This window comes from Oncorhynchus clarkii, chromosome 13, assembly GCF_045791955.1.
Source record: "Oncorhynchus clarkii lewisi isolate Uvic-CL-2024 chromosome 13, UVic_Ocla_1.0, whole genome shotgun sequence".
In the NCBI taxonomy this organism is placed as follows: domain Eukaryota; kingdom Metazoa; phylum Chordata; class Actinopteri; order Salmoniformes; family Salmonidae; genus Oncorhynchus; species Oncorhynchus clarkii.
In genome coordinates, this window is record NC_092159.1 from 5052553 (window position 1) to 5103117 (window position 50565).

Sequence of the window (50565 nt, forward strand, 5' to 3'; positions counted from 1 at the left end):
CCTACACTACTCCTGTTACAGTACCTTCACTAAACCCTACACTACTCCTGTTACAGTACCTTCACTACACCCTTCACTACACCCTATACTACTCCTGTCACAGTACCTTCACTACACTACTCCTGTTACAGTACCTTCACTACACCCTACACTACTCCTGTTACAGTACCTTTACTACACCCTACACTACTCCTGTTACAGTACCTTCACTACACCCTACACTACTCCTGTCACAGTACCTTCACTACACCCTACACTACTCCTGTTACAGTACCTTCACTCCACCCTACCCTACTCCTGTTACAGTACCTTCACTACACCCTACACTACTCCTGTTACAGTACTTTCACTACACCCTATACTACTTCTGTCACAGTACCTTCACTACACTACTCATGTTACAGTACCTTCACTACACCCTACACTACTCCTGTTACAGTACCTTCACTACACCCTACTCTACTCCTGTTACAGTACCTTCACTACACCCTACACTACTCCTGTTACAGTACCTTCACTACACCCTACACTACTCCTGTTACAGTATCTTCACTACACCCTACACTACTCCTGTTACAGTACCTTCACTACACCCTACACTACTCTTGTCACAGTACCTTCACTACTCCTTTCACAGTACCTTCAATACTCCTGTTACAGTACCTTCACTACACCCTACACTACTCCTTTCACAGTACCTTCACTACACCCTACATTACTCCTGTTACAGTACCTTCACTACACCCTACACTACTCCTGTCACAGTACCTTCACTACTCCTGTTACAGTACCTTCACTACACCATACACTACTCCTGTTACAGTACCTTCACTACACCCTATACTACTCCTGTCACAGTACCTTCACTACACTACTCCTGTTACAGTACCTTCACTACACCCTACACTACTCCTGTTACAGTACCTTCACTACACCCTATACTACTCCTGTTACAGTACCTTCACTACACCCTACACTACTCCTGTTACAGTACCTTCACTACACCCTACTCTACTCCTGTTACAGTACCTTCACTACACCCTACACTACTCCTCTTACAGTACCTTCACTACACCCTACACTACTCCTGTTACAGTATCTTCACTACACCCTACACTACTCCTGTTACAGTACCTTCTCTACACCCTACACTACTCCTGCCACAGTACCTTCACTACTCCTTTCACAGTACCTTCACTACACCATACACTACTCCTGTTACAGTACCTTCACTACACCCTACACTACTCCTGTTACAGTACCTTCACTACACCCTATACTACTCCTGTCACAGTACCTTCACTACACCCTACACTACTCCTGTTACAGTACCTTCACTACACCCTAACCTACTCCTGTTACAGTACCTTCTCTACACCCTACACTGCTCCTGTTACAGTACCTTCACTACACCCTACACTACTCCTGTCACAGTACCTTCACTACACCATACACTACTCCTGTTACAGTACCTTCACTACACCTTACACTGCTCCTGTTACAGTACCTTCACTACACCGTACAGTACTGCTGTCACACTACGAGTCTGCTCTCTCTGTGGTGTGTCAGTCTGGCGGTTCAAGTCTAGAAGACTCTTCCTCTTTCTTTACATGTGCACAAACACACTGACAAACACACACTACAAACACACACTACAAACACACTACAAACACACACCACAAACACACTACAAACACACACTACGAACACACACACACACATAAACACGCACTTTACTATTTTGATGAAATGCTTTAAAAGGCACAGTGTACAGTGATAAGGGATCATACAGTGCCTTGCGAAAGTATTCGGCCCCCTTGAACTTTGCGACCTCTTGCCACATTTCAGGCTTCAAACATAAAGATATAAAACTGTATTTTTTTGTGAAGAATCAAAAACAAGTGGGACACAATCATGAAGTGGAACGACATTTCTTGGATATTTCAAACTTTTTTAACAAATCAAAAACTGAAAAATTGGGCGTGCAAAATAATTCAGCCCCTTTACTTTCAGTGCAGCAAACTCTCTCCAGAAGTTCAGTGAGGATCTCTGAATGATCCAATGTTGACCTAAATGACTAATGATGATAAATACAATCCACCTGTGTGTAATCAAGTCTCCGTATAAATGCACCTGCACTGTGATAGTCTCAGAGGTCCGTTAAAAGCGCATCATGAAGAACAAGGAACACACCAGGCAGGTCCGAGATACTGTTGTGAAGAAGTTTAAAGCCGGATTTGGATACAAAAAGATTTCCCAAGCTTTAAACATCCCAAGGAGCACTGTGCAAGCGATAATATTGAAATGGATGGAGTATCAGACCACTGCAAATCTACCAAGACCTGGCTGTCCCTCTAAACTTTCAGCTCATACAAGGAGAAGACTGATCAGAGATGCAGCCAAGAGGTCCATGATCACTCTGGATGAACTGCAGAGATCTACAGCTGAGGTGGGAGACTCTGTCCATAGGACAACAATCAGTCGTATATTGCACAAATCTGGCCTTTATGGAAAAGTGGCAAGAAGAAAGCCATTTCTTAAAGATATCCATAAAAAGTGTCGTTTAAAGTTTGCCACAAGCCACCTGGGAGACACACCAAACATGTGGAAGAAGGTTCTCTGGTCAGATGAAACCAAAATTTAACTATTTGGCAACAATGCAAGACGTTATGTTTGGTGTAAAAGCAACACAGCTCATCACCCTGAACACACCATCCCCACTGTCAAACATGGTGGTGGCAGCATCATGGTTTGGGCCTGCTTTTCTTCAGCAGGGACAGGGAAGATGGTTCAAATTGATGGGAAGATGGATGGAGCCAAATACAGGACCATTCTGGAAGAACCTGATGGAGTCTGCAAAAGACCTGAGACTGGGACGGAGATTTGTCTTCCAACAAGACAATGATCCAAAACATAAAGCAAAATCTACAATGGAATGGTTCAAAAATAAACATATCCAGGTGTTAGAATGGCCAAGTCAAAGTCCAGACCTGAATCCAATCGAGAATCTGTGGAAAGAAATGAAAACTGCTGTTCACAAATGCTCTCCATCCAACCTCACTGAGCTCAAGCTGTTTTGCAAGGAGGAATGGGAAAAAATGTCAGTCTCTCGATGTGCAAAACTGATAGAGACATACCCCAAGCGACTTACAGCTGTAATCGCAGCAAAAGGTGGCGCTACAAAGTATTAACTTAAGGGGGCTGAATAATTTTGCACGCCCAATTTTTCAGTTTGTGATTTGTTAAAAAAGTTTGAAATATCCAATAAATGTCGTTCCACTTCATGATTGTGTCCCACTTGTTGTTGATTCTTCACAAAAAAATATAGTTTTATATCTTTATGTTTGAAGCCTGAAATGTGGCAAAAGGTCGCAAAGTTCAAGGGGGCCAAATACTTTCGCAAGGCACTGTATATACATACACAATAGATATGTAAATCTCAAAGGTAGAACTGACTATTATGGTATTACTGTCTTCATTATTATAACAGACTAAATGAAGACAAGATTTGACAAAACACATAGTTCATATTTACACAAATATTTACAATAATGTTGGTTGACTTTCACAAAATCATATTTTATATAGATTATATACAGTAAAACCACATGAGCTGTTTTAATACAATGTGTCAAGGAGGATTTGAAACAGGAAAGGGATTGTTTTTTTTATGTCGTTCCAAGATGGTGGCTCTGTGGTGACAACCCTTTATCTCTCTACAGGGAGCTTCCCTTCATCCCAGATGGCAACTTGTTCTCTATAGAGCACTGCCTTTGACCAGAGTCCATATGGGGGATAGATAATAGGGTGTCATTTGGGACACATCCCTTGTATATATTCTATAGTGCTACATTATTTTGGGTAGCTGAGCTGTAGAGTAGAGGGCATCTTCTGGAGTGTCTTTAGAGAGGTGTACAGCAGGGTATCTTGTAGATTCTACAGTATCTTTGGGTAGCTGGGCTGTAGAATAGATGGAATCATCCTGGGTTCCACTGGCTGTTGGAGGACTTGAAGAGACTCTAGAATCTGTAGGTAGATCCACATTGGAGTAGATGAGAGAAGCTGGGTGATCTGCAGTAGAATATGGATTTATATTATCTTTGGGAAGTCACAGTAGAATAACATGGCATGTTAGGATAATTAACGTGGGAGGTTAGTAGAAATAAAATAGCAGGTTAGGAAAATGTACATTGCCATTCAGGATAACTAACGTGGCAGGTTAGGAAAATCAGGTTACGGTTAGGAAAAGAGGGTTAGCTAAAATGCTACAAGGAAGCAGCAAGCAGCCACTCAAATAGACATTAAGTTGCCAACAAACTGCCCAATTAGCTGTTAGGTTTCCATAGACCCATTTATGTTGCTCCTCCCACTTATTTGTCAACGCCCACTTTCAAACACACTCCACCTATGCAGTTACAAATGAATCTGTGGAATACCTGTGGCAGAGCTAGCAGGGTAGGTTGTAGAGGCTTGGCCAGCAGGGTAGGTTGTAGAGTTGGTAGGTGATTTGACAGTAGAGTAGACTACAGAGATGACCACAGGAAGTGTGTCTGTCTGTCTGTCTGCCTCTCTGATCTCCTCGTACACACAGACAACCTGCATAAAGAACCAATGACAATTACTACATACATACATGGTCAATATGGAAAAGAGTGGAGGGCCCTCAGCCAATGTGAGTCAAGGTTCAAACCAAAACATGTCAATGAAGAACTACATTGTTAATATGGCTGCATTTACACAGGCAGCCCTTTAATTGGCTAAATATCTCATCTGATTGGTCAAAAGACCAATCATTAAGATCAGAATTGGGCTGCCTGTGTAAACGCAGCCTATGAGTCTGAGAATCCATCATGTGTTGAAACTGAGCTGTTTAATGAACAAGTGTTGTTTGTTGGAGGTTCTTCCTGTTGACAGATTGAAGAATGATAACAGACTACAGTAGAATCCCACTAGAGGCTGTAGACTCACACACTCAACCCTTAATGTTTAGTTTACCACCTCCCTGTCTATCACCTCTACACTACAAGTTATCATGGAGACACACACACACACACACACACACACACACACACACACACACACACACACACACACACACACACACACACACACACACACACACACACACAAAGACCTTTGTATCTCTCACCTCTCCAGTAGGGTCAGGTTGTGTGTTGGAGGAGACTGGTAGTGGTGGTGGTGTTCTCCTGGTTCCTCTCCTCTGTCTGTAGAACAGGAGCAGGACCAGTCCTAACACTGTCACCATGACTACCAGACCAGCACTGGCCCACACCATCATACCTGACCACAGACAGGAGGAGAGACTTTACAGAGTACTGTATATATCATAGGACCTGACCACAGACAGGAGGAGAGACTTTACAGAGTACTGTATACATCATAGATACCATCAGACCTGACCACAGACAGGAGGAGAGACTTTACAGAGTACTGTATATATCATAGATACCATCAGACCTGACCACAGACAGACAGACAGACAGACAGACAGACAGACAGACAGACAGACAGACAGACAGACAGACAGACAGACAGACAGACTGAGCAGTGAAAATAAAGGTGTGATAAAGGAAGAGACTTCACTATCTTGCTAATTATGGGATGATAAATATAAAGGAAGAGACGTCACTATCTTGCTAGTAATGGGATGACAAATATAAAGGAAGAGACTTCACTATCTTGTTAGTTATGGGATGAGAAATATAAAGGAAGAGACTTCACTATCTTGCTAGTTATGGGATGATAAATATAAAGGAAGAGACTTCACTATCTTGTTAGTTATGGGATGATAAATATAAAGGAAGAGACTTCACTCTCTTGCTAGTTATGGGATGATAAATATAAAGGAAGAGACTTCACTATCTTGTTAGTTATGGGATGATAAATATAAAGGAAGAGACTTCACTATCTTGCTAGTTATGGGATGATAAATATAAAGCAAGAGACTTAAAACCTCTACTGACTCCCCATCCCGCATGCGGGAGCGTAATCATCGCCTGACACTAATTATCCTAACGCAACAGACATAAATATCCCTAGAAAATATTCCTATTCATGAAAATCACAAATGAAATATATTGAGACACAGCTTAGCCTTTTGTTAATTATCCTGTCATCTCAGATTTTCTAAATATGCTTTACAGCCAAAGCTAGACAAGCATTTGTGTAAGTTTATCGATAGCCTAGCATAGCATTTTGTCCAGCTAGCAGCAGGTAACTTGGTCACGGAAATCAAATTAAATCGTTTACCTTTGAGCTTCGGATGTTTTCACTCACGAGACTCCCAGTTAGATAGCAAATGTTCCTTTTTTCCAAAAATATTATTTTTGTAGGCGAAATAGCTCCGTTTGTTCTTCACGTTTGGCTAAGAAATCGCCCGGAAATTGCAGTCACGAAATTAGCTCCATAATATCGACAGAAACATGGCAAACGTTATTTATTATCAATCCTCAAGGTGTTTTTCAAATATGTATTCGATAATATATCCATCGGGACAATTCGTTTCTCAGTAGGACCGATTGGAGTAATGGACGGCTATTCTTCAACATAAATGCGTAAAACTACGTCACAATGCTGTAGACACCTTGGGGAATACGTAGAAAGCGTAATCTGGTTCACAGCACATTCACAGCTCAATAGGGACTCATTGGAACGCAGCGCTTTCAAAATATGGGGCACTTCCGGATTGGATTTTTCTCAGGCTTTCGCCTGCAACATCAGTTCTGTTATACTCACAGACAATATCTTTACAGTTTTGGAAACGTTAGAGTGTTTTCTATCCTAAGCTCTCAATTATATGCATATTCTAGCATCTTGTCCTGACAAAATATCCCGTTTAAAACGGGAACGTTTTTTTTCCAAAAATGAAAATACTCCCCCTAGAGTCGCAACTACATTGCTTTGGGATGACAAATATAAAGGAAGAGACTGAGTAAGATAGTGATCAGAGTAACCATAGCAACAGAGGTCATGGTGTCAGCAGCTGCTTTCCACAAAACCTCAAGTGTTACATCACTTCCTGCATCCCCATGACAACATTAGTCCCTGCTACCACATAATAGAACACCATATATATATATATATATATTAGGCACCACTGAAATCAGTATACATGAAACTTAACAGCACTCTGTCCTGCAAGAGAGTATTCCTATTGAGGAGAATCTAGATGAGAGAGAGAGAGAGAGAGAGAGAGAGAGAGAAACAGACAGAGAGAGGTGGGGTGTCAGAGAGAGAGAGAGAGAGAGGTGGGGTGTCAGAGAGAGAGAGAGAGAGAGAGAGGTGGGTGTCAGAGAGAGAGAGAGAGGTGGGGTGTCAGTGAGAGAGAGACAGAGAGAGAGAAGTAGTGACATTTGTCCAATGCTTGAACAGGAACAACTGATTTTCATCCAGCATTACAGCATTTCATATCACAACTTATTAGTTAATATCGAAGATGAGAGATTCATCATACCATCTCTTGATAGACGATCACTGACGTGGTTTGGGAGGGTTGAGGAGGTGTTTGGGGATGTTGTAGAGAGGTTTGGGATGGTTGAGGAGGTGTTTGGGGATGTTGGAGAGAGGTCTGGGAGGGTTGTGGAGAGATTAGAGGATGTTGTAGAGAGGTTTGGGAGGATTGTAGAGAGGTTTGGGAGGGTTGTGGAGACATGGCGTCGGGAGATGACAGTTGAGGTTGTAGAAGTGGGAGGAGCTGTGAGTCAATAGAAAGTACAGATAAACACCAATACTGAAACAACTTCATGTCAGGAAATAAGTCAGGAAGTGAATTACTAGATAACAATTCATCTGGAGTGTTATCTTACCATCTGTAACTGTGAGATAGACCTTTTGGAATGTGTCCTTTATAGATCTCTCCACTCCACACCAGTAGGTCCCAGAGTCTGACTTCCTCAGGTTCTTGATGGTCACATAGAATACATCTCCCTTGTCTTCTATACTGTACCTATCTTGAGTTACAGTCTTGCTCCTCTTAGTTTCAACCAGAATGTCTCTACCAGAACATGTCCCCTTGCAGAAGTATTTGTTGTTGTTCCCTGCCAACGTGAACGAGCAGCCGAACATGACATGTCCTCCCACCACTTCCTTCACATTAATGACATCTGACTCCACAACACACAGAGCTGTCAAACAGAAACACACAGTACAATCACAACTGATGGCCTGTGAGATATACTTTAACCCTGCTCAAATCTAACTTTAACCCTGCTCAAATCTAACTTTAACCCTGCTCAAATCTAACTTTAACCCTGCTCAAATCTTACTTGAACCCTGCTCAAATCTAACGTTAACCCTGCTCAAATCTAACATTAACCCTAATCAAATCTAACTTAAAAAACACTCAAATCTTACTTTAACCCTGCTCTAATCATACTTGAACCCTGGATCAATCTTACTTTAACCCTGCTTAAATCCTACTTTAACCCTGCAGAAATCTAACTTTAACCGTGCAGAAATCTAACTTTAACCCTGGACAAATCTAACTTTAACCCTGGATAAATCCTACTTTAACCCTGCAGAAATCTTACTTTAACCATGCTTAAATCCTACTTTAACCTTGCAGAAATCTTACTTTAACCCTGCAGAAATCTTACTTTAACCCTGCTTAAATCCTACTTTAACCCTGCAGAAATCTTACTTTAACCCATACAGTAGGGAGGCTACATACAGTAGAGAATACATACAGTAGGGAGGCTATATACAGTAGGGAGGCTAAATACAGTAGGGAGGCTACATACAGTAGGGAGGCTACATACAGTAGGGAGGCTACATACAGTAGGGAGGCTATATACAGTAGAGAGGCTACATACAGTAGAGCGGCTATATACAGTAGAGCGGCTATATACAGTAGAGAGGCTATATACGGTAGAGAGGCTATATACAGTAGGGAGGCTATATACAGTAGAGAGGCTATATACAGTAGAGGCTATATACAGTAGGGAGGCTATATACAGTAGAGGCTACATACAGTAGCGAGGCTACATACAGTAGGGAGGCTACATACAGTAGGGAGGCTACATACAGTAGGGAGGCTACATACAGTAGAGGCTACATACAGTAGAGGCTACATACAGTAGGGAGGCTACATACAGTAGGGAGGCTACATACAGTAGGGAGGCTATATACAGTAGGGAGGCTACATACAGTAGGGAGGCTATATACAGTAGGGAGGCTACATACAGTAGGGAGGCTACATACAGTAGGGAGGCTATATACAGTAGGGAGGCTACATACAGTAGGGAGGCTACATACAGTAGGAAGGCTATATACAGTAGGGAGGCTACATACAGTAGGGAGGCTACATACAGTAGGGAGGCTACATACAGTAGGGAGGCTATATACAGTAGGGAGGCTACATAAAGTAGGGAGGCTATATACAGTAGTGATGCTATATACAGTAGGGAGGCTACATACAGTAGGGAGGCTACATACAGTAGGGAGGCTACATACAGTAGGGAGGCTACATACAGTAGAGGCTACATACAGTAGGGTGGCTATATACAGTAGGGAGGCTATATACAGTAGGGAGGCTACATACAGTAGGGAGGCTACATACAGTAGGGAGGCTACATACAGTAGGGTGGCTATATACAGTAGGGAGGCTATATACAGTAAGGAGGCTACATACAGTAGGGAGGCTACATACAGTAGGGAGGCTACATACAGTAGGGAGGCTATATACAGTAGGGAGGCTATATACAGTAGTGAGGCTACATACAGTAGGGAGGCTACATAAAGTAGGGAGGCTACATAAAGTAGGGAGGCTATATACAGTAGGGAGGCTACATACAGTAGGGAGGCTACATACAGTAGGGAGGCTATATAAAGTAGGGAGGCTATATACAGTAGTGAGGCTACATACAGTAGGGAGGCTACATAAAGTAGGGAGGCTATATACAGTAGGGAGGCTACATACAGTAGGGAGGCTACATACAGTAGGGAGGCTACATAGAATAGGGAGGCTATATACAGTAGGGAGGCTATATACAGTAGGGAGGCTATATACAGTAGGGAGACTATATACAGTAGGGAGGCTATATACAGTAGGGAGGCTATATACAGTAGGGAGGCTATATACAGTAGGGAGGCTACATACAGTAGGGAGGCTATATACAGTAGGGAGGCTATATACAGTAGGGAGGCTATATACAGTAGGGAGGCTACATACAGTAGGGAGGCTATATACAGTAGGGAGGCTATATACAGTAGGGAGGCTATATACAGTAGGGAGGCTATATACAGTAGGGAGGCTATATACTTTAGGGAGGCTATATACAGTAGGGAGGCTACATACAGTAGGGAGGCTATATACAGTAGGGAGGCTACATACAGTAGGGAGACTATATACAGTAGGGAGGCTATATACAGTAGGGAGAATACATACAGTAGGAAGGCTATATACAGTAGGGATGCTATATACAGTAGGGAGGCTATATACAGTAGGGAGGCTATATACAGTAGGGACGCTATATACAGTAGGGAGGCTACATACAGTAGGGAGGCTATGTACAGTAGGGAGGCTACATACAGTAGGGAGGCTACATACAGTAGGGAGGCTATATACAGTAGGGAGGCTATGTACAGTAGGGAGGCTACATACAGTAGGGAGGCTACATACAGTAGGGAGGCTATATACAGTAGGGAGGCTACATACAGTAGGGAGGCTATGTACAGTAGTGAGGCTATATACAGTAGGGAGGCTATATACAGTAGGGAGGCTACATACAGTAGGGAGGCTACATACAGTAGGGAGGCTATATACAGTAGGGAGGCTACATACAGACACCGGTTAGTCGGGCTGATTGAGGTAGTATGTACATGTAGATATGGTTAAAGTGACTATACATATATGATGAACAGGAAGTAGCAGTAGTGTCAAACATTCTAAGTTCAGTTCATTATCATGAGGTACATGTGAAAAACCAACTATCTGGCTCCTTATAGACAAATACATATCTTATTCCTTCTGTACTATATCATACAGACAGACAGACAGACAGACAGACAGACAGACAGACAGAAATCACCTGAGAGGAGACAGCAGGAGACAACATGGAGTATCTTCATTCTGGACAGTTACTCCTCAGTTACTATACTGTTAAAGTTACTTTACTACCACAGTTACTATACTGTTAAAGTTACTTTACTACCACAGTTACTATACTGTTAAAGTTACTTTACTACCACAGTTACTATACTGTTAAAGTTACTATACTGTTAAAGTTACTTTACTACCACAGTTACTATACTGTTAAAGTTACTTTACCCACAGTTACTATACTTTTAAAGTTACTTTACTACCACAGTTACTATACTGTTAAAGTTACTTTACTACCACAGTTACTATACTGTTAAAGTTACTATACTGTTAAAGTTACTTTACTACCACAGTTACTATACTGTTAAAGTTACTATACTGTTAAAGTTACTTTACTACCACAGTTACTATACTGTTAAAGTTACTTTACCATCACAGTTACTATACTGTTAAAGTTACTTTACTACCACAGTTACTATACTGTTAAAGTTACTTTACTACCACAGTTACTATACTGTTACAGTTATTTTACTATACTACCTGCTAGTCCAGTTCCACAACAGAGTCTCTGTCAGCTACACACTTGACAGCAGGGTGTTTCTGAAACGCTCCTACTTCCTTAATTGAAAGCTCCTCCCTCATCTGACACCCCAACCCCCTCCTCTGTCTCTCTCTGTCTTTAAATCAAATTAAATTCAAAGGGCTTTTAAAGTTTTTATTGGCTTGGGAAACATGCTTACATTGCCAAAGCAGAGAGTCTGTCTGTCTGTCTGTCTGTCTGTCTGTCTGTCTCTCTCTCTCTCTCTCTCTCTCTCTCTAAGGGCTTTATTGGCATGGGAAACATATGTGGTGGGAATTAGCCTACACATCCTGATGATTTCTCTGTAGTGACAGGTCTATATTTGCTGCAGAATGAAACTGGTTCAAACCGGCCGGAGGTTAGACTTCTAAACCACCAGAGAACTCAGCTATCTGTGGTGACAAAGTGTTAAAAATGTCAACTTCTCTGTTCTAAAGTTGCCATGTTTGTTTCAGCAGAGGAGGAACACAATGTTGAGATGATGACAATATAGTTAAAGTATACATCAATATATTTTATAACTTTTTTCTGACATTTAATTGATCCAAATACAGTCTTTGTAAGTTATAAACTCAACAGATGAGTTTCTGAACAGAAGAAACATCCCTCCTCTACAACCCAACTCCCCCTTAATGAATGACGTCATCACATAACAGACAAGCTACTGAGATCTCAGTAAACCAACAGAACGACCTCCACATCGCCCCCTACAGAATGTTATCAGTACTGATGAATAAATCTACTATAATCTCCACCACCAGTCGTCTCTCTATTGATTCTGGGGGACGAGGTTACAGTCTAATAAACTACATGTTTCAACTCGGTCAATTCAGGAAGTGAAGTGACATTCCATTCATGGATTGAAAAGTCCACATGGAAAATGATGGTCATCGATGATAAATTGAATTGTGATTATTTTAATGAATTTAATTGAATTCTATTCAAGTGGACCCCAGCTCTGGTAATGATAACACTTCAGGTGACCTCTTCTCTTCAGAATGCAGACCATAGAATTACATAATAGAACTGAATTCCTTAATAGAACTTCATTACATAATAGAACTTCATTACATAATAGAACTTCATTACATAATATAACTGAATTCCTTAATAGAACTTCATTACATAATAGAACTTCATTACATAATAGAACTGAATTCCTTAATAGAACTTCATTACATAATAGAACTGAATTCCTTAATAGAACTTCATTACATAATAGAACTGAATTCCTTAATAGAACTTCATTACATAAAATAACTGAATTCCTTAATAGAACTTCATTACATAATAGAACTGAATTCCTTAATAGAACTTCATTACATAATAGAACTGAATTCCTTAATAGAACTTCATTACATATTCAAATGTAATTCCAACGTTAGTCAGATTTTAATAGGATCTCTGTGCTACAGAGTCTATCAGGAGTCAGTAGTTGTGATATTGTTGAGGTTCTGGTCCAATGCTATAGGGTCGAGTGCTTAAAAGGCTGATTGGTCGAGGGCGGGGTCATGAGCAATGCATTCTGGGTCAGCGGTAGACACGGGCTGAGGGGCCACTGCATTGTGGGTGGAAGTTATATTTTCTTCATCCTCACCATCTAAACTCCAAGTACACCAACTGTAAACTCTAAAGTACACCAACTGTAAACTCTAAAGTACACCAACTGTAAACTCTAGTACACATACTGTAAACTCTAGTACACATACTGTAAACTCTAAAGTACACCAACTGTAAACTCTAAAGTACACCTACTGTAAACTCTAAAGTACACCAACTGTAAACTCTAAAGTACACCTACTGTTACCACAATAGCAATCTCGTTTAACCCAGAAATAAAATGTTGTGTAATTTGTTGTGTAATTTCTCTCTCTCTTTCTCTCGTTATTTTCTGCCTCATCTGTTGTCACATACATATGCGCAGTAACAGACACACACACGCGCACACGCACACACACGCACACACACACACACACACACACACACACACAAGCTAATTTAGAAAGGAGGTATTTTTCAGGACACCAGTGTCTGTGTTGGTTGTTGGGTGATATTCGTGAGTTGTGGTACACAGTGTTTTTATCAGTTTGGTTGACATGACCCAGTCTGCTGATAGCATCACGGGTCTGACGGTCATTAACAGAGGCTTTGCCTTAAATGGTGCCTCTTCCTTACATACTGTATGGGCCCTGGTCTAAAGTAGTGCACTATATAGGGAATAGGGCCCTGGTCAAAAGTAGTGCACTATATAGGGAATAGGGCTCTGGTCAAAAGTAGTGCACTATATAGGGAATAGGGCTCTGGTCTAAAGTAGTGCACTATATAGGGAATAGGGCCCTGGTCAAAAGTAGTGCACTATATAGGGAATAGGGCCCTGGTCAAAAGTAGTGCACTATATTGGGAATAGGGCCCTGGTCTAAAGTAGTGCACTATATAGGGAATGGGGCTCTAGTCTAAAGTAGTGCACTATATAGGGAATAGGGCTCTGGTCTAAAGTAGTGCACTATATGGGAATAGGGTCCTGGTCTAAAGTAGTGCACTATATAGGGAATAGGGCCCTGGTCTAAAGTAGTGCACTATATGGGAATAGGGTCCTGGTCTAAAGTAGTGCACTATATAGGGAATAGGGCCCTGGTCTAAAGTAGTGCACTATATAGGGAATAGGGCCCTGGTCAAAAGTAGTGCACTATATTGGGAATAGGGCCCTGGTCTAAAGTAGTGCACTATATAGGGAATGGGGCTCTAGTCTAAAGTAGTGCACTATATAGGGAATAGGGCTCTGGTCTAAAGTAGTGCACTATATAGGGAATAGGGCTCTGGTCTAAAGTAGTGCACTATATAGGTAATAGGGCCCTGGTCAAAAGTAGTGCACTATATAGGGAATAGGGCTCTGGTATAAAGTAGTGCACTATATAGGGAATACGACTCTGGTCTAAGGTAGTGCACTATATAGGGAATACGACTCTGGTCTAAGGTAGTGCACTATATAGGGAATACGACTCTGGTCTAATGTAGTGCACTATGCAGGGAATAGGGCTCTGGTCTAATGTAGTGCACTATGTTGGGAATAAGGCTCTGGTCTAAAGTAGTGCACTATATAGGGAATAGGGCTCTGGTATAAAGTAGTGCACTATATAGGGAATACGACTCTGGTCTAAGGTAGTGCACTATATAGGGAATAGGGCTCTGGTATAAAGTAGTGCACTATATAGGGAATACGACTCTGGTCTAATGTAGTGCACTATGCAGGGAATAGGGCTCTGGTCTAATGTAGTGCACTATGTTGGGAATAAGGCTCTGGTCTAAAGTAGTGCACTATATATGGACTAGGATGCCATTTGGGATGAAGCCTGCCTTTTTGGGGGCGGCAAAGCTGTTTCTGTGCTGAATACTGCGTCCTAGTGGATTCATAGTCACAACTGATCTTTTGATTAGGCATTATAGCAAAGATCAGCTGTCACTTTTTTAGTTAAGTAGCCAGAATATCATAATCTGTATCACCATCATCATCATCATCATCATAGCCACCTTCCTCACCACTCTCACCTGTTGTAGGACAGCAAGTAAAAGGGAGACCTCTTCTCCATTTCCTCCTTCAGGGTTGCCACAGCAACCACCAGCACAGAGTTGAACAACATGTATTTGTATTAGTGTTTATTATGGATCCTCATTGGGTTCCTGCCAAGGCAGCAGCTACTCTCCCTGGGGTTTATTATGGATCCTCATTAGTTCCTGCCAAGGCAGCAGCTACTCTTCCTGGGGTTTATTATGGATCCTCATTGGGTTCCTGTCAAGGCAGCAGCTACTCTTCCTGGGGTTTATTATGGATCCTCATTGGGTTCCTGCCAAGGCAGCAGCTACTCTTCCTGGGGTTTATTATGGATCCTCATTAGTTCCTGCCAAGGCAGCAGCTACTCTTCCTGGGGTTTATTATGGATCCTCATTAGTTCCTGCCAAGGCAGCAGCTACTCTTCCTGGGGTTTATTATGGATCCTCATTAGTTCCTGCCAAGGCAGCAGCTACTCTTCCTGGGGTTTATTATGGATCCTCATTAGTTCCTGCCAAGGCAGCAGCTACTCTTCCTGGGGTTTATTATGGATCCTCATTAGTTCCTGCCAAGGCAGCAGCTACTCTTCCTGGGGTTTATTATGGATCCTCATTAGTTCCTGTCAAGGCAGCAGCTACTCTTCCTGGGGTTTATTATGGATCCTCATTGGGTTCCTGCCAAGGCAGCAGCTACTCTTCCTGGGGTTTATTATGGATCCTCATTAGTTCCTGCCAAGGCAGCAGCTACTCTTCCTGGGGTTTATTATGGATCCTCATTAGTTCCTGCCAAGGCAGCAGCTACTCGTCCTGGGGTTTATTATGGATCCTCATTAGTTCCTGCCAAGGCAGCAGCTACTCTTCCTGGGGTTTATTATGGATCCTCATTAGTTCCTGCCAAGGCAGCAGTTACTCTTCCTGGGGTTTATTATGGATCCTCATTAGTTCCTGCCAAGGCAGCAGCTACTCTTCCTGGGGTTTATTATGGATCCTCATTAGTTCCTGCCAAGGCAGCAGTTACTCTTCCTGGGGTTTATTATGGATCCTCATTACTTCCTGCCAAGGCAACAGATACTCTTCCTGGGGTTTATTATGGATCCTCATTAGTTCCTGCCAAGGCAGCAGCTACTCTTCCTGGGGTTTATTATGGATCCTCATTAGTTCCTGCCAAGGCAGTAGCTACTCTTTCTGGGTTCCAGCAACATTAAGGAAGTTATATAAAATTCTAAAAACATTACATTTCACAACACAGTGTGTTCCCTCAGGCCACTACTCTACTACCACATATCTACAGCACAATATCCATGTGTCCTGTACGTGTGTGTGGAGTGTGTATGTTATCATGTGTGTGTATGCATATGTGTGTCTCTTCACAGCCCCTGCTGTTCCATAAGGTGTAGTTTTGTCTAGGTTTTAAATCTGATTTTACTGCTTGCATCAGTTACTTAATGTGGAATAGAGTTCCATGTAGTCATGGCTCTATGTAGTACTGTGGAATAGAGTTCCATGTAGTCATGGCTCTATGTAGTACTGTGGAATAGAGTTCCATGTAGTCATGGCTCTATGTAGTACTGTGCTCCTCCCATAGTCTCTTCTGGACCTCTGGTGGCATGTCTTGTGGGGTATGTATGGGTGTCTGAGCTGTGTGCTAGTAGTTTAAACAGACAGCTTGCTGCATTCAACAATACTTTTCACAAATAAAAGTATTGATGAAGTCAATCCCTCCACTTTGAGCCGTGAGAGATTGACATGCATAGTATTAAGGTTGGCTCTCGGTGTACATTTAAGAGCCAGCCAGCTAGCCAGCTGTGCAACACATAGACACAGGCAGCGAAGAGGCCCCGGCGCGTCTCCAGCCAGGAGACGTCTTCATACCAGATTACACTGTCACAACACGTTCATTACATCTTTCTACAGAGACAAACAGGGATCCGTTTATCTAGAAGAAAACATACTTTATTTACCTAGGAAAGTTATTCACGTAGAAAATACATTCTGTGTATAGCAAACTGTTCAGAAATATAATACACACATGACAAATGTATAGCAAACTGTTCAGAAATATAATACACACATGACAAATGTGTAGCAAACTGTTCAGAAATATAACACACACACATGACAAATGTATAGCAAACTGTTCAGAAATATAATACACACATGACAAATGTGTAGCAAACTGTTCAGAAATATAACACACACATGACAAATGTATAGCAAACTGTTCAGAAATATAATACACACATGACAAATGTATAGCAAACTGTTCAGAAATATAATACACACATGACAAATGTGTAGCAAACTGTTCAGTAATATAACACACACATGACAAATGTATAGCAAACTGTTCAGAAATATAACACACACATGACAAATGTATAGCAAACTGTTCAGTAATATAATACACACATGACAAATGTATAGCAAACTAAGTCTGGTTGTAGTTTTAGAAGATTCTGTCCAGGGTTAACGTTTTTCTTAAAAGTATTCCTTGAATATAAAACGACATGATTTAAACATAAAACTAGTTCCTGTTGTGAAGGAGAAATAATGGTTCCTATATTGAGGTGAGTGATCTTCCATTTAAATGCATAAATAATTACAAAGCAAATGTTGATATTCTTTGCTCAATAAAACAGCTTTATATCAGTTTCTGGACAGTTTTCACTTACTGCATCAACAACAGGTAGCACCGATACATGTTGTGTGTAATATTGAGTAAAGAGGAGTACTATGGGTTTAACATGAAAGCCTATATCTCCCATGGTTACTGTGCTAACATCCTATCTCATGATAGGAGCCAATCCAACAGTTACACCATACATAGCCCAGATCCCACAGCAAGTCATACGTTCCAAACCATTTCTGTACAAACAGTTCACCTAGTTAGCTAACTCATACACACTAGCTGAAACACACACCTCTCACTCACACTTCCCTCCACCCTGTTATTGTAGGCATCCTGGAAAAGTAAAGACCATTCAAGCATAGAAATGGAATCAGCATTGACTTGAATGGGAAGGTCCGTTCTATAGATTATATTTCTATACATTCAAATAGCGTTGTTTCTCTTCTAAACCGATGACTACTGGTATTATCACACTATGGGCATTATCACACTGTGGGCATTATCACACTATGGGCATTATCACACTATGGGCATTATCACACTATGGGCATTATCACACTATGGGCATTATCACACTATGGGCATTATCACACTATGGGCATTGATCAGTGATCAGTGGCAATACTTTCTATTGATTTGATCAGAATCCAAAACCATGAAAACAACCCATGATACCTAAACCCCTAGAATAGATACATGAAAACAACCCATGATACCTAAACACTAGAATAGATACATGAAACCAACCCATGATACCTAAACACTAGAATAGATACATGAAACCAACCCATGATACCTAAACACTAGAATAGATACATGAAAACAACCCATGTTACCCAAACCCCTAGAATAGATACATGAAAACAACCTATGTTACCTAAACCCCTAGAATAGATACATTAAAACAACCCATGATCCCTAAACTCCTAGAATAGATACATGAAAACAACCCATGATCCATAAACCCCTAGAATAGATACATGAAAAGACGCCATCTGCAAAGACATGCCACCAAGAGATACAAATCTAATCCCCCAAAACAGGAGTTTTCAGACCTCTCCTGGGGGACCCGCAGACGAATGGATTTCATCTACTCAAGAGCTAGAACACCTGATTACATTAGTCAACCAATCGACAAGATGAATCATGATGAATCTCTTACTCCAACAGTCTCTCTGGCACTAAATGTCTTGGAGAGGGAGTCAAATAGAATCCATTCATTCTCACCCTAATCTCCCCTCTCTCATATCAACTAATCATCAAGCCCTTGTCTAGGTGAACCAGGTGAGCCAGTTCAAGCCCTTGACTAGGTGAACCAGGTGAGCCAGTTCAAGTCCTTGACTAGGTGAACCAGGTGAGCCAGTTCAAGCCCTTGACTAGGTGAACCAGGTGAGCCAGTTCAAGCCCTTGACTAGGTGAACCAGGTGAGCCAGTTCAAGCCCTTGACTAGGTGAACCAGGTGAGCCAGTTCAAGCCCTTGACTAGGTGAACCGGGTGAGCCAGTTCAAGCCCTTGACTAGGTGAACCGGGTGAGCCAGTTCAAGCCCTTGACTAGGTGAACCAGGTGAGCCAGTTCAAGCCCTTGACTAGGTGAACCAGGTGAGCCATTTCAAACCCTTGACTAGGTGAACCAGGTGAGCCAGTTCAAGCCCTTGACTAGGTGAACCAGGTGAGCCAGTTCAAGCCCTTGACTAGGTGAACCGGGTGAGCCAGTTCAAGCCCTTGACTAGGTGAACCAGGTGAGCCAGTTCAAGCCCTTGACTAGGTGAACCAGGTGAGCCAGTTCAAGCCCTTGACTAGGTGAACCAGGTGAGCCAGTTCATGGCTACAACAATGTTGTGTTAAATGTCTGAGGGTCCCAGAGGAGAGGTTTGGGAACCACTGCTAACAAGCCAATGGCTCTAGTCTGTACATGGCAACATTCCCTAGTGGGGAAGTACAGCTAAAAAGAGGCTCATACTAAAGGAAGCCAAACAACATTTATTTGATGGTCTCTGGTTCTACAGTGCAGTAGTGCTGATCTGGGATCAGGTGCCCCCCTGTCCATGTAGTCACATGTATTATTATCTAAAAGGCTACACTGATCCTAGATCAGCATAACTACTCTAAGATGCTTTTTGAATAATATGGGTTGCAAGTTTTCCTCAGTTCACTAGTGGTTCTGAAGTGGACTCACGAGATCCAGAGTGACAGTTTCCTCAGTTCACTAGTGGTTCTGAAGTGGACTCACGAGGTCCAGAGTGACAGTTTCCTCAGTTCACTAGTGGTTCTGAAGTGGACTCACGAGGTCCAGAGTGACAGTTTCCTCAGTTCACAAGTGGTTCTGAAGTGGACTCACGAGGTCCAGAGTGACAGTTTCCTCAGTTCACTAGTGGTTCTGAAGTGGACTCACGAGGTCCAAAGTGACAGTTTCCTCAGTTCACTAGTGGTTCTGAAGTGGACTCACGAGGTCCAGAGTGACAGTTTCCTCAGTTCACAAGTGGTTCTGAAGTGGACTCACGAGATCCAAAGTGACAGTTTCCTCAGTTCACTAGTGGTTCTGAAGTGGACTCACAAGGTCCAGAGTGACAGTTTCCTCAACTAAAGGACAAGAGACACCGTAACGAAAGTTGGCCGTGCGCAGTAGGTCACCTGATGGGTGTCGACGAACGATGGCGATTCAACACTCAGAATCGTCTGGAAAGGAACAGAAAATGGCGCCGATAAATGTTCTTTGGTCAGAGGCGATAGGGAGGAGAGCCACATGTTGCTTTTCACTGTTCGTCTGCTCCGTCCGTTTTGTCCTGAAGACGTTCATAGTTTATAGCTATCAGGACTAGGGTGGAAGCACCTGTGCGATGGTCTCCTTGGCACTCTGACTCAGTCTCTCCGGAAACGCAACCTCGTACTCCACCAGCAGGTCACCGCGGCGATCGGGCCGCTTGGGCAGAGGAAGCCCCTCCCCTGTGATGCGGCGTTTCATCCCCGGACGCACCACGTCCCCTGTCGTCACGGTTACTGTCCTGCCGTCCAACGTGGGGACGATGACCGTGCATCCGCACAGCGCCTGAAGAGGAAGGAGAGAGAGAGAGAGCGAGAGCGAGAGAGAGCGAGAGAGAGATTACACTTCATCACTCTAGTCTACATACAAACAGTTGTCTGTAGGTTCAAGAATGAGTCATTCTAAGTACTATCAATTTGTTTAGCGAGCACTTGGAGAGGATCGTGTAAAAACAAAATATATTTAGTTTAGTTAAAGTTCAGATCACTCTGCCTTACCTCTCTGAGGGAGACCTTGGCGGGGTAAACGATGTCAGAGCCGTCTCGCCGGAACACCGGGTGTGGCTTATCCTTGACCACGAACACCACGTCTGCCGGGATGTTAGTCGGCGTCTCGTCCCCCTCTTTAGGGAAGGTGACCTTCGTCCCCTCCTTCCATCCCCTCTTTATCTCCACCTCCAGGATCTTGTCCTCCATCCGGAGGGTCCGTCTGTCTGCGTTCAGCCGCTTGTGGGATATCTTCATTCTCTTAGTGCAGCCTGAGAGCACCTTTAAAAAAGACCACGATGGAAACGAGGCATCGACTTTATGGTGTTATCCTACACAACTTTTTAAAATTGTATGATGTGCTGTGTGTATATGGATACCTTGAATGGTCAAAGAAAATAAGTCAACCAACCAACCTCCTCTAAGGTCACCCTGAGGTCGTGGAGCACGGGTGGGTCCTGGTGCTTCTCAACCATCTGCCCTCCCATCCCTCCTCCCCCCATCCCTGTGCTGAAGGAACGGGGGAACCCCCCCATGCCACCGCCCCCCATCCCGAAACGAGCAAAGGGATCGTCAGTGTCCATGCTGTCCCCGTCTGGGCCCCCGCCGTTTCGGGGGAAGAACTGGTCGAAGGGGCTCCGGCCCCCGAAGAACTCGGCGAAGATGGCGTGGGGGTCGCCTTGGAAGGAGTAGCTGAAACTAGGGCCCCCGGGAACACCCCCTCCTCCTGGGGGGCCTCCTCCTTTCAACCCTGGAGAGGAGAGGGAGGAAGGAAGGGAGGGGGGGGGGGGGGACGGGAGGGGAGAGAGAGAGAGGGAGAGTTAAACATTTGTGGCTCTGGTCCAGACTTCTTTCAATATAAGTTGTGTAAACATTTCCTATGTGCAGTGGCACCCATGGTTGTGGAAACAATGAGTCTGTGTGGAGGGCTAGATGGGAGGAACGCTCTGTGTGGAGGGCTAGATGGGAGGAACGCTCTGTGTGTAGAGATAGAAGGGAGGAACGCTCTGTGTGTAGGGCTAGAAGGGAGGAACGCTCTGTGTGTAGGGCTAGAAGGGAGGAACGCTCTGTGTGTAGGGCTAGAAGGGAGGAACGCTCTGTGTGTAGGGCTAGAAGGGAGGAACGCTCTGTGTGTAGGGCTAGAAGGGAGGAACGCTCTGTGTGTAGGGCTAGAAGGGAGGAACGCTCTGTGTGTAGGGCTAGAAAGGAGGAACGCTCTGTGTGTAGGGCTAGAAGGGAGGAACGCTCTGTGTGTAGGGCTAGAAGGGAGGAACGCTCTGTGTGTAGGGCTAGAAGGGAGGAACGCTCTGTGTGTAGGGCTAGAAGGGAGGAACGCTCTGTGTGTAGGGCTAGAAGGGAGGAACGCTCTGTGTGTAGGGCTAGAAGGGAGGAACGCTCTGTGTGTAGAGATAGAAGGGAGGCTGACTCATAATAATGGCCAGAACAGAGCAAATGGAACACAGACACCTGGAAACAATGCGTCTGATGTATTTGATACCATTCCACCACTTCCGCTCCAGTCATAACCATGAGCCCATCCTCCCCAATTAAGGTGCCACCAACCTCCTGTGGTCTACAGTGTCTGTTGCTATACACGGAATAATGCAGCTTGGCCGTTGAGTTATCTAGACTAGTCTTTAAAGACAACTGATAAGAACACAGCAGCACCGTTGTAACCTAGTGTAACAGTATAATTTTAGTCCGTCCCCTCGCCCCTAACAGGCTCGAACCAGGGACCCTCTGCACACATCAACAGTCACCACAAAGCATCGTTACCCATCACTCCACAAAAGCCACAGCCCTTGCAGAGCAAGGAACCACTACTTCAAGGTCTCAAAGCGAGTGACGTCACCAATTGAAACGCAATTAGCGCGCACCACCGCTAACTAGCTAGCCATTTCACATACTAAGGAGTACACAGCCACACTATCTGTCGTTTGAGAAACTTGCTGACAGGTTAGCGCCAAACTGTCAAAGTCTCCGCCCCGCTGTGACGTCAGCGCCCGAACCTTCCAGTAGTGGGCGCGCACCTCTCCCTCGCCGCTCCGCTCTTGGCGTGCAGTGTTATTGTATCTATCAGTTTTTTTTCCCCTCCTCCATTCTTATGATTGTGCTGCAAGGGATTCTTGTTGGAACTCGCGAATCTCTTGCAGCACAATCATAAGAATGGACAACGGGGGAAAACTGATAGATGCTATAGGCCTGCTGTGTCTTGCCCTTTCTCGTTATAAAATATAGCTCACATAGGCTAAGAAATGTAGACTTATAAACTGTTGCTCACACAGTCCAAGAAGGGAAGGCTTATGAGCTATTGCTTGGTTTGTTATAAGCATATAGCGTTTGTTTTTGGAACTTCTGTGGCCCAAAGCGTTAGAACACTAGAAATACAACGATTTCAGCAACACTGAAGAATAGTAGATTATCAGAGGAAAAGAGGCAGGTTCTTGAGACAGATCTTGAAATGCCTTTTCGCCTTAATACGCATCCAAATATCCAATGACAATGATTCAGCTTTACATCCTTATAAATCGCAGCTTTGAAATCGTTTCCGATAGGCCTACCTAACTAAAGTACTTCGGAAAACAACGTGTATTTATTCATCACTTTTAATAATAACATGTTGTGTCTGGTCAACAGAACACGTACCTTCTTCGCCGAATCGGTCGTAAACGTCCTTTTTCTTTGGGTCGCTCAGGACGTCATAAGCTTCAGCTATTTCTTTAAACTGGTCCTCGGCTTTGGGAGACTTGTTTTTATCCGGGTGGTAACGCAGAGCCTGCTTGCGATAAGCCTTCTTGATCTCGTCCTCCGTCGCCCCTTTCTGTATGCCCAGAACATTATAGTAGTCTTTACCCATTTTGACCATTTAGCTGTCGGTGTGTTAATACCGAATAGCTGCGAGAAATAGTTTAAAGTTCCCTTGCTTGAGCCTGTGCTGACTGCCAATCAAATTCACAAGGTAGACGGGTAGTTCTCTTTAAATGCGCTGGTCCGGTTGCAGGCAGTCTGTCTATGGAATGGTAAATAAACGTATTAAAGCCTAACCTGAACTGTACACTTACTGTTGAAGAACGCTACCGTTGTCAGCTCCGCTTGGGACCCATTCTAGTTTATACCCGCGCAGAAAGTTCGAGAATTTTCTAGCAGCATCAGGATGAGTCTGAACGCAGCTCAACTCCTGTCGGACGAAAGTTCATGGGACCGATCACGCCTAACTGAGCGTCACTGAGTTTGACAGTTCGACAGGACACGCCTCTGTAGTCGAGCCGAAACTCAACCACGCCTTCTTTGTAGAAATCTCACCCCTGTGTGTGTGTGTGTGTGTGTGGTGTCAGATACAGTGTTGACTCACTGGATGTATCAAACGTACTAAGAATCGTGTTAGTGAACAGAATGTATGACAATGTGTCTGCAAACTGCGCAGAGGAAAACCTATATGGATCCCCGGAACAAAACTGATTCCCTCATAATGTGGTTTGTCTGTCGCGTTTGTTGGAACTATAGGTTTAGTCCTCGCTATGCTTCAGGTTTATTGGTACTATGCGTTAGGTTGAGCCCTGTCCTTTCTCAATTTAAATAATTACGTTATTTAAACTTTTACTAGCCTCTTCTTGGTCAAATGCCCACAAAGAGGTCCAGGCCTGTCCTTGGCAAACAGCCTTGCTGCTTTTGAAAACCATCGCTGACACATTACGCCCAATATAACAGTCGGTAATCTACGAACTAAAATTGCTGATCTGTAAAGTCAGTATGTAGTTTGCCCTGGTGTTGATAACGTAAGATTTACTAACATAATCACCCGCTAATACAATTTACCCCGCATCTCCATTTGTCCAAACGAATCACTCCATTTTTTAATCTACTCCCCCATTGGCTACAGTACGGGAAGTACGGCATATCTACTTAGCTTTCCGATACATTGATTGGACGTGATAGTAAAGAGGTAACCATTGGACTTCCCAATCATTGGACCAATTGGGGACCTGAAAGCCATCAATGCTTCCTCTTGCTCTGATTGGAAGGCACGACCCGTCGCTCACCTTGGATGAGAGCGAGCACAAACTGCCAAGATGAAGCATTACGAGGTAAGATAGTATCCGCTGTAACTCGAAACCTTTCATCGGGATTCTGTACATTATATTTCTAGCTGTTTCATTACCGGTGTTGTAAGATTGTCAGTCAGTTTCCCGACGGTCAGATTTAGGATGGTAGGACACGCTGGAGAACAGAGACGAGCTCACTCCGATGTCAAAGCCTCCAGCCCGGGTGGTGTGCTTGTAGACTCTCTGGTCGAAGTTGTAGTCTACTTGCCTGCAATTCACATATCATGGACATAGCCTATCACTTCTACTTTCACAATAAACAGCAATCCAACCAACCAAACAGATAGGTTACTAGTTTATGTATCTATTTACCAGTCGTTGTTTTCTCACAATGCATACACTAGGCTGCGCCACCGCTGGTGGATTGGAACGCTGAAGAGTTCTTATCTCGGCATTGTTGCTTCACTGCAGGGCAGCGAGACTATCATTGCAGGTGAACAGTCAAGTGCGCATCAAATCTAACCTTGTGGGGAGTGTCGTGTCGTACAATAATGTAGCCTCTCGGGTAGAAATGTTGACCGTTACACTACTTTACTGTATGAACATAAGAGGCCACTGCGTCTCATATCAGACTGATTTGACAGTCTGTTGATTTGTTGATCTGCATATAGGAGAGTAAAGTGATGACACAACTAGGCCTAGCTTAAATCTAAACTCCTATTGCACATAGCCTCGTCGACTTAGGTTTTTCAATCACAAATACGAGACAAAGTTATATGGTGAGCAGGAAAGGCTGCATGCAAGGATGTATATGTAATCATATCAAACCCCACTGGCTACTGTGTTAAATTCATAGCAAACAGGCAATAATGGTAGTTACTATGTCCTCTGAAACACATGACCACCTTCACTCTGATGGCTGTATAGGGAGACAGACCCATAGACATTTACCTCTACATGTGTTGTCCTTGTGGCTCTCTCAGACCCAATACACACAGATCTAGGACCAGATTAACCCCCACTAAACCTAACCTTAGCCATTTGGGGGTAATCGCATACAAACTGATCTTATATCAGTGTCTAGAGAGGAGTTAATCCTCCTACAGTCAGATTTTAAAACCGCTTTCTAGACTGCAGGCGAGCTAGCTACAGCAGGTGTTGTCATGGCTACCAGGACTGAAGCTACAGCAGGTGTTGTCATGGCTACCAGGACTGAAGCTACAGCATGTGTGCCGACCAAACCCAATCGACAGGATGTGAAGGAGCCAGTTTGGGGAGTTGTGTAGAGTTAGAAGTGCCCCGACCAGTGGGTTCCCGCCCCTCCCCAATGTCTCCTCCTCCTCCTCGTACAAGATATTTGAACTCGATCCAATACTGTGAGAGTTTGCCCTCTAGCCTATCTAGAGTTGTAGATGGGTTAACGTTTGCAGCTATTGGACTATTCCATTGGTCTGTGTTAAAGCCAGGGAAAGATCAATCAAGCAAATTATGCATTTCAAATAGTACTTCAACCCAGGTCTGTCTGATGCCTCTATGCACTGGGAGGTTTTCATTCCAAGAGCGTTTTCTCTTTCTAATGTAGTAACTGAGGGACAGAACAGCTATAGAGGAGCTGGGACCCGCTCGCCTGCTACAATGTAACCTAGTGTTCTGCCGGAAAGGTCCAGAACTCTTGGAGGCTGTAGTAAAGCTAACATACCAGCAGGCTACAGTGATATCTAGATTAGTCTGCAGGAAGCCCAATATAGACATGTTATTGCACTGGTAAGATGTGCATTTGACTATAGAATAAATGTTGGGCCCGTATCAATGCGTCATTGGCCATCAGGGAAGGATTGCTAACAATCAACCAGATTACTGTCTGCGTTGCTGTCTGCATGACTGTCTGCATTCATCTTGAATCCAAATGATCTCCAATGAATACAATCATCACAACACAAAATCACTGCTGATGTAGTTATAACACATATCCACAAGGTGGAGCCAAAGCCCTGTAATAGTAAATATAGACCTAGGCATGACACCTGCGCCTCGCTGCACTGACAACACACATTGGGTGAAGATGGACACTCAATCCACCATACCACAGATCTAGGACAATTCGGGTGGTAGAATATACCTGACTGTAGATCAGTTGCTAGTCCACTACATCATCATCAGGTCTGTCCGTAGAGAACGTTGTGCTAAGCTCACAGTGCATTTCTGTGCTTAAACAACCAGTAAATAACATTAATCATTAACACTGACCTGTGTGTCAGTGCGAAGAACGGTGTGGAGATGCCAGAGTCCAGTAGACTAGAGATACACCGTCTGTCAACCTGTAGAGAGGGAGGGAACCTATCAGTGCACTATAATGAGCTGGAGTGTTCTACGAATCCCTCTGTCTTCCCCACTCAGTCATGGCAGCACAGCACTCCTCCCACCTTGACTACTACCCGAGTCTTGAATTTAGCTAGTTCCAATGCTGTCCTACTCTAGAGCTCCACGTTTTACCCCTTCCTGACCCTAACACCTCCCTACCCTTAACACTACCCCAGCCCTACCATAACACTACCCCAGCCCTACCATAACACTACCCCAGCCCTACCATAACACGACCCCAGCCCTACCATAACACTACCCCAGCCCTACCATAACACTACCCCAGCCCTACCATAACACTACCCCAGCCCTACCATAACACTACCCCAGCCCTACCATAACACTACCCTACCCTTAACACTACCCCAGCCCTACCATAACACTACCCCAGCCCTACCATAACACTACCCCAGCCCTACCATAACACTACCCTACCCTTAACACTACCCCAGCCCTACCATAACACTACCCCAGCCCTACCATAACACTACCCCAGCCCTACCATAACACTACCCTACCCTTAACACTACCCCAGCCCTACCATAACACTACCCCAGCCCTACCATAACACTACCCCAGCCCTACCATAACACTACCCCAGCCCTACCCTTAACACTACCCCAGCCCTACCATAACACTACCCCAGCCCTACCATAACACTACCCTACCCTTAACACTACCCCAGCCCTACCATAACACTACCCCTACCCTTAACACTACCCCAGCCCTACCATAACACTACCCCAGCCCTACCATAACACTACCCCAGCCCTACCATAACACTACCCCAGCCCTACCATAACACTACACCAGCCCTACCATAACACTACCCCAGCCCTAACATAACACGACCCCATCCCTACCATAACACTACCCCAGCCCTTAACACTACCCCAGCCCTACCATAACACTACCCTACCCTTAACACTACCCCAGCCCTACCATAACACTACCCTACCCTTAACACTACCCCAGCCCTACCATAACACTACCCTACCCTTAACACTACCCTTAACACTACCCCAGCCCTACCATAACACTACCCTACCATAACACTACCCCAGCCCTACCATAACACTACCCCAGCCCTACCATAACACTACCCTACCCTTAACACTACCCCAGCCCTACCATAACACTACCCCAGCCCTACCATAACACTACCCTACCATAACACTACCCCAGCCCTACCATAACACTACCCTACCCTTAACACTACCCCAGCCCTACCATAACACTACCCTACACTTAACACTACCCTTAACACTACCCCAGCCCTACTATCCTACCATAACACTACCCTACCATAACACTACCCCAGCCCTACCATAACGCTACCCTACCATAACACTACCCCAGCCCTACCATAACACTACCCCAGCCCTACCACAACACTACCCTACCATAACACTACCCCAGCCCTACCATAACACTACCCTACCATAACACTACCCCAGCCCTACCATAACGCTACCCTACCATAACACTACCCCATCCCTACCATAACACTACCCTACCATAACACTACCCCATCCCTACCATAACACTACCCCATCTCTACCATAACGCTACCCTAACATAACACTACCCTACCATAACACTACCCCAGCCCTACCACAACACTACCCTACCATAACACTACCCCATCCCTACCATAACACTACCCTACCATAACACTACCCTACCATAACACTACCCTACCATAACGCTACCCTACCATAACACTACCCCATCTCTACCATAACACTACCCCATCCCTACCATAACACTACCCTACCATAACGCTACCCTACCATAACACTACCCCATCCCTACCATAACACTACCCTACCATAACGCTACCCTACCATAACACTACCCCATCTCTACCATAACACTACCCCATCCCTACCATAACACTACCCCATCTCTACCATAACGCTACCCTACCATAACACTACCCCAGCCCTACCATAACACTACCCCATCTCTACCATAACGCTACCCTACCATAACACTACCCCAGCCCTACCATAACAGTATCCCAGCTATGACAGTTGTCTATCCAGTACTGCTTTAGACCCCCAGCACAAGGAAAGGCTGTTATCCCAGGGGGGTCTTTTATTAGACTGGGGTAGATGGAATGGGGGGGTTTAAATAGCTAGAGAAATCCTAGCTATGCCTGGCTTGCTGTGTGTGTGTGTGGACTACAAAGCATCATTTTATGGGCAGTTCTACAGTAATGGAATTGCGTAGAGTCAGATTTTTCACTTTAAAATGTATATCAAACTGTCAAAAAAGCATTGATTTCACAGTTTATAAAACCATACAACTCTACAGTGCCTTGCAAAAGTATTCACCCCCTTGACGTTTTTCCTATTTTGTTGCCTTACAACCTGGAATTTAAATAGATTTTTATTTGGATTTCATGTAATGGACATAGTACAAATTGGTGAAGTGAAATGAAAAAATTACTTGTTTAAATATTTATTTTTTTAAATGTAAAAGTGATGCGTGTGTGTTCACCCCCTTTACTATGAAGCCCCTAAATAAGACCTGGTGCCACTGATTACCTTCAGAAGTCACATACTTAGATTAATCAAGTCCCCCTTTACTATGAAGCCCCTAAATAAGACCTGGTGCCACTGATTACCTTCAGAAGTCACATACTTAGATTAATCAAGTCCCCCTTTACTATGAAGCCCCTAAATAAGACCTGGTGCCACTGATTACCTTCAGAAGTCACATACTTAGATTAATCAAGTCCCCCTTTACTATGAAGCCCCTAAATAAGACCTGGTGTCACTGATTACCTTCAGAAGTCACATACTTAGTTTAATCAAGTCCACCTTTACTATGAAGCCCCTAAATAAGATCTGGTGTCACTGATTACCTTCAGAAGTCACATACTTAGATTAATCAAGTCCCCCTTTACTATGAAGCCCCTAAATAAGATCTGGTGTCACTGATTACCTTCAGAAGTCACATACTTAGATTAATCAAGTCCACCTTTACTATGAAGCCCCTAAATAAGACCTGGTGTCACTGATTACCTTCAGAAGTCACATACTTAGATTAATCAAGTCCACCTTTACTATGAAGCCCCTAAATAAGACCTGGTGTCACTGATTACCTTCAGAAGTCACATACTTAGATTAATCAAGTCCCCCTTTACTATGAAGCCCCTAAATAAGATCTGGTGTCACTGATCACCTTCAGAAGTCACATACTTAGATTAATCAAGTCCCCCTTTACTATGAAGCCCCTAAATAAGATCTGGTGTCACTGATCACCTTCAGAAGTCACATACTTAGATTAATCAAGTCCCCCTTTACTATGAAGCCCCTAAATAAGACCTGGTGTCACTGATTACCTTCAGAAGTCACATACTTAGATTAATCAAGTCCACCTTTACTATGAAGCCCCTCAATAAGACCTGGTGCCACTGATCACCTTCAGAAGTCACATACTGAGTTTAATCAAGTCCACCTTTACTATGAAGCCCCTAAATAAGACCTGGTGTCACTGATTACCTTCAGAAGTCACATACTTAGATTAATCAAGTCCACCTTTACTATGAAGCCCCTCAATAAGACCTGGTGCCACTGATCACCTTCAGAAGTCACATACTTAGTTTAATCAAGTCCACCTTTACTATGAAGCCCCTAAATAAGACCTGGTGTCACTGATTACCTTCAGAAGTCACATACTTAGTTTAATCAAGTCCACCTTTACTATGAAGCCCCTAAATAAGACCTGGTGTCACTGATTACCTTCAGAAGTCACATACTTAGTTTAATCAAGTCCCCCTTTACTATGAAGCCCCTAAATAAGACCTGGTGCCACTGATTACCTTCAGAAGTCACATACTTAGTTTAATCAAGTCCCCCTTTACTATGAAGCCCCTAAATAAGATCTGGTGTCACTGATTACCTTCAGAAGTCACATACTTAGTTTAATCAAGTCCACCTTTACTATGAAGCCCCTAAATAAGATCTGGTGCCACTGATTACCTTCAGAAGTCACATCATTAGATTAATCAAGTCCACCTTTACTATGAAGCCCCTAAATAAGACCTGGTGTCACTGATTACCTTCAGAAGTCACATACTTAGATTAATCAAGTCCACCTTTACTATGAAGCCCCTCAATAAGACCTGGTGCCACTGATTACCTTCAGAAGTCACATACTTAGATTAATCAAGTCCACCTTTACTATGAAGCCCCTCAATAAGACCTGGTGTCACTGATTACCTTCAGAAGTCACATACTTAGATTAATCAAGTCCACCTTTACTATGAAGCCCCTCAATAAGACCTGGTGTCACTGATTACCTTCAGAAGTCACATACTTAGATTAATCAAGTCCACCTTTACTATGAAGCCCCTCAATAAGACCTGGTGCCACTGATTACCTTCAGAAGTCACATACTTAGTTTAATCAAGTCCACCTTTACTATGAAGCCCCTAAATAAGATCTGGTGTCACTGATTACCTTCAGAAGTCACATACTTAGATTAATCAAGTCCACCTTTACTATGAAGCCCCTAAATAAGATCTGGTGTCACTGATTACCTTCAGAAGTCACATACTTAGATTAATCAAGTCCACCTTTACTATGAAGCCCCTCAATAAGACCTGGTGTCACTGATTACCTTCAGAAGTCACATACTTAGATTAATCAAGTCCACCTTTACTATGAAGCCCCTCAATAAGACCTGGTGTCACTGATTACCTTCAGAAGTCACATACTTAGATTAATCAAGTCCACCTTTACTATGAAGCCCCTCAATAAGACCTGGTGCCACTGATTACCTTCAGAAGTCACATACTTAGATTAATCAAGTCTACCTTTACTATGAAGCCCCTCAATAAGACCTGGTGCCACTGATTACCTTCAGAAGTCACATACTTAGATTAATCAAGTCTACCTTTACTATGAAGCCCCTCAATAAGACCTGGTGCCACTGATTACCTTCAGAAGTCACATACTTAGATTAATCAAGTCTACCTTTACTATGAAGCCCCTCAATAAGACCTGGTGCCACTGATTACCTTCAGAAGTCACATACTTAGATTAATCAAGTCTACCTTTACTATGAAGCCCCTCAATAAGATCTGGTGCCACTGATTACCTTCAGAAGTCACATACTTAGATTAATCAAGTCTACCTGTGTGCAATCTAAGTGTCACATGATCTCAGTGTGTGTATGTGTATATATATCTGTTCTGAAAGGCCCCAGAGTCTGCAACACCACTAAGGAACGGCACCATGAAGACCAAGGTTCTCTCCAAACAGCTCAGGGACAAAGTGGTTTAGAAGTACAGATCAGGGTTGGGTTCTAAAAAAAAATATCCAAAACTTTGAACATCCCACGGAGCACCATTTTAAATTCGTTATGAAAGAATATGGCACCACAACAAACCTGCCAAGAGAGGGCCACCCTCCAAAACTCACGGACCAGGCAAGGAGGGCATTAATCAGAGAGGCAACAAAGAGACCAAAGATAACCCTGAAGGAGCTGCAAAGCCCCACAGCAGAGATTGTAGTATCTGTCCGTAGCACCACTTTAAACTGTACACCCCACAGAGAGGGGCTTCATGGAAGAGTGGCCAGAAGAAAATAATCAAACACATTTGACCCTCCCCAAAAAGCATGTGGGAGACTCCCCAAAGATATGGAAGAAGGTACTCTGGTCAGATGAAACTAAATGGAGCTTTTTGGCCATCAAGGAGAACGCTATGTCTGGCGCAAACCCAGCGCCTCTCGTCACCCCGAGAACACATACTTTCACAAGGCACTGTATGCACAAGGACTACTTTGTCTAATTCACACAGTAAATAAAATAAGTATTTACTGGAAAAACTGTACAAATGTAAAGTTTGGTAACAGAATTGGAGTAAAATCTCCCTCCGTTTTATTCTGTTACCAAACACTGTATCTGCACAGTTCTTCCTGTAAAGGGGTTCTGTAACATCTGCACAGTTCTTCCTGTAAAGGGGTTCTGTAACATCTGCACAGTTCTTCCTGTAAAGGGGTTCTGTAACATCTGCACAGTTCTTCCTGTAAAGGGGTTCTGTAACATCTGCACAGTTCTTCCTGTAAAGGGGTTCTGTAACATCTGCACAGTTCTTCCTGTAAAGGGGTTCTGTAACATCTGCACAGTTCTTCCTGTAAAGGGGTTCTGTAACATCTGCACAGTTCTTCCTGTAAAGGGGTTCTGTAACATCTGCACAGTTCTTCCTGTAAAGGGGTTCTGTAACATCTGCACAGTTCTTCCTGTAAAGGGGTTCTGTAACATCTGCACAGTTCTTCCTGTAAAGGGGTTCTGTAACATCTGCACAGTTCTTCCTGTAAAGGGGTTCTGTAACATCTGCACAGTTCTTCCTGTAAAGGGGTTCTGTAACATCTGCACAGTTCTTCCTGTAAAGGGGTTCTGTAACATCTGCACAGTTCTTCCTGTAAAGGGGTTCTGTAACATCTGCACAGTTCTTCCTGTAAAGGGGTTCTGTAACATCTGCACAGTTCTTCCTGTAAAGGGGTTCTGTAACATCTGCACAGTTCTTCCTGTAAAGGGGTTCTGTAACATCTGCACAGTTCTTCCTGTAAAGGGGTTCTGTAACATCTGCACAGTTCTTCCTGTAAAGGGGTTCTGTAACATCTGCACAGTTCTTCCTGTAAAGGGGTTCTGTAACATCTGCACAGTTCTTCCTGTAAAGGGGTAACAGTGGTCCTTTGTGCATCGTGTTCTACAGTTTGTTATCTTTGAGATCGATGGGTTTTGTTTGGATGTGAGGTTTCAGGGTATAGGGTGATGTTTCCAGACATTATGAGAAATCCCCTAACTAAACCGGGAGGAGAGGGGAGGGGGGTAGGGAAGGTGGAGGGTGTGGCCGGAGGAGAAATCCCCTAACTAAGCCGGGGGGGGGGGGGGGGGGGGGGGGGGGAGTAGAGGTGTTGAGGGCAGAGAGAGGGTTGCTTACGCATAACTTTTTATTTAGCTGTGGGGGGGGGGGGGGGGGGGACTGATGACACATACTTCCTTCTAGACTGGGGAGGGGGGTGCTCGGGTATCTTAGTGGGGGGGGGGGGGGTTCAAAATCAACTCAACACAAGAATGCATCAACTTTTCTTACTGTTCTATAAACTTTGCTCCCTGCTGTACATGACTTCACAGGGGAGCAGGGCTGTGTGGGGGTGGGGTTAAATAAAGCAGCCAGTGTGCCAGGGAAGAAGGAATGAGAGGGGGGGTGACAGAATGATAGAAAGGAAGGAAGGAGGGAGGGATGGAAAACGACAGAGCGAACGAGGGGGAGAGATTTATTTCCACAGCTGAAACCAGGCGCCCCCGTTCTCCTCTCTTTGCTCAAACTGAGGGACTTGAGAAAACAACTGTATTTTTTCAGACAAAGGGATTAAATAGAGAGGCTAGTGGTGGTGGAGTGTGCATATGGATACCGTAGTACTAGAGGGGGCTACCCACAAAAAGGCTGGTCCGGGGAGTGTCCCAGGGGTGCCAGCACCCCCCGTTAAACGGCCCAAAGCTAAGAAGGCTAAGAAAGCTGTGGTTTTCTTTGAGGTGGAGATTCTGGATGCCAAGACCAAGGACAAACTCTGCTTCCTGGACAAGGTAAGACCTCTTCACAAATACTGTGTGTGTGTGGGGGGGGGCACACGTCTATATCTGTGTGTGTACGTCTATCTGTGTGTGTCTCTGTGTTAAATGGTGCAACAGGTGCAGGCTAGATAGGACTATTAGTCTAATGTAGGACGTTCCACTGTACTCGGGTCAGAAGTGCTGTCTGTCTGAGCCCAGTCAGTCTGTATAGTGCTGTCTGTCTGTCTGTCTGAGCCCAGTCAGTCTGTATAGTGCTGTGTAGCTCCAGATACAACCTGAAGTAGTTAAGCCTTGTCTGAGCAAGAACAGCCCAGAGTGATCAGTACTACCTAGGACTGGAGTGAACTATCGTTCTTATGGCTTAGAGGTTAAAACTCCTGTCTATTATCATGGTGTTATAGTCTGATGGTTAGATGACAGGTGTAACACCTAGCTAGGTTTATCATGGTGTTATAGACTGTGACAGGTGTAACACCTAGCTAGGTTTATCATGGTGTTATAGACTGTGACAGGTGTAACACCTAGCTAGGTTTATCATGGTGTTATAGTCTGATGGGTAAATGACAGGTGTAACACCTAGCTAGGTTTATCATGGTGTTATAGTTTTAATAGCACTGTATTAGGTTCTGTATGGTGTTAGTGTGATATTAGTAGGGCATACAGGAGCTGCAAGGTATCAGGTCACGTCCTCGCAGGATTACCACTGCTCTGAGACCTGTTCTCAGCTTAACACAGTTTCCATGGCCACGTCATGGAGACTGAGAGATTCCTGAAGTAGGGCTAAGATGTGGGAGTGAGTATTTAATTTGGTTATTATAATTTTATATTGGTGGAGTTGAATAAAGTTATTCTAATCTAATGTTGTCAAGTAAATTATCTGGAATGTCTGGGGTGAAGTCATAAAGAGACTAGAATGTCTGGGAGAAACCTGTGATGTCACAAGTAGACTATAATCTCTTGAAGACCTCACCTCTGTGACGTCATAAAGATTAAATGTCTGGAGAATACTTTATGTGATTTAAAAAGAGTAGCCTCTCTGGGAAAGACCTCTGATGTCATGAAGACACTAGAATATCTTGGAGACCTGCAATGTCATAAATAGAATCTCTGTGATGTCATGAGAGTAGAATATCTGCGGAAGACCTGTGATGTCATAAGTAGACTAGAATGTCTGGAGAGGAACTCGGTGATGTCATAAAGAGAATAGAATGTCTGAGGGAAGACCTCTGTGATGTCACAGACCAATACAGTAGTAGTAGAATGTCTGGTGAATGTTGTCAGGATGCCAAAAAGAATGGAGCAGCCTCGTGGGGAGTCCAGTGTTTAGGACCTTTCAGTTTGAATGTTGTGACCCACCTTCAATACAGTCTTTGTACAAACATCTAGACCGTATCAACGAGCCAGTAAGGACTGTCCGTTGTTCCTCTGCCCGGCGACTAGTATTGGCTATAGTGGCCCATGGCTGGGCAGAACCATCCAGTCCTTGCTGACTGGAGTTAGGGGGGTATGTCAGGGCTAAGCCCCCAGGATGAGGCAGTCTGGCTGGGGGAACAGGGTTCAGCGCAAGCCCCTCAACCTCCAGACTTGGCATCAATCTGGGAGTGGCCGCTGTTAAATGGTTGTGTGTGCGTCTTTTGTCAGTTTGTCTTTGTGGGATTGTTGTTGCGGTGTGGCTATGACTGTGTGTGTGTGTGTTTTGGCGCTGTATGTGTCTGTTATATTTATGCCGTGTGGTGTGTGTGTGTGGTGATAATGCCAGCTGTTTGATACTCAGTACCCAGGGGGTGTGGCCAGAGCTAGAGCTAAATTTACTGGTAATCACATGAAAGGGCAATGAGGAGGAGGAGGGGGGAGGGGGGAGGGGGGAGGGGTGTATCACACTCATCTCTCTTGATTTGCAGGTTGAGCCAAATGCCACTATTGGGGAGATCAAGTCTATGTTCCACAAAAGCCGTGAGTACAACCTTAGATTGACATTACACAGCAAGCACATTCTACTACAATTAAATTCACTTCAATATACAGTATTTCAATTAGATAAAGCTAAAGAGTTTAACCCCCCCCCCCTGTTGTCTGTGTGTCTGTCTTCTTTCTCTGTCTGTCCCTCTACCTGTCTGGTCTCCCTCTACCTGTCTGGTCTCCCTCTACCTGTCTGGTCTCCCTCTACCTGTCTGTCCCTCCCTCTACCTGTCTGTCCCTCCCTCTACCTGTCTGTCCCTCTACCTGTCTGGTCTCCCTCTACCTGTCTGTCCCTCCCTCTACCTGTCTGTCCCTCCCTCTACCTGTCTGTCCCTCCCTCTACCTGTCTGTCCCTCCCTCTACCTGTCTGGTCTCCCTCTACCTGTCTGTCCCTCCCTCTACCTGTCTGTCCCTCCCTCTACCTGTCTGTCCCTCCCTCTACCTGTCTGTCCCTCCCTCTACCTGTCTGTCCCTCCCTCTACCTGTCTGTCCCTCCCTCTACCTTGCTGGTCTCCCTCTACCTGTCTGTCCCTCCCTCTACCTGTCTGTCCCTCCCTCTACCTGTCTGTCCCTCCCTCTACCTGTCTGTCCCTCCTTCTACCTGTCTGTCCCTCCTTCTACCTGTCTGTCCCTCCTTCTACCTGTCTGGTCTCCCTCTCTCTACCTGTCTGTCCCTCCCTCTACCTGTCTGTCCCTCCCTCTACCTGTCTGTCCCTCCCTCTACCTGTCTGTCCCTCCCTCTACCTGTCTGTCCCTCCCTCTACCTGTCTGTCCCTCCCTCTACCGGTCTGTCCCTCCCTCTACCTGTCTGTCCCTCCCTCTACCTGTCTGTCCCTCCCTCTACCTGTCTGTCCCTCCCTCTACCTGTCTGGTCTCCCTCTACCTGTCTGGTCTCCCTCCCTCTACCTGTCTGTCCCTCCCTCTACCTGTCTGTCCCTCCCTCTACCTGTCTGTCCCTCCCTCTACCTGTCTGTCCCGCCCTCTAACTGTCTGTCCCTCCCTCTACCTGTCTGTCCCTCCCTCTACCTGTCTGTCCCTCCCTCTACCTGTCTGTCCCTCCCTCTACCTGTCTGTCCCTCCCTCTACCTGTCTGTCCCTCCCTCTACCTGTCTGTCCCTCCCTCTACCTGTCTGTCCCTCCCTCTACCTGTCTGTCCCTCCCTCTACCTGTCTGTCCCTCCCTCTACCTGTCTGGTCTACCTGTCTGGTCTACCTGTCTGGCCCTTGTCCGTCTGTCTCAGATCCTCAATGGTACGCAGCCAGACAGTCCATCCGTCTAGACCCAAGTAAGTCTAACTCCAAACCAGTCTTCTGCTGTTCAGTCTGTATGAAGACAGTGTTGATATCTATAGTATAGTAGTGATGGTAGCAGGCTGGTACAGGACAGTGTTGATATCTATAGTATAGTAGTGAGGGTAGCAGGCTGGTACAGGACAGTGTTGATATCTATAGTAGTGATGTTAGCAGGCTGGTACAGGACAGTGTTGATATCTATAGTATAGTAGTGATGGTAGCAGGCTGGTACAGGACAGTGTTGATATCTATAGTATAGTAGTGATGGTAGCAGGCTGGTACAGGACAGTGTTGATATCTATAGTATAGTAGTGATGGTAGCAGGCTGGTACAGGACAGTGTTGATATCTATAGTAGTGATGGTAGCAGGCTGGTACAGGACAGTGTTGATATCTATAGTATAGTAGTGATGGTAGCAGGCTGGTACAGGACAGTGTTGATATCTATAGTATAGTAGTGATGGTAGCAGGCTGGTACAGGACAGTTGATATCTATAGTATAGTAGTGAGGGTAAGGACTGATCATGCAACTTGTTTGTGGGGCTGTTATTAATCAGAATTATCTTCTTCTCTCTCTATCAGAGGGTAAGTCTCTAAAGGATGAGGATGTTCTGCAGCATCTTCCTGTGGGAACCACGGCAACCTTCTACTTCCGAGACCTGGGAGCTCAAATCAGCTGGGTGACCGTGAGTACACACAGGCACACACATACCACACACACAGGCACACGCATACCACACACACAGGCACACACATACCACACACACAGGCACACGCATACCACACACACAGGCACACGCATACCACACACACAGGCACACGCATACCACACACACAGGCTCACACATACCACACACACAGGCACACGCATACCACACACACAGGCACACGCATACCACACACACAGGCACATGCATACCACACACACAGGCACACGCATACCACACACACAGGCACACACATACCACACACACAGGCACACACATACCACACACACACGTGTGTGCACACTAACTTGTGGCTATTAGTTTCCTCCTGACCTCGGTGTATATTAGTTTCCTCCTGACCTTGGTGTATATTAGTTTCCTCCTGACCTTGGTGTATGTTAGTTTCCTCCTGACCTTGGTGTATATTAGTTTCCTCCTGACCTTGGTGTATATTAGTTTCCTCCTGACCTTGGTGTATATTTGTTTCCTCCTGACCTTGGTGTATATTAGTTTCCTCCTGACCTTGGTGTATATTAGTTTCCTCCTGACCTTGGTGTATATTAGTTTTTGTTGAGAATCACTATTAAAGTCCCTGTCACATTAACTGGGGGAGGGAGAGACGTGTGGGGAAGGGAGAGACGTGTGGGGGAGGGAGAGACGTGTGGGGGAGGGAGAGACGTGTGGGGGAGGGAGAGACGTGAGGGAGAGACGTGAAGGGGAGGGAGAGACGTGAAGGGGTGGGAGGGACGTGAGGGGGAGGGAGGGACGTGAGGGGGAGGGAGGGACGTGAGGGGGAGGGAGAGACGTGAAGGGGGAGGGAGGGACGTGAGGGGGAGGGAGGGGTAACTGTCGGTTAGGCAGGAACAGGTGTGGAAAACAGAGCGATAAATTTATCCTGGCTGGCTGACTGGCTGACTGGCTGGCTGGCTGGCTGGCTGGCTGGACATCTGTTAGTCCAACACGTAAACACCAGTGTTCCACTAGGAGGAGGAGAGCTGGGCAGACTAGAGGGAGGGAGAAAAGTTAAGTTATGTTTTGTAAGTAACACAGTAGCAACAGTTTTTAAAATGGCTTTGTCCTTTGCTGCTCAGACAAGAGTTGATGAATGATCCGGAGCTCTGACACAACAGGGTTGATGAATGATCCGGAGCTCTGACACAACAGGGTTGATGAATGATCCGGAGCTCTGACACAACAGGGTTGATGAATGATCCGGAGCTCTGACACAACAGGGTTGATGAATGATCCGGAGCTCTGACACAACAGGGTTGAAGAATGATCCGGAGCTCTGACACAACAGGGTTGATGAATGATCCAGAGCTCTGACACAACAGGGTTGATGAATGATCCGGAGCTGGACTATATTATGCTGAACAAAAAATATAAATGCAACAATTTCAAAGATTTTCCTGAGTTACAGTTGACATGAGGAAGTCAGTCAATTGAAATAGGTCTCTGATTGTCTCTCAGGTGTTTCTGACAGAGTATGGTGGTCCTCTCCTCCTCTACCTAATGTTCTACTTCCGTGTTCCCTTCATCTACGCCCCCAAATATGACTTCACCACCAGCAAGCACTGGGTCGTACAGTGAGTCTCTCTCTCTCTCTCACACACACACACACACACACTGGGTCATGCAGACGACTGTAGATCTGAGTGGAACTGCAATGAGCCGCTTGTTAGATGTGAATCATATTTGTCTGCTAGTTGAACTCTTGTTCATCAAACTACGAATGGCAGGAATAAGGAGAACCATTGTCTTTGGTTGCTATGGTGAGTATCCTGGTGCATGTTGGGTAATGTAGTTTGTGTGTGATCCCAGTCTAGCCTGTATGTGTCACTCCTTCCATTACCTGAAGAGACTCCTGGAGACCCTGTTTGTCCATCGCTTCTCCCACGGGACCATGCCGTTACGCAACATCTTCAAGGTGACACACACACTGACGCATGCACACACACACATTCATAACACACACACACACACTGACGCATGCACACACACACGCATTCATAACACACACACACACTGACGCATGCACACACACACTGACGGTACACACACACACACGCATTCATAACACACACACACACTGACTCATGCACACACACACACGTATTCATAACACACACACTGACACGCCCACACATACACTGACGCATGCACACACACTGATGGTACACGCATTCATAACACACACTCACTGTGTCTCTTTCTCTCTCTGACACACACCACAGCCTTAGTTGCCCTCTTACCTCATCGTGATGGTGTATCACCTTACACATACCTCATCTAGGGAACCCTAGCCTGTCTCTTCAACCCAGGGTGACCTTTGAACCTGCTGAGAGATTCTGGGGTCATCTGACACTGTGGTCCGCATCCTAATTGGCTCCCTATTTCCTATGTAATGCGCTACTTTTGACCAGGGCCCATATGACTCTGGTCAAAAGTAGTGCACTATATAGTGGATAGGGTAATGGGCCCTGGTTAAAAGGTAGTGCAGTATATAGGGAATTGGGTGCAATTCGGGATGAAGCCTGTGTGTGATAAAGTGTGTTCTGTATTCCTGTGTTCCAGAACTGCACCTACTACTGGGGCTTTGCTGCCTGGATGGCCTACTATATTAACCACCCTCTATATACACCCCCTAGTGAGTACGCTACTATATTAACCACCCACTATATACACCACCTAGTGAGTATGCTACTATATTAACCACCCTCTATATACACCACCTAGTGAGTACGCTACTATATTAACCACCCCCTAGTGAGTATGCTACTATATTAACCACCCCCTAGTGAGTACGCTACTATATTAACCACCCTCTATATACACCACCTAGTGAGTACGCTACTATATTAACCACCCTCTATATACACCACCTAGTGAGTACGCTACTATATTAACCACCCTCTATATACACCACTTAGTGAGTACGCTACTATATTAACCACCCTCTATATACACCACCTAGTGAGTACGCTACTATATTAACCACCCCCTATATACACCACCTAGTGAGTACGCTACTATATTAACCTCCCTCTATATACACCACCTAGTGAGTACGCTACTATATTAACCACCCACTATATACACCACCTAGTGAGTACGCTACTATATTAACCACCCACTATATACACCACCTAGTGAGTACGCTACTATATTAACCACCCTCTATATACACCACCTAGTGAGTACGCTACTATATTAACCACCCTCTATATACACCACCCCCTAGTGAGTACGCTACTATATTAACCACCCTCTATATACACCACCTAGTGAGTACGCTACTATATTAACCACCCACTATATACACCACCTAGTGAGTACGCTACTATATTAACCACCCTCTATATACACCACCTAGTGAGTACACTACTATATTAACCACCACCTAGTGAGTACGCTACTATATTAACCACCACCTAGTGAGTACACTACTATATTAACCACCCTCTATATACACCACCCCCTAGTGAGTACGCTACTATATTAACCACCACCTAGTGAGTACGCTACTATATTAACCACCACCTAGTGAGTACACTACTATATTAACCACCCTCCATATACACCACCCCCTAGTGAGTACGCTACTATATTAACCACCCCTAGTGAGTACGGTACTATATTAACCACCCTTGTCTTTTCAGCAATCTATGGTGAGCAGCAGGTCAGGATTGCCCTCATAATCTTTCTGGTAAGACTCTACTGTTCTATACTCTACTATAATGTACTCTACTATAATGTACTCATCCTGTATACTATAGTAATAGAACAATATCATAGTAAATGGTTATTTAGTAGATGCCATCTTCTCAGTTCTGTCAGGTTGGTAACTTCTCCATCCATATCGCCCTGCGGAACCTCCGCCCACCAGGTACACACTCCTATTGAATATGCAAACATTAGAACACATCAATCAGTTCAACATGCACTGTTTTCTCTGTGTGCTACAAAACAGTAGCCCACAATAATCTCTCTCCCTCTGTCTGTCTCCATCAGGATCTAAGACCAGGAAGATCCCCTACCCCACTAAGAACCCCTTCACCTGGATCTTCCTGCTGGTCTCCTGTCCCAACTACACCTATGAGGTGAGTCTTATTTATTTATTTTACCTTTATTTAACTAGGCAAGTCAGTTAAGAACAAATTCTTATTTTCAATGACGGCCTAGGAACAGCGGGTTAACTGCCTTGTTCAGGGGCAGAACGACAGATTTTTACCTTGTCAGCTCGGGGGGTTTGAACTTGCAACCTTCCGGTTACTAGTCCAACGCTCTAACCACAGATCTAGGATCAGCTTCCCCTCCACCAATCTTAACCATTAGTGTGGAAAATGCAAAGATCAACGTCTAGGGGCGACATCACCCTGTATTTAGTCCAGGGTGACGCTGCCCTCTGCCTCTCACTGTAGTAGTTAGGCTCATGGCCACCTAGTGGTAGAAGTTTGCAGTGAAATTTTTGTGTATAGGAAACGGGTTTGGATACCTGGTCAGTTATATAACTAAATGTATTCCACATTTAACCCAGCCCCTCTGAATCAGAGGTGCGAGGGGCTGCCTTATTCAACATCCACATTATGATGTGTGTGTGTGTGTGTGACACCATTGTTCTCTTTCTCCTATGTAGTGTGTGTGTGTGTGTGTCATATAAAAGTATGTGTGTAACACCATCTCTCCTGTAGCTGGGCTCGTGGTTCGGCTTCACCCTGATGACTCAGTGTCTGCCGGTGGCGTTCTTCACGGCGGTGGGCTTCATCCAGATGACGGTGTGGGCCAAGGGGAAGCACCGCAGCTACCTGAAAGAGTTCCGGGACTACCCTCCCCTTCGCTCGCCCATCCTCCCCTTCGTTCTCTAGAGAAGACTGGAGACCCACCCAAACCTACACTGGACTGACCTGGAATGAGAACCCTGCCCCCTTGATTACCCCCCCCCTCCAATTAATAACACTTACCCCCCCCAAAAAAAAAAAACATTGAGGAGACTGTCTTATACTATGCTTTCCCACACAGAAGTTTCTGCCTAACAACGCTCCTCAACCCACGTGATTGGCTATTGTTATTTTTCTTATCTGAGTGTTTAATAACCTGACTGACAGTCTGGTGTCTCAAATGGTACACTACTACAGGGCCCTCTGGTCAAAAGTAGTGCACTACATAGGGGCTAGGGAGCCATTTGGGATGCGACCAGTATATAACAAGGTGTAGGTCTATCTGCTCTGGGTTACTTTAGTTGTTTTTTACTCATGTGAAGAAGTATAACAATACCAAAGTCTGATCAGACATGGGGAAATAAACCATGAGCTTTTGGTCGTTCTGTTGGAACTTTCATTAGAAGACATTCAGTTTAAAAAACATCTCATCTAGACTACTGTTACTAGACTGGAGACTAATACACACCACTGTTACCACACTGGAGATAGAACACATCTAAGGCTGCGTTTACACAGGCAGACCAATTGTGATCCCACCCCACAAATTGGTCTTTTGACCAATCTCAGATCTGATTGCTCAAATCACAAATGAGTGAGAAATCAGAATTGGGCTGCCTGTCTAAACCCAGCCTGTGATAGGGACGGAATGCGAAACTAAATTAATCAGTTGATGGATCTAGATTGCAGAGGGAAAGATGTCATCCTGAATGACCAGACAAAGTTGATCTAGGATCAGCTCCCCTCTTATCATTATGAAATAAAAGGCTAACCTGATCCTAGATCAGTAGTTCTGCTCAGCCCTGGACTAGCTTTTCATCCCGTTGAACGTAGCACAGGCAGGACTAGTGATAAAGAAACAAACTAATCTTGATTCACTCAGATCAGCATTAACTGGTGACAGCTGATGTCTGGGCGGAGTCAGAGCGGTCAAATCCCCAAGCAGCTCCGTGTGATAAGACCGGTTCTCACGGACAAGGCCATTGGATAAGACAAAATCCCATTCAGCCGTGTTAAAGTTCAAACACTTGAATTAGACTTGGTAGGCAGAAAACCCCCATTCAAATGAAAACATACAATAGCCTAACATCAACATCATTTGAGATAGTCATTATCCCTGACCCTACACTCTTTTGAACTTCTAACACAGCACAGATAAGGGGTTTGTCAATAGCAGCCTATCTGATTCGTCAGCTCCTACTGCAGCTACACCTCCAACACCGTGGAAACATCAGCTATGTGGATCCGGCCAACGCTGGTTGACACGCGATCTGATTGGAATCCAGGCCTAAATGTTAGACCGCGGGTTGTTGACAATGCCGCTTTTAAAGACTATTTTCCGATAGAGCCGACATGTTCACCGTGAATGAGATCTCTACTACAAACACGGGAACATCGCCTTTTAAAAACTGCATTGTCGACAACCCCACTGTCGGATAGCTGGCTCAGACCCTGCTCTGATGCACACCCCTCCTGCTACCTGGGGTGTATTCAACAAAAACAAGCATTTCTATTGGACAAATTGGGGTCGGTCTCTCCACGTTGGTTCCTGTGTGGTTCCCAGGCTCGTAACGTACCAGGAAACAAACAAAGAGACAGATGGCTAGAGTCGTGGAGCTCTTTATTGTGGAGAGCAGCAGGTATGTACACAGAGGGGTTAGAGGTCATGATGACGATGATGATGCTCAAGCTGCCTGGGCTTCCTCCACCCTCTTCTTCCTCATCTGCAGCCGTCGCTCCCGCTCATACTCCTTCATACGCATCACGTAGCTGCACACACACACACACAGAGAGAGAGAGAAGAGAGGGGCTTTAATCGAAAGCCACATGACAACTGTCAAGCCAACTTCCTGTTCCCTCTAAGCTGTGCGCGGCCACTCACCACCTCCAGGACAGCAGAGCAGAAGAAATGGCAGCCTGCACAGACTCAAGAGATTGGACTTCACACCCATTAGTTTGCACTATATAGATCAACGTTTCTGTCTCTGATTGAATCAACTTATCAGACCCTTTTCAATGCAAGATTGAGTCTGATTTTGTTGAAGGCAGAGCCAGTCTCATGGAATGTAGGCCTGCATTGAACCCCACCTATAGGTTACAGTAGGCCTGCATTGAACCCCACCTATAGGTTACTGTAGGCCTGCATTGAACCCCACCTATAGGTTACTGTAGGCCTGCATTGAACACCACCTATAGGTTACTGTAGGCCTGCATTGAACCCCACCTATAGGTTACTGTAGGCCTGCATTGAACCCCACCTATAGGTTACTGTAGGCCTGCATTGAACCCCACCTATAGGTTACTGTAGGCCTGCATTGAACACCACCTATAGGTTACTGTAGGCCTGCATTGAACCCCACCTATAGGTTACAGTAGGCCTGCATTGAACCCCACCTATAGGTTACTGTAGGCCTGCATTGAACCCCACCTATAGGTTACTGTAGGCCTGCATTGAACCCCACCTATAGGTTACAGTAGGCCTGCATTGAACCCCACCTATAGGTTACTGTAGGCCTGCATTGAACCCCACCTATAGGTTACTGTAGGCCTGCATTGAACCGCACCTATAGGTTACTGTAGGCCTGCATTGAACACCACCTATAGGTTACAGTAGGCCTGCATTGAACCCCACCTATAGGTTACATGATAAAAATCAAAGGCTATTTCCATGTGAAAATGTTCTGGGATTTTCTCTATTGGTAGGCCACTCTGATAGGAGTACATTATGCCAAATAGCCTACTGTCTAAAACTGATGGTACAGCCTATTGGTTACTGTCTAAAACTGATGGTACAGCCTATTGGTTACGGTCTAAAACTGATGGTACAGCCTATTGGTTACTGTCTAAAACTGATGGTACAGCCTATTGGTTACTGTCTAAAACTGATGGTACAGCCTATTGGTTACTGTCTAAAACTGATGGTACAGCCTATTGGTTACGGTCTAAAACTGATGGTACAGCCTATTGGTTACTGTCTAAAACTGATGGTACAGCCTATTGGTTACTGTCTAAAACTGATGGTACAGCCTATTGGTTACTGTCTAAAACAGATGGTACAGCCTATTGGTTACTGTCTAAAACTGATGGTACAGCCTATTGGTTACTGTCTAAAACTGATGGTATAGCCTATTGGTTACTGTCTAAAACTGATGGTACAGCCTATTGGTTACTGTCTAAAACTGATGGTACAGCCTATTGGTTACGGTCTAAAACTGATGGCACAGCCTATTGGTTACAGTCTAAAACTGATGGTACAGCCTCAGTGTTCACTGTAAACAGGAAGTTGCACAGAAAGTTCAAGTTTCTGCTCACAAGACCTGACTTGCTCAGTGGACATGACCCCAATGGGATTTAAACAGGGAACATTGGACATGACCCCAGTGGGATTTAAACAGGGAACATTGGACATGACCCCAGTGGGATTTAAACAGGGAACATTGGACATGACCCCAGTGGGATTTAAACAGGGAACATTGGACATGACCCCAGTGGGATTTAAACAGGGAACATTGGACATGGCCCCAATGGGATTTAAACAGGGAACATTGGACATGACCCCAGTGGGATTTAAACAGGGTACATTGGACATGACCCCAGTGGGATTTAAACAGGGAACATTGGACATGACCCCAGTGGGATTTAAACAGGGTACATTGGACATGACCCCAGTGGGATTTAAACAGGGAACATTGGACATGGCCCCAATGGGATTTAAACAGGGAACATTGGACATGACCCCAGTGGGATTTAAACAGGGAACATTGGACATGACCCCAGTGGGATTTAAACAGGGAACATTGGACATGACCCCAGTGGGATTTAAACAGGGAACATTGGACATGACCCCGGTGGGATTTAAACTCAAAACCCTGGCTGGGATGCAACCATAAAATGTGTCCAGGAAACAAACTCCATGTGCTGCTAAACCTCGACCTACACCTAGAACCAGGCAGATACCTGCACCTAGAACCAGGCAGATACCTACACCTAGAACCAGGCAGATACCTGCACCTAGAACCAGGCAGATACCTGCACCTAGAACCAGGCAGATACCTGCACCTAGAACCATGCAGATACTTACTCCTGGTGCTCGCAGTAGTCCCAGTCGTGTCTCTCGTGTTTACAGGCCAGGAAGTTGGGCCAGTTGTCCCTCTTACACTTCATGAGCTTGATGAGGTGGTGGGCGCAGTAGTCCCTCTGGAGTACAGGGACCTGGGCCAGGTTCATCTGAGCCTGGGAGGCCACCATCTCTACCAGGGGGACAACATGTTACACCAGGGGTTAATGGGGGAGGCCACCATCTCTACCAGGGGGACAAGATAACATGTTAGACCATCTCTACCAGGGGGACAAGATAACATGTTACACCAGGAGTTAATGGGGGAGGCCACCATCTCTACCAGGGGGACAAGATAACATGTTACACCATCTCTACCAGGGGGACAAGATAACATGTTACACCATCTCTACCAGGGGGACAAGATAACATGTTACACCAGGGGTTAATGGGGGGGGGCAATCATCTCTACCAGGGGGACAAGATAACATGTTACACCATCTCTACCAGGCGGGGAGCCATCATCTCTACTACTGGGGACACACACAAAATTAAAATTGTCAACAAAGAAAGGAGTAGGCTATGTCTGAGATGTGTATAAGTGTAGCCTTGCATGTTCCGTAATGCATTATATGTATGCAAGGAACGCGTGTACTGTTGGCAAGCAACTACTCTTTCACAGAGTAAGGAAAGGAGACGAGGAGAGTTAAACATTGGATTATTGAGATGCACCCGGGAACTGAATTTGACAGGACGGGGAATATCTGTTCACAACCATTTTGCTGTCTGAACTGACAGTTTTATTAATTAAAATATAAACACTTTACACGAATGGAAAGGGGGCGAAATACTCAAGTTATATTTAATAGGGAACATATCATGCTAGCCAAATTTGGGTAACGTTAGCTAGCCACTACTAGTTGCAGTTAGCTTGCTAGCGGACTTTACTTTCCATGGACATGACATGAGTCCAACAGCAGACACGGTCACACGATCAGACCAAAACAGTCTCAACAATACACACCTCTCTCTTTCCTCTCGCCGAATCCGAATTCGGGGTCAAAGCCAAACGGTTTCGCAGGGTCAGGCTCGGTCTCCGTCTCGGTGATATACCGCCGCGCGAGGTGAGCTCCCATGGTGCTAACGGTATTTTTTCACAATGAAAATAAAAATAATCGGTGTTTCCTACGACCCTGGGAGAGAACTAATTCAAGATTGACAGAATAAATCTGCCATTCGGTCACCTCCACAAGACCCAGCGAGCTACTTCCTTTCTGCAACGGAAATAAACAAGTCGAGCCGTACTAGAGTGAAACACCTCCCCGGTCACAGCACCATGCGTGACATTGGTTCCACCAAGCGCTCTTCTTCCTCTTCTTCGATGGCGGTTGGCATCCATACTCACACGAATCCTCTCAGTATTCTTCCCCTTCAACCCATCTGCCTCAGCTGTGGAGTATTTTCATAAATGCCAAGGGATGTCAGGCTTCCCTAAATATTTGACCCAAAAATGTTCAACAATTATAAAATAATTTCTCTCTGTGTTTTCATAATTTACATTCAATTCTTAAGTGGCTGAGTCTCACCGGAGAAATCATCAGAGCGAGGGAAATAGTGCCTCTCTGTCTCAGTATGTGTAGTCCATGTATCTGATGCTGTTTGGACCCAACGAGTATGACATGTTGCCGCCGTAGCAGTTGATTGATTGATGCCAGCAAGCGTTTTGCCTTCCTTGATAAATTTTTTTAATAGAAACTGTGTGTTGTCCTAGCGCAGCAAAACGCCACCCAGGGGAGGCCAGTTTAGATTTGGTTTCACACCTATCAAATCACATCCAAAGCAAAACATATATATTTTTTTTTGCTAAATCTGCCCTTTCCTAAAGCCATGGATGGAGATGGGGATTTGGACTAGTGGTTTTGACTTAATTCTCTGTACAGGCCAATGATTATGATGGCGACTCTTATCTAACCATAAATGCATATATTGTGCCACTGGGCTGATATTATTATTATTATTTCAAAAAAAAAAATGTCACCTTTATTTAACCAGTTAGGCTAGTTGAGAACAAGTTCTCATTTGCAACTGCGACCTGGCTAAGATAAATCATAGCAGTGTGAACAGACAACACAGAGTTACACATGGAGTAAACAATTAACAAGTCAATAACACAGTAGAAAAGTCTATGTGTGATGAAAGAAACATACAGGAACTCAAATCCTTCCTCAAATCCTTCTGTTCACCTGATTTAGAATTCCTCACAATCAAATGTAGACCGCATTATCTACCAAGAGAATTCTCTTCGATTATAATCACAGCCGTATATATCCCCCCCCAAGCAGACACATCGATGGCTCTGAACGAACTTTATTTAACTCTCTGCAAACTGGAAACGATTTATCCGGAGGCTGCATTCATTGTAGCTGGGGATTTTAACAAGGCTAATCTGAAAACAAGACTCCCTAAATTTTATCAGCATATCGATTGCGCAACCAGGGGTGGAAAGACCTTGGATCATTGTTACTCTAACTTCCGCGACGCATATAAGGCCCTG

At 44.7% G+C, this 50565-nt stretch overlaps 3 protein-coding genes across 4 annotated transcripts; 1 reads left to right on the forward strand and 2 right to left on the reverse strand.

The window, feature by feature from the left end:
- Window positions 1–17116: 17116 nt before the first annotated feature.
- On the reverse strand, window positions 17117–24287 carry LOC139424309 (dnaJ homolog subfamily B member 1-like). The gene is made up of 4 exons (XM_071176015.1): window positions 23707–24287; window positions 21477–21811; window positions 21073–21342; window positions 17117–20860 (listed from the first exon to the last, which is right to left on the reverse strand). The coding sequence occupies exons 1-4, from the start codon at window positions 23924–23926 to the stop codon at window positions 20630–20632; spliced, it is 1056 nt and encodes a 351-aa protein (XP_071032116.1). The 5' UTR covers window positions 23927–24287; the 3' UTR covers window positions 17117–20629.
- Window positions 23810–44332, forward strand: LOC139424310 (very-long-chain enoyl-CoA reductase-like). 2 transcript variants are annotated; one of them, XM_071176017.1, is made up of 12 exons: window positions 23810–25145; window positions 35022–35072; window positions 36962–37013; window positions 38260–38304; window positions 38893–38996; window positions 40488–40603; window positions 40839–40944; window positions 41592–41664; window positions 42677–42723; window positions 42846–42903; window positions 43029–43117; window positions 43709–44332. In XM_071176017.1, exons 1-12 carry the CDS (start codon window positions 25131–25133, stop codon window positions 43880–43882), a joined length of 930 nt encoding a protein of 309 aa, XP_071032118.1. In that variant the 5' UTR covers window positions 23810–25130; the 3' UTR covers window positions 43883–44332. The 2 variants fall into 2 exon arrangements, with proteins under 2 accessions (XP_071032118.1, XP_071032117.1); XM_071176016.1 differs by lacking the exon at window positions 23810–25145 and having other exon boundaries at window positions 34577–35072.
- A 1226-nt stretch (window positions 44333–45558) lies between these two features.
- Window positions 45559–49292, reverse strand: LOC139423723 (NADH dehydrogenase [ubiquinone] 1 beta subcomplex subunit 7-like). The gene is made up of 3 exons (XM_071175338.1): window positions 49036–49292; window positions 48036–48204; window positions 45559–45724 (listed from the first exon to the last, which is right to left on the reverse strand). The coding sequence occupies exons 1-3, from the start codon at window positions 49145–49147 to the stop codon at window positions 45640–45642; spliced, it is 366 nt and encodes a 121-aa protein (XP_071031439.1). The 5' UTR covers window positions 49148–49292; the 3' UTR covers window positions 45559–45639.
- Between the last annotated feature and the right edge of the window lie 1273 nt (window positions 49293–50565).

Bases quoted from the DNA above. Each gene is read 5' to 3' on its own strand.
- LOC139424310 (XM_071176016.1), top strand. From the start codon at position 34,893: ATGGATACCGTAGTACTAGAGGGGGCTACCCACAAAAAGGCTGGTCCG. The intron at 37,014-38,259 runs GTGAGTACAACC...CGTCTGTCTCAG, and splicing joins GTCTATGTTCCACAAAAGCC to ATCCTCAATGGTACGCAGCC. The intron at 40,945-41,591 runs GTGACACACACA...CCTGTGTTCCAG, and splicing joins CGTTACGCAACATCTTCAAG to AACTGCACCTACTACTGGGG.
- LOC139423723 (XM_071175338.1), bottom strand. From the start codon at position 49,147: ATGGGAGCTCACCTCGCGCGGCGGTATATCACCGAGACGGAGACCGAG. The intron at 48,205-49,035 runs GTGTGTATTGTT...TCCCCCTGGTAG, and splicing joins CGGCGAGAGGAAAGAGAGAG to AGATGGTGGCCTCCCAGGCT. The intron at 45,725-48,035 runs GTAAGTATCTGC...GTGTGTGTGCAG, and splicing joins GACTACTGCGAGCACCAGGA to CTACGTGATGCGTATGAAGG.
- LOC139424309 (XM_071176015.1), bottom strand. From the start codon at position 23,926: ATGGTCAAAATGGGTAAAGACTACTATAATGTTCTGGGCATACAGAAA. The intron at 21,812-23,706 runs GTACGTGTTCTG...TCTCCTCTCCAG, and splicing joins CGACCGATTCGGCGAAGAAG to GGTTGAAAGGAGGAGGCCCC. The intron at 20,861-21,072 runs GTAAGGCAGAGT...CTTCCTCTTCAG, and splicing joins CCAAGGTCTCCCTCAGAGAG to GCGCTGTGCGGATGCACGGT.